This window comes from Bufo gargarizans, chromosome 11, assembly GCF_014858855.1.
Source record: "Bufo gargarizans isolate SCDJY-AF-19 chromosome 11, ASM1485885v1, whole genome shotgun sequence".
Classification (NCBI taxonomy): domain Eukaryota; kingdom Metazoa; phylum Chordata; class Amphibia; order Anura; family Bufonidae; genus Bufo; species Bufo gargarizans.
The window spans coordinates 16,377,754-16,449,842 of record NC_058090.1 but is presented as its reverse complement, the minus strand read 5'-3'; the positions used below and the strand labels follow the sequence as shown (position 1 = coordinate 16,449,842).

Below are 72,089 nucleotides of genomic sequence, written 5' to 3'. Positions count from 1 at the left end.
GCTGTCACTATTGCTACTTTCACACTTACGTTTTGGCTTTCCGTTTGTGAGATCCGTTCAGGGCTCTCACAAGCGGTCCAAAACGGATCAGTTTTGTCCTAATGCATTCTGAATGGAAAAGGATCCGCTCAGAATGCATCAGTTTGCCTCCGATCAGTCTCCATTCCGCTCTGGAGGCGGACACCAAAACGCTGCCTTCAGCATTTTTCTGTCCGCCCATGTGGTGCGGAGCAAGACGGATCCGTCCTGACACACAATGTAAGTCAATGGGGATGGATCCATTTTCTCGGACACAATCTGGCACAATAGAAAATAGATCCGTCTCCCATTGACTTTCAATGGAGTTCATGACGGATCCGTCTTGGCTATGTTACAGATAATACAAATAGATACGTTCATAATGGATGCAAGCGGTTGTATTATTGTAACGGATTTGTTTTTGCAGATCAATGATGGATCCTCCCAAAACGCGAGTGTGAAAGTAGCCTAAGAGTGACTTCCTCAGGCGCAAAGCCGCACATTGCTTATATGTGAATGTAACTACACTGCTCATCCACTTCTAGTCTCGGATAAATCTCCTTACCCAAATGCCATAGTTACAGCGCCCTCTGCTGTGCATTACATTCAGGACCAGGAGCGTCATGTTATTACTGCTCCAGTGATAAGGAGCTTATTACCTTAGAGAGACCTGGTAACAAATCCTGTACCTTTAACAACTGGAGGTAATCAGGGCATGTTTTCAGCCACTGGATGTGAACAAGAATATTGACATTCACTGACAGCAAGAAATTGAAACACAAAGTGTAGTAGAAAGTTGCAAAACTTTTAATTATTACAAAAAAGGCCCCCCCCCCCCCCCCATTTAATTCTGTGCAAAGGACTGTTCGCCATCCTCTCTGCACAGAACATGACAGAGATCGTTTTGATGATCCCTCATTATGATACACAAAATTTTAAAAAGGAACAAAATGTTTGGGAAGGAACATCCTGCACACCCACCTCCATAGTAATGTTCCCTTTGTAGCTGCAGCCTAGCAACAGGCAATATTACCCTATTAGCTGTACTAAAATACATGGGAAATTACAGTAGGTAAATAGGTCGGGGGTGGAGGTGGGGGGCAGCAGGTGTTCCTGGGCCAATTCTGAAGGTCGAAATTCCCATGTTCTCTACACAGCAGTCTCACTCATGTAGCTGCGCAGGTGGAAGTTTCCAGAAAAAACACACAGGACAGTCACTTTTAGGGCTCATGCACACGGCCATCGTGCGTTCCATATTTTTTCACGGATATCCACCGTGTGCACTCCGCATTTTGCAGAATAGAACGTCCTGCCCACAATAGAACTGTCCTATCCTTGTCCATAATACGGACAAGAATAGCACATGTTCTATATTTTTTTTTTTTGCAGGGCCGAATGGACATACAGACGTGGACATCACACAGTGTGAGGTCTGCATCTTTTGCGGCCCCATTAAAAGGATGCGGACAAAATGCATGAGCCCTAAGGCCTCGTTCACACTTCAGTGTTTAGTCAGTGATTTCCATCAGTGATTTGTGAGCCAAAACCAGGTGCAACTCTAAACACAGAACAGGAGCAGATCTTTCCCTTCTACCTCATGTCTGTGGAGGCTCCACTTCTGGTTTTGGCTCACAAATCACTGATGGAAATCACTGACCAAACACTGAAGTGTGAACGAGGCCTTAGTATGTAACTTTTTTTCTATCACAGGACATCGCTCCTTAGTACAGGGATTATTATACGATATATACACAGAGTCTACAGTATCTATCTATCAATCCAATATCTATCTATCATCTCCTATCTATCTATCTAATGTGGGTATTATTTGGGGTTGATATGAATGTTATGTTGTGACTGTAAGTCAGTATTTTTACCCAGTGTATGACATTATTATGTGAGCATTGTATAACAATATCATTTAGGAACTGGTGTGTTCAAAGGAATATTTCCATCCCACTTTGGATATTCCACCTCTTTATCATCCACCGCAGTCATTCGAATTGCCTGTGTTACATTTCTCTGCACAGCACGAGGCCATGGGGCTGCTATGGAGGAAGAAAAGACTATGCTACAGCCCCTTCATTCTCAGGATCACCAAGGATGCCAGAGGTCAGGCCCCCACCCATCATAAAGTGCTGGCATATCCTGGCGGTATACTATCACATGATGAGATGGAAATACCCCTTAATGTGAACACTGTTTGGTGGTATTATGTGGGCACTCTAAAGCTGTATTATGTGGGTCCTTTATGGTAGTATTATGTGGACACTGTATTATTTTACTCACTTATATAGCGCTGCCATATTCCAGTGCTCTTTACAGACATTATCATTACTTGCTGTCTCCAGTGGAGCTCACAATCTAAGTTCGTTATCAGTATCAGGAAACCCACACAAACACAACATATAAACTCCATGCAAATGTTGTCCTTGGTTGAATTCAAACCTAAGGCCCCAGCTCTGCAACAGTGCTAACCGCTGAACCACCCATGCAGCGTTATGTGAGTACTGTATGACGGTATTATGTGGTACTCTATAGTGGTATTATGTGGACACTCTATAATGGCATTATGTGTGCCATGTATAGTAGCATTATGTGGACACTGTATTGCAGTATTATGCGAGTACTATATGATGGTGTTATGTGAGCACTGTATGGTGGCATTATGGGGACACTGTATTGCAGCATTATGTGAGTACTATATGATGGTGTTATGTGAGCACTGTATGGTGGCATTATGTGGACAATGTATTGCAGCATTATGTGAGTACTATATGGTGGTATTATTTGTGCACTGTATGGTGGTATTATGTGGAACTGTCACGGCCAGATGGAACCCATTGAAACACATCACAGAACCGCTACAATTACATAACATAAATCACAATAACCAGCAACACAGTCCTATCAACTACAATACAAAACACGATCATCTAAAATTATCCCCCACAAGAAGCAGGCAGATAGTTTCTCAAGTAATTAATGGGTACAGATTGCAAAGATTTGGTTTTGTCTTTTTTTATTTTGTTGAAGGATCCAGATAACGTTGCCATGGAGTTCCAGCTTTACAACGTGCCAAATATTTCAAGTTACGTCCTTCAAAAAACAATGTTATTCTGTACATGGAACGTTACAGCGGAAAAATATTTTGCTTTTAAAAGTCACTGATTATTTGTTTGCTTATCTATCTATCTTTTATATATAAATATATATATATATATATATATATATATATATATATATATATATATATATATATCTCCTATCTATCTATTTATCTATCTATCCATCTTTCGTTCTATCTATCTATCTATCTAGCTATCTATAGTGGTATGCAAAAGTTTGGCACCTCTGGTCAATATTACTGTTAGTTAAGCAAGTTGAAGATTAAATGATCTCCAAAAGGCATAAAGTTGTTGTTTTGGTTTTGTAAAATTTTTGAGTGAAAAAAGATAACAAGTTCCTTGCAAAAGTATAGGAACCCAAGGAGGTTTCAGTGCTCAGTTAACTTTGACCAAGCCTGTTAGGGTTCACAACCATAATTAGGACAGGCCAGGTGATGCAAATTTCTAAACTTTATAAATACCTAGACTCCTCTAACCTTGTCAATCTTGGGTTCTTCAAAGCAGTTGCCCAACACTCTGAAAATGAAAATGGCTGAGCTGAAGCCCACAAAGCAGTGTTTTCAAGTTGCCATTTCATCAGTTCAAAATGTAATTAAGAAATAGCAGTTAACGGAACAGTGGAGGTCATGAGAAGGTCTGGAAGACCATGAAAAACTTTAGAGACAGCTGCTCATAGGATTGCCAGAAAGGCAAATCAGAGTTGTGGTGCATTGTTCTACTGTTCAGCAACACCTGCACAAATATGGCCTTCATGGGAGAGTCATCAGAAGAAAACCTCTCCTGCGTCCTCACCACAAAATTTAGCATAAGTTTGCATAAGAACATCTAAACAAGCCCGATGCATTTTGCAAACAAGTCCTGTGGGCCAATGAGGTTAGAATAGTACCCTTTGGCCACAATGAGCAAAGGTATGTTTGGAGAAAAAAGGGCACAGAGTTGAATGAAAAGAACACCTCTCCACTCTAATCATGGGGCTGGATCAATCATGCTTTGGGGTTATGTTGCAGCCAATGGCACAAGGAACAATTCATGGGTAGAGGGAAGAATGGATTCAATGAAATTCCATCAGATTCTGAAGCAGCTGTAAAAAAGCTGAAGTTGAAAAGAGGATGTCTTCTACAAATGGATAATGATCCTAAACACACCTCAAAATCCACAATAGACTACCTAAAAAGACGTAAGCTAAAGGTTTTACCATGACCCTCACATTCCCCTGATCTGGACATCATTGAAAATCTGTGGATAGATCTCAGAAAAGCAGTGCACGCAAGACGGCCAGGAATCTCACAGAACTAGAAGACGTCTGCAAGGAAGAATGGATGAAAATCCCTCAAACAAGAAATAAAAGACAATTGGCTGCTACAAAGAACATTTACAAGCTGTGATAACTGACAAAGGGGTGCTACTCGGACTAACCATGCCGGGTTTTGCTTTTTTGTTATTTTGAAAATGTAACAGATGAAAATAAAACATTTTTGGGGTTAAAATACAAAGGGAATGTGTCATCTATAGTATTGATCGAGCACCAAAGTGCTCAGATGCTCGGGTGCTCTACAATGGAAGTCAATGGGAGAACCCGAGCATTAAACCAGGCATCCCCTGCTCTGAAGAGGAGAGGGTGTCTGGTTCACATGAAAAGGTCAGAAATTAATGAAAACACCACCGAAATGGTTCAAGAACAGCATGGGGAGGATATCTCTCCCTTCTACAGCACAGCTCTTCCTGACTAAGACTGGCCGAACCACGGGTCATCAGGTGCTTTATAGCACCAGATGACGAGTTACGGCCAGCCAATCACTGTAATGGCAGTAACCAACATGGCTACGGCATTACAGTGAGTGGCAGTACTTACCTGCACGTTTATTGGCTAAGTAGCAGCCAGCAAACGTGCGGGGAGGAGACTCGAGCATCGCGCTCGAGCACATGCAGTATTCGGCCGAACACCTCAATGTGCCAAGCATCGCGATGCTCGAGCCGAACTGGTGTTCGACCGAGCATGCTCGATCAACACTAGTCATCTATACCGTTATGCCTTTTGGAGATCAATTAATCTTCAACTTGCTTAATTGTTCACAATAACAGCTATTTTGACCACAGGTGACAATACTTTTGCATGCCACTTTATCTATCTATCTCAAAAAACAAAGTTAGACCAGCACCTCCAACTAATACAAAAAAAGGGGGGTTTAGGTGCACGCTACCATGGCTGCAATGCGAAAGCAAACAAGAACTGCAAGTATTATTAATATTATTATTTATCTAATATACTGTATAAAGCTGAGTGTGTGTGTGTATATATGTATGTCCGCTAAAGGAATCCGCACCGTCGCATTTTCAATCACAAAATCTGGCACACAGGTACATCAGGTGTCCAGGAAGGTTTTCGACCGGGTCTCAGCTCTCTAGGACGTACCATTCCTGAGATATTCCCCAAAAATGCATTAGCCAATAGAAGCTTGGTCACATGACCCTTATCAGCCAATAGAATCTCAGAGGCCGTCAGCCTCCACATGCATAGTTCTACTCCAGCCATTTTTCTTCACTGCTGTAGGTGAGCTTTAAAGGAAATCTGCCACCAGGATAATCGCTATTGGAGTAAAGCCATGGCCTAATAGTACTTAGCACCTTATTTCAAGATGTGCCTTGTGTTCCAGCAATAGGTGTTTTTATCCTCTGAAAATCCAGTTTATATTTGGTATGCAAATGAGCCAGTAAGGTGCCCAGAGGGGTGTCACTCTTGCAGGAAGGAGTCCAGACACGCCCCCTGCCACAATGTGTCCACCCTCAAAAGACGAACTTAAAACCCCGCCCACAGGTCCCACTAAGCCACACCCTGATCCAATTAGGCCACATCCCACCCCACTCCTCAGCCGACGGGGATTGAAAGAATGGAGGTAAAAATCAACTTCTGTCAGCTGTAGGGGTGGGAGGGACGGTGACTTTCTTCCTGCAGCTTACACTCAGACAGCACAGTGCTGCTGTCTGAGAGTGAGCTGTTCAAAAGGACATCCTTGTGTCCGTCCAGGCCCTGCGCCAGATGGAGTTAAGGGAGTCTGAAAGACGGACTGTCCGGCCTAAAACTAGACCTCTAGCCACCCTAGGGGCAGGCTGCTGTGGAGGTCACAGTTAAGGGGATGGTCCGATATAGAGGTCAGTGTTAAGTGGCAGATTGCTGTAAAGGCCACTGTTAAGGGGGCGGGCCCCTGTGGAGGTCACTGTCAAGGGGGTGGTGTGCTGTGAAACTCACTATTAAAGGGGAAGGCTGCTGTAAAGGTCAAAGTTAAGGGGGTGGGCTGCTGTGGAGGTCCAATTTTAAGGGACAGGGCACTGTGGGGGGCAGTGTTAAGGGGTGGGGGGCTGTGGAGGTCACTATTAAGTGGCGGGGTGCTGTAGATGACACTGTTATAGAGCATAGTGTTGATATCTTTTAACGACACACACAAACATTAAATGAAATAGATTAAATATACCTGAGCGAAGCCGGGTCCTTCTGCTAGTTATTATTAAAGCACCATTCATTCCATAGCGCTGTACCTATGAAAAGGGGTATACATTCATAATACAGACAATTGCACTAAGTATAAACAAGACGAGTTACAAACTGGTACAGAAGGAGAGAGGGTCCTGCCTGTGAGGGCTTGCAATCTACATGGTATGGGAGAAGGACACAGTGCGGGTGAAGCTGGTCGTGGCGGTATAGAGGCAGCAGGGTCACTGGTTGTAGGCTTGTCTGATGAGGTGGGTTTTCAGGTTTCTTTTGAAGGATTCCACTGTAGGTGAGAGTCTGATATGTTGGGGTAGCGAGTTCCAGAGTGTGGGGGATGCACGGCAGAAATCCTGGAGTCTATTGTGGGAAGAGGTGATAAGAGGAGAGGAGAGAAGGAGGTCTTGTGAGGATCGAAGATTGCATGTGGGGATGTATCTCAGAGATGTAGTAAGGGGACAGGTTGTGGATGGCCTTGTATGTATTTGTTAGTATTTTGAACTGAATTCGCTGGGCAATGGGGAGCCAGTGAAGGGATTGGCAGAGGGGAGAGGCAGAGGAATAGTAGGGTTAGAGGTGGATTAGTCAAATAGCAGAGTTGAGTATAGATTGGAGGGGTGCAAGAGTGCTAGATGGAAGGCCACAGAGGAGGATGTTGCATAAGTCTAGGCGGGAGATGATGAGGGCGTGTACAAATATTTTTGCAGACTCAAAGTTGAGGAAAGCGTGGATGCAGGAGATTTTTTGGAGTTGGAGGCGGCAGGTGGTGGAAAGGGCTTGGATGTGCGGTCGGAAGGAGAGGGCAGAATCCAAGGTTACTCCAAGGCAGCGCACTTGGTTGACCGGGGAGTGTGTGCAGCCATTGATCGTAATAGATAGGTCTGTTGGGGGGTTGAGCAAGATGGGGGGAAAGATGATGAATTCTGTTTTATCCATGTTAAGTTTTAGAAAGCGAGAGTAGAAGAAGGAGGATATGGAAGATAGGCATTGTGAGATTCTGGATAGTAAGGTGGTGATGTCTGGACCAGAGAGGTAGATCTGTGTGTGGGCAGCTGATACTGAAAGCCATAGGACTCTATGAGCTGTCCCAGGCCGAAAGTGTAGATAGAGAAGAGCAAGGGTCCTGGGACAGAGCCTTGCGGGACACCAACAGAGTGGGAGACGCAAAATGGCCGCTCTGTGAGGTATGATGTGATCCAGGAGAGGGCCAGGTCAGTGATGCCAAGAGATGAGAGAGTTTGTAACAGAAGGGAGTGGTCGACAGTGTCAAGGGCAGAGGACAGGTCAAGGAGAAGGAGGACAGAGTAATGTTTTTTGGTTTTGGCTATTAGTAGGTCATTAATGACTAAGGTGAGGGCAGTCTCAGTTTAGTGGTGGGGACGGAAGCCAGATTGTAGACGGTCAAAGAGGGAGCAGGAGGAGAGAAGTAGCAGCACATTGCCATGCACAAAGACCCATGGAAACATTAGAGACATGAAAAAATGTAACCTGCATGTCTATACTTACTATATGAAAATTAGAAGTTCTTTGAGCACTTTTTTTAAATCAAAATAAGCCCATCTACCAGCGAGGTGGTTTCCAACAGATGGGATCTACACGACCAGACTTACCTCTCCTCAGCTTTTGGCCTACAACATTTCAGGGCAATGTAGAATCCATCTACATGATACCTCTGATTAAAAGCCCTAGGCAGATGCGTCTATCTATCTATCTATCTATTATCTAATATCTATTTATTTATCTCATATCTATTTATATATCTATTATCTATCTATCTATCTATCTATCTAATATCTATCTCATATCTTATATATGATGGGCTATGTGGTTTGTGCAGAATATGGAGGATTGGGTACTTACCTGTTATGTTATAGGATAAAGCCTAAATGTCTCCTGATTTTGAATTCAAATGTTAGTTGATATGAGATAAGACTGACAGGTGGAATGGAGGGAGGAAAGATGATTTTCTGTATAATTCTGTGCATTTGGGTGACTGTCGCCAGCTGTCCATAGTAACTGATAATGGTTCATATTCTCACAGTAAGGGCTCCTTCACACGACCATATGAATGGGTCCAGATCTGTTCTGCAATTTTGCAGAACGGGTGCAGACCCATTCATTTTAATGGGGCTGCAAAAGATGCAGACATCACAAAGTGTTCTGTTCACATCCATAGTTTCTTTCCGCGGCCCCACAAAAAAGACACAGCATGTCCTATTCTTGTCTGCAATTGCCGACAACAATAGACATTTTTTATCATAGCGGCGGCGTGTGCGGTCCGCAAATTGCGGAACGCACACTGGCCAGTATCCGTGTTTTGCGGATCCGCAGTTTGCGGACCAGAAAACACTATGGTCATGTGAATGTAGCCCAAGAATGAAGAGCAGCTCTGCAGCTGAAAGTGCAGTTCTACCAAGTGAAACACTGTGCAGACCAGTAGAAAAGGTATAGAGCAACGAAGGAGGCAATTAGCCATAGCTCCCCAACTGCACAGGGCATGCCTTTAAAAGACCATTCCAAGGTTTCAGGACTGAAAGAACTTTGTGTGAAATTTCCATAACTAAAGTCTGTTCCCTTCCCCCCTAAAAAGAAGGGGAGCCCATAAACACCATTTCTGCAGATACAATAGTCAATTATATTAGTCACAGACTAACAGACTATATAACACGAAGGTGGGCTGACCTGAGTTGGGGTCAGCCATGGACGCTCTTTACTGGAACTGCACAGGAAGCTGCCTACAGGTTTTGGATTTCACTGTTCGTATTACAGGATGTAACACCCGGCCTCTGTGACCCCAGGTCATAAGCTGAGTCACCCAGTAACTGAGTCACCCCGACCCCCATCCAGCCAAAACCTCTCTACTTAGCCCCCGGACACCCCTTCTTCTGGTTCTGATGCAGAACTTACCAGTAAATTTCTGTTACGGGAATCAGATGATATAGGAATATGTTGGCAAAAAGATGACGGGATGTGAGTTATATTTCCCTATTGTACAGCTGCTGGGGGTGGAGGTGGCGGATCGTTCCAGCAACAGAGCCAAGATGTCATTATTACACTGTGCTAATGGACATCTGGATAGAAGGACGGACAGACGGATAGATACAAGATAGATATGAGAGAGATAGATAGATAGATAGATATTTCTAAGATAGACAGATATGAGATAGATAGCTAGATATGTGTGTAACAAAGTGTCTGGTAAAGTACTGTACATCACACCCAGAATGCTTAGATAGGTGAGGTAAAAATAATCCAGGAAAGCTGGGTTGTTTCATCAAAACAATTATACTGTGGTACCGCGCGATGCACTCGCTGCCCGCCTTCACTGTTGTCAGTGCCTTGAAAACACAATATACAATAGCTTTAAACCCCCAGATTGGTAGTTACCTGTTTCTAGGTTCTTGTTTGTTCGCGCTTTCTCTCTTGCTCTCACATCAACATGAGGGGGATTCGGAGGCTACACCCTATTATAATTGCTTTCACTGAGCTTGCCCCGGTCGGCGGCACAGCTCTCGTTCAAAGCTTACTCGCTCGCGCTCACACGGAGCGCTGTGTGACGTCACAATTTGAGCTATGGATAGTTAGTAAATATAGTTTGCTATGACACTTTTTTTTAAACGTTTTTATGGGCTGGATTTTTATGGAATGGCAGATATGTATTGGTAGTGTGACTTGCCATTCCCTTCCCACTCCCGTACACTCCTTTTCCCTAGCCTGAGGCAAATCCAGGTGTAGCTGCTGGAATCATAACTGGGGGAATAAATACAGTCAGTGCCTGGATACTGCATGACCCATGGGCTGTGCAAAGCCCATTTCCCCCTTTGCATTGACTTACTTAGGTAAGGTGAACTTCTGCATAGTTAGTGCCCAGACGGGCAGGTGTTTTGTTCCTGTGAACTTGTTCCAAAGTGACCGCTTAAAGAGGACCTTTTACTAGTATACAAACTAAAAACTAACTCTATCTGTGGGCAGAGCGGCGCCCAGGGGTCCCCCTGCACTTACTAGTATGCCTGGGCGCCGCTCCGTTCGCCCGGTATAGGCTCCGGTGTCTCAGCTCCGTCTGCTGTACTGGACTGATTTTTTGTAGGAGGCGTGTCCCTTGCTGCAGCACTGGCCAATCGCAGAGCACAGCTCATAGCCAGGCTATGAGCTGTGCGCTGCGATTGGCCAGCACTGCAGCAAGGGACACGCCTCCTACAAAAAATCAGTCCAGTACAACAGACGGAGCTGAGACACCGGAGCCTATACCGGGTGAACGGAGCGGCGCCCAGGCATACTAGTAAGTGCAGGGGGACCCCTGGGTGCCGCTCTGCCCACAGATAGAGTTAGTTTTTAGTTTGTATACTAGTGAAAGGTCCTCTTTAACTTTGGCTGCTGTTATAATTTTTTTAAGCATTAAATCCTGTGAAGTCTGTCATCGCTGACCCCACCAACAAGATAGACAGATAGATCGATAGATAGATAGATATGAGATAGATAGATAGATATAGGATTAGATTAGTAGATGGATAGACAGATATTTGATTGATAGATAGACACATAGATAGATAGATATAGGATTAAATTGGTACATTTTAGATAGACAGATATTTGATTGATAGATACACATAGATAGATAGATAGATAGATAGATAGATAGATAGATAGATAGATACAGTAGATATGAGATGCATAGATAGATATGACAGACAGATAGTAAGATGAAACTAATCATTTCCAAGAGGTCAGCATTCAGTTGAAGACTGTGTTTTGTGTTCAAACACTGCCACCTAGTGGATATTTATACACATGACATGTGGAGACGTTTTAGACTTGTGCATTATAGAAGCAATAGAGTTTCCAAGGTGAACTGTACATCGAGCTGTGACCAGGTACTGACAATGACTGGACATTAATAATGAGAGTGTGTCTGCTATAGGCAGTGTCGGACTGGGGTACCTAGGGCCCACAGGTAAAATTCATTTTGGGGGCCCACCGTACGGATACATTCAAATTTAATAAATAATCTATAGTTTTTTTTAATGAACATAGGCTGGTTAAGGTGCTGTACATTGAATATATGTATGTAGTGCAGTAAGTCTACTTGGAAGACTAGCGGGGAGGAATGGGAACTTAAAGTGGCCTTGGAAAAAATAGTTGGGTCCAAATTGATGGAAGTCAGGGCTAGCAATACTATATTGTGGCACATTATATCACCCCATCAGAGCCAAATACCACAGTGCCTCACAAAAACTGGCAGCAGCACAAAATACATCCCCAAAAACTTACACTGGCCCGCCGTGAAGAGGGCCCAGGCGGCCCCCTGGGCATCGGCCCACCGGGAAATTTCCCTGTAAGGTCTATGGCCAATCCGCCCCTGGAGACTAGGGGCCCGCCCACCTTGCTCAGGGGCCCACCAGGGGATTCACCTATTCCCCCTGTGGGCCAGTCCGAGCCTGGCTATAGGGAAGTGGAGTCCAAGCACCCTACTATATATATTACCCCTATGGTATGATCCAAATCACCAACTTCAAAGCACCCCCTGCTCATTTGTGAATGGAAACCAAACTATCTATAGTTTTTGTATTTTCCTTTTGGGTTGTACTTACCTTCTTTCTAGTCTCCACGTTCCTGCATTGCCAGGAAATAAATGAAGACTTGTTGAAAATTGATCGACGAAGCTGAATAAATTCTAGAAAAAGAGACGGATCAATGGAAGTTCACACAAGCCTGTCTTCTGCAATTTAAGTACCTTTAATTGTCCCCCTGCCAAGTTTTTTTTCACTATAGTAAATGGCATATGGCAAGGAGATGGGTGGTTAATAAGCGGGGGTACTAGCAATGTGCAATCGTTTTATAAGATATGAATACCCCTTTAATTCCTGGAAGATCTGGGTCATGCTTTCTGTGACAGCTTATGGGTATGGAATATGGAGTATGGAATGACTATAGAGCAGGAGGGAGGGGTACTAGGTTTGTGTAGTTGAGACGTGTAGTCAGACGTGCTGTATCAATGTTTATACTGCTCCGCAAATCTCTCTGCTTTGTTCTTACGACAGCGCTGGTAGTCATGACCTTGTTTCAACATCCACGGACGTGAGAGCGGACCAGTGCGCTGCGCTCTTATTAGTTTACGCCTTTGGATTACATACTGTACTGTATTTACGGTTTAGGTACAGAGGCCAAAAAATATGTTGTATTGCTGTGACAGATGGGATGAACTCTCTAACCCTGGGCAGCAAAGCAAATATTTTTTACCAACTTCCAAAGATTAGCGATTTAAAAGGATCATGCTCATTTCGTTATTAATTCATATAAATCAGTCTTTTCTGTATTTAAAGGGATTGTCTGCTTATCCTACATTGATGAGCTATCCTCGGGATAGGTCATCAATATCAGGTTGGTGGGGGCTCTACTGCTGGCATTTCCAAAATAAGATTGGTGGGGGCCCGACTGCCAGCACCCCCGCCGATCAACAGTATGAAGAGAACACAGCGCTCAAGCAAGGCCTGTGTTCTCCTCAGTGCTTACCTGCTCTGCATCGATGGTCGTGTGCATGAGGCCTTATCAGAGGGTTTAAAGGGGTTCTCCGGGTGCTCTTATATTGATAACCTACCCTTAATATCAGATCGGCAGGTGTCCAACAATGGGCATCCCCGCCGATCAGTTGTACGAGGTGACGGCACGCACAGTGCACACATGCTGTCTCTCTTCTCTCTTCCTGCTCACCGTTGCTGTCTATGGCAAAGAGAGAGAAGAGAGACTGCACGTGTGCACTGTCTCATCGTACAGCTGATCGGCGGGGGTGCTGGGTGCCGAACCCCCACCGATCTCATCAATATTAAAACCCTGGCAACCCCTTTCATCTGTTTCAGCTGTTGTAGGGACAATCTTTGTTCTCTGGTAAGATTATGTCCCTGAATACTTTCAGAGATTTTATTGATTTCCACAGTAACTAATTTGACAAACAAGTCAATTTCCAGGTATTTAGACAGAGGAAACTTAAAGGGGTTGTCCGGGTTCAGAGCTGAACCCGGACATATCCCCATTTTCACCCAGGCAGCCCCCCTGACTTGAGCAACGGAGCAGTTCCGAGGGCAAAGGCATTTTTAGGAGTTCCGGTGACGTACCAGGCTCTCCATGGGGCTGCCAGGAAGCCCGGTGATGTCACCAGCACTGATGGGCGGGCTTTAGCGCTGCCCTAGCCAGTAAAACGTAAGATGTCACCGAACACACTGCCGGGCGGAAGCTTCCGCCCGGCAGTGTGTTATGATAAACAAAAGAGCCTGTGTTCTGCGCGATCTAGCGCAGGGCAAGGGAGCACATCGGAGCATGAGATGCTCCGATGCTAAGATTAGGGGGGGCTGCCTGGGTGAAAAAAGGGGGAGTCTGGGTTCAGCTCTGAACCCAGACAACCCCTTTACCAGATTTAGGTAATAAAAAAAACAGGATACTTACCTTCATCGTGGCCGTCCTGTTCCTCCTAGAGTTCATTTAAAATCCCCAGTGCTTGCCATTTCAGTGATGAATTAAAAGATTCTGTATGGTCCTGGCCTGTGGAGAAAATCTTAAAGGCCAGATTTCTTACAAATAAGTCCACTTTCACACTGGCGTTTTGGCTTTCCGTTTGTGAAATCCGTTCAGGGCTCAGCGGTCCAAAACGGATCAGTTTGCATTCTGAATGGAAAAGGATCCGCTCAGAATGCATCAGTTCCGTCTCCATTCCGCTCTGGAGGCTGCTTACAGCGTTTTGGTGTCCTTCTGATGAAACTGAGCCAAACGGATTTCTATGACACAATCTGGCACAATAGAAAACGGATCCGTCCTCCATTGACTTTCAATGGTGTTCAAGACGGATCCGTCTTGGCTATGTTAAAGATAATGCAAACGGATCCGTTCTGAACGGATGCAGACGGTTGTATTATCTGAACAGATCCGTCCATGACGGATCCTCACAAAACGTGAGTGTGAAAGTAGCCTTAGTGGAGGTCTTTCACAAAAAAAAAAACGGTCAAATTTAGCAGTGGGACAAAAGCTCAAACCCAAACAAAGGCCTATTGTTTCAGAAACCAACAACCTCCTGGAACCAATTAATAAACTTTTTATCTCAAACCCTTGGTTGAGACAAAAGACAGCTTGGATATGTTGAGGAAGGTAGATGGCATCCACATCCAACCATGAGTGCACTTAGCTTTTCTGCTGTCTGAGGCAAAAATTTAAATGGCACCCCTCCCCCCCCCCCCCCCCCCCATGCCAATTTCTACCTTTCCCTCCATCCCTGCTGTTTTAAAGACATACGTACTTGGAAAATATTACATATAGCGCTACAAAACATACAGGAGAATACAGCGCCTCATACCTCTTACATCCATTGACGTCTCCTCTGATATAGATGTTCTCTTACCTCATCTTCTTCATTCAGACCAGACCGCCATGATGATTCCTGTCAGCCATGTCTCGTCTCTGCAGAGTTTTACACACAGACATCTTAGTTTCCTACTTTTCCATCATCCTGCCACCCTCAATACTGTGCCCGCAGTGCTACCCAATACTATACTGCAGAAACTATATGCCTGAAAATACTAACACCATGCAGATAGTGCCCCCTTCAATAATTATTGGTGCACAGTTCACAAAAAAATAACTGTGCCCAGCAAATATAGTATCCCTGGTACTAATTTTATAATGGACCCCAAAAATAATTGTGCTAAGCTGAAACTGTGCCAGGGTGGTCTCCACAGTAATAGTGCCCCCTTAAAGTCTCATCAATAGAAATAATTATCTGCCAGAGTGCCCTTAGTGTTAACAGTGCCCCCAGTAGTAATAATGCCCTATTGTACCCATACTAGTAATTATGTTCCCCATAGTCCCCCAGTCGTAATGTTTCTCCTTATAATGTGTGCCAGTAGAAAAATGCCACCTAATGTGTGCCAGTACAAAATGTCCCTATTTAGTGCCCTCAGTAGATGCCCCCGTAGTGCTCCTCCTCCGCATGGTAGCCCAACAGCATGGTACCAAATAAAAGACAATAAACTGAAATACTTACCTCCATGCGGCTGTCAGTGATGCGATGCGGTCCTCTTCTGGCCTGTTTCCTAAGCTGTACGCTGCCTGGCTCAGGCCGTCATCGTGTCGGCCACATGTACCTGTAGGTCTGAAGCCTATCAGAGGTAAAGGCGGGACAGGGAGACATTGATCATGTGCCCCATCGTAGCATCCAACTGTATCACCGTCCTGAGGATGGTGATACATAATTGACAGTGTGCTACTGGCAACAGGGGTCCTGCAGGCCCCCCTGGCTTATGGGCCCAGTTTCAATTGCGACCACTGCAACCCCAATAGCTACTCCCCTTGATCTATCCATATCTATAGCTACGCCCCTGATGAAGGGGCTTTAGTAATGATTCTACGCTGCAGCCTTTTTTATTGTTTGTCACTGCACAGCATACCATCCAGCCAGGTGACATTGTGTTATATTGTTGGCCGGTAGGTGGCATTGTGCTGTATTGTTGGCCTACAGGTGACATTGTGTTATATTGTTGGCCAGTAGGTGGCATTGTGCTGCATTGTTGACCTACAGGTGACATTGTGTTATATTGTTGACCAGTAGGTGGCATTGTACTGTATTGTTGGCTTACAGGTGACATTGTGTTATATTGTATATACAAGTGAAGTAGCCAAATTCTGTTTGTTCAGGTTAATATTGTTTTGGATTTTCTTGTATCAAAGGCATATTCCCTTTTTATAATGTAATGGTTGTACACTATAGGGCATTATATAATGATTTTGAAGCAGTATTGACCTCGGGGACCTCGGCCTGTACAGAGAACAAAGTAACCAAGATCCTGCTACCGTCCAGCCACTCAGAACGAAAATGAAATACAGAGTCATTCAAGTGTGTTTTGTAAAATATTAAGGTTCATTTCATTTTCCCAAAATTGAGGCTCCTACCTGGTCATCTTTTTCTCATGGATAGTTTTAGCCACTTGTAATTTATAATCCTGTCCTACTGTAGATGAAATTATCTCTCCGTGCTGAAATTATGCTAATGCACATCAGCCAATCCGAACAAGCAACGCTGCGGTGTAAAGTAGGAGGAAAGGATACAGCATGTCTAAGCCTTTGTTGAGAGTAATGCTTGATTTCAGACTCCAGAAGACAATGCAGCTAAGCAGTGTTGGACTGGGCTGCCTAGGGCCCACCAGTAAAATTTGTTTTGGGGGCCCACCGTACGGATACATTCAAATATGACCTGCTCACACAGCTGCAAGATGCTACCAGATGATTGAATGTGGGGGTCCCTGCAGCAACTTTGAGAAGGTAGGTGCTGGGGAAAAGAGAATACTGGCTAGCTTTTCTCTATACCTAGAAGTCATCTCCGCTATCTGATTGTGTCTATAATAATAAACTAAAGTTTATTTTCCATGAACATAGGCTGGTTTAGGTGCTGTACATTGAATATATGTAAGTAGGGCAGTAAGTCTACTGTGTTATGTTACACCTGTGCAGGAGGTGGGAGACTAGGGGTCCACTTTGCTCAGGGGCCCACTGGGGGATTCACCTGTACCCCTGTGGGCCAGTCCAAGCCTGAAGCTAAGCTTGAAGGAGTGCAGCGTGGAACATGAGGCATGAAAGGGCTGTAGGTAAGACAGAAGAATCATTTTAGTCTACCTCAGGTTCCAATGGACAATCAGAGGTGCACCTAGCCTTTCTGCTGACTGAGAGAAAAATTAAAATGCCTATGTGTGGCAGTAAAAAAAATGCCCTCTTAAAATGCAAGCCAGTACAAAAAAATGCACCCTTTTATAATGTGTGCCAGTGCAAAAATACCCTTTTTAATCTGTGCCAGTGCAAAAAATGCCCCCTTATAATGTGTGCCGGTACAAAAAATGCCCCTTTAAAATGTGTGCCTGTAAAAAAAAAGGGTCCCTTATAGTGTGCGCCAGTACAACTATGCCCCTGTTATGTGTGCCAGTACAAAATATACCTCCTCTCAGTGCCCTCAATAGAACAAATGTCCCCATATTACCCACATATTGTGTGCCAATGTCCCCTACTGTGTGGCAGTACAAAAATCCCCCCTCTTAGCGCCTGCAGTAGAGCCAATATCCTCATAGTCCCCCATAATGTGTGCCAGTACAAAAAATGCCGCCCTTATGTACTGTACAAAAAAATACATCCTCTTAGTGCCCACGGTTGAGCTAATGTTCCCATAGTGCCCCCCTATATTGTGTGCCAGCAGTATTATTCCATAATGTGTGCCCCCAGTAGATCTCTCCATTGTGTTCCTCTCCTCTCCTTCCGTATAGTGGCCCAACAGCATAGTGTCAAATGAAAAAACAAAATTAGGTAAAATACCTCTGTCAGCAGGAATGCCGTTCAGCCCGGCTCAGGCGGGGCAATGATGATGATGTCATCGCACCGGCACCAACCGCTGATAAGCTGCAGGCACAAGGCCTGAAGCCGATCAAAAGGAACTGGACAAAGAGAAATCGCTCCTGTGATCTGCCGCAGCATTCAACTGTATTTCCGCCCTGAGAACAGAGATACAGTTGAATATAGAGAGATGAGTGTTTCCACAATAGAAGCGCTCATTTCCCTCGGCCCTACCACCGCCCCCACTTGTCTGAGGGGACCCTCAACTGAGGCGATCGCCTCACCTTGCCTAATTGGTGATGCAGCCCTGTGGACAATGCAGCCAAACTGGAATCACTGGTCAACTCATAACTGTGCCTACAGATTTACTTGATGTTGCGTCATCACACAAGAAGGCTGACAATGAGGGGCTGTAATGCTCAATGGTTATCACTCAGCTTTTCGGGGTACAGATACAACAAAGCAATGGCTGAATTTCTGTCACGGAAGGTGTGCAGAAAACTAGAAGACACAAATGAAGATCTGACTGACTTGATCCAAAACTAAGGAACAGGAGGGTAAGCCCTAGCTCTCTCCCTTACTGCTCAGCCTATGCAAAAATCTCAATGGTAGAAAATTGCATATCCTCGTTCCTCGGCTGTATGCACCTGAACACCCTATATTAGTGAGGGGACACGACCACCGGCTCCCTACACTTAATACGGAGGTTGTCAGGGTCACCTAGGATCAAGCCCACAGGCAAACAGAAATAAAGAAAACAGACTTATCTTGTGGATGCAGTAGTAACAGCTTCTAGCATCAGCACACTCCAGGAAGTTGTATAAACCGCAAAGTGATGCAGTATGGGAAGGGATTTAAAGGGATGCATCCAGTGCAACTACATGAAAGCTGAGAGAGGCTAACGAGATGAGAAAACGAAAGCAAAACAAAAGGAACCTCAAGCAGGAGGTTCTGAAGAACATCTGTCAGAGCTTCTCAGATGTCTGGTGGTGACAATTTCATTTTTAATAACTTGACTAAAGACACTAAGGAACTGAGAACACGGTGGAAAGGTAATAGGGTTATTATTCTGTATGATTATTGTTATTCTGACCATATGTACAACATGTGCAGCTGCATAGGGGCCTATTGCATCATATTAAAGAGGACCTTTCCCCTCTCCTGACATGTTTCTTTTAGTAATGACTTGCATCCCCCGTGTAATAACAATTTTGGAACATCTATTTATTCTTATGAATTGCTGGCAGTTTGCAATGAAGATCCAGATGGGTGTTACCAGTTGGGGGTGTGTCCCTGCACAGTCTGACACTATCCAATCAGTGCTGCCAGTGTCAGATTATGCAGGGACACCCCCTACTGGTAACATCCAGCTGGACCTTCATTGCAAACTGCCAGTAATTCATTCAAAACTTCTAGCAGGAATAATAAAGGAATGGCATAACATAGAGTCATAAGAATAGATGCCCCAGACTTGTCATTACATGTGTGGTGCATATAGTTGCTAAAAGAGACATGTCAGGAGAGGGGGTTGTCCTTACTATGCTGATAATGAGATTAGGTGAGTACCCGTTATCAATAGGAGTAGTAACAGTGTGACTTACCTACTGTAGGTATTGTTATCATTTGCATTGATGTCCTTTTTGATGCATCTTATTAATTAGTTTACCTTGGAAGCAGCTGCTTGGAACGAATTGAAGTGTTTACTGTACAAACCCTTTAGACAGAACCTCAAATCTACGTATATGACGTCCACTGCCCCCGCCACGTCTAGAGCTTCTAGTGTAGAATGAGCTCCTCGTAGCAGCTGGTTAGTCTCATTCCTCAGATTCCCGTGCTAATATTTGGTTACAGAAGCGGATGAATGAAATATTTAAAGGGGTTGTCCAAGATTAGTAAATAGTAGGACACAGGCAGGGGATGGTTTAAAAATAACAAAGTAATCACCTACCTGTTGAATCTCTCGCCAATCGAGTGATGCCGGTCCAATCTGTCTCAAAGAGACATTGTTGAGACCAATGATTGGTTGCAGGGGTTTTCGAAGTGATGCCAGCCCTGTATGCCAAGACTGGGACAGCAAAGCTGGAATGGTGGGAAATTCAACAGGTAAATCTCTAAGCTCCTAGTGCACTCCCGGGGTCCCGCTGCATGCACATTGCACCATTGATGCCAGGGCAAGTACGCTCTGCTTCACTGCACATGCGCCAAGACAACAGCTCATCACAAGACTTCCAAGGGCCTGGAGATAAGGTTCCCTTGTCCTTAGGGATGTTGGGGTAGATTGAGGCAAGGAACAGCTTGACTTCTCTCCTGAGCATCTCCACCTCCAATACTGAAAATATATAATTTCCATATGGTGCATGCACTGATTCGATTGCTTTGCAAATGCCTCTGACAGGTTCCCTTTAGAAGTATTCTCCAGGACTACTAGATTTAAATCTCTTTACATATTTCAATATATCAGTTTAGGTGAAAAATTGACATCTTCCTCACCATGCAACAGCCTGGAGCTTCAATTCTCCAAATATTCAGAAACTTACTCAGGCCTCAAAATATCAATTTAATGAACAGTAAAAAGAAGACAAGAAGCAGGAGGAGGAGGAGGAGGAGGAGGAGGAGGAGGGAGGTGCAGCTGCAGCTTCTCAATGACACTACATGGGGAGAGAAGAGGGTCTTTGCCTGCAGTATCTCTATAGATATTCTTAAAGCTCCTCCACCATTAAAAAAAATCCATCTAATGTAACACTGTAAATTGTAGACAGGGAGGAGGAGGAGGGGGAGGGGGTGCTGCTTCTCAGTGACATAGCTTTATATGGAGAGGGGAAGCAGCAAATAAGAGACATCTGATTGGCTCAAGGCTTCAGACATCACACCAGGATGGGCCCACCTACTGTGCAGGTATCAGGAGCGCACTTCATACCTAACCTTGGACATTTTAACCCTCTCCTCCTGGTTCTGAATACTGGCATAAAATTCCCTTTTGATGCAAATTTGCACAGACTTTGCCCTTTTGTGTTCCAGGTCTTTTGGGATATATGCATCAAGAATGCTCTAAATACACAATCTGACACTTGATATTTGTAGAAACGTTGCATCTTTTATAGATTTATTATGTTTAGAAAGACAATTTCGGATTGGTAGCAGCAATTTACATGTACAGAAATGGAGCAGCACGAGACATGGGAGCTATGTACAAGCCTCCGGGTGGCGTCTTACCATTCCCTGAATAACACATTTTTAACATACAGGCAGCCCATGGACGGGACATATAACATGGGGGTCAGCTCTAAGGCTGGGTTCACACCTGAGCGTTTTACAGCGCGTTCCTACGCGCTGTAAAACGCTCAACAGGCAAGAACCAATGATTCCCTATGGGAATGGTTCACACCTGAGCGTTTTGCAGCGCGTACGATCGCGCTGTAAAACGCCCGACGCCCCAAGAAGTACATGAGCTTCTTTGGGGCGTCTTGTCGCACGTTCCCGTACATAGACTTCAGCGGGAACGCGCGACAATGGGCGTTCGCTTGTTCCGGAGCCGCGTATGTGAGACGCCCGGAGAATCGCGCATACAGAGCGCTCCATCGCGAACGCTCAGGTGTGAACCCAGCGTTACCCTGTCCCCCTGGTCTTATGAACCTGCATGAGGCTCCTCACAGCCACAATTACTGCAATGTTAACAAAAAAGGGCATCAACATAAATCAGCACAGTAGGGGTCCATCTTTGATTTTGCATGAGAGGCCCCATTTGTTCTACGCCTGGCATAGAATTTTATGAATTATAATGGTTTGTCATAGTTCCAAGATCTGACCAAGTAGTTAAAGGAAAACTCCAATCATCCTATAAATGCTGATAACTTTGATTAGGAAACCAGCGAAGATTGGGCTTGAAAACTTCAGAATGAGTATTATAAGCACCTTATTATTTAGATCTCATAATGCAGCATTCTTCTAAATCTGGGTAACATGTCACATGACTATGTGTACCTGCAGGGCAAGGGAAATACCACTAGGGGGTGTAGTTGATTGGTTGGGTCCACACATTGGTTTGTCACTGATTTTATTTCCCTGCCTCCTAAAACATCTGCCTTGTAGGGTTAAGAAAATCTATTTTAACCCTTTAAGAGTTTTTTTTTAGGAGGGAAAACATGGATAATGAGCAGACTATCGGCTGGTGATTGGTGGTGGATCTGTGCACAATCAGAATAAACGTGTTGTGGTGCAGAACCTGGCAGAGCTAGACAAAAGGATGTGCCATACAAATGCTGTAGGGGTCTCTGGAGATTCATGGAGGTCCTAAATTTGGACCCTCCCCAATCTCACATTGATGGCTGCTATTTTTTTTTAAAAAAAAGAAAGAAATATATATATATATATATATATATATATATACAGACGTGGACAAAATTGTTGGTACCCTTTGGTCAATGAAAGAAAAAGTCACAATGGTCACAGAAATAACTTTAATCTGACAAAAGTAATAATAAATTAAAATTCTATAAATGTTAACCAATGAAAGTCAGACATTGTTTTTCAACCATGCTTCAACAGAATTATGTAAAAAAATAAACTCATGAAACAGGCATGGACAAAAATGATGGTACCCCTAACTTAATATTTTGTTGCGCAACCTTTTGAGGCAATCACTGCAATCAAACGCTTCCTGTAACTGTCAATGAGACATCTGCACCTCTCAGCAGGTATTTTGGCCCACTCCTCATGAGCAAACTGCTCCAGTTGTGTCCGGTTTGAAGGGTGCCTTTTCCAGACTGCATGTTTCAGCTCCTTCCAAAGATGCTCAATAGGATTGAGGTCAGGGCTCATAGAAGGCCACTTTAGAATAGTCCAATTTTTTCCTCTTAGCCATTCTTGGGTGTTTTTAGCGGTGTGTTTTGGGTCATTGTCCTGTTGCAAGACCCATGACCTGCGACTGAGACCAAGCTTTCTGACACTGGCTAGTACATTTCTCTCTAGAATTCCTTGATAGTCTTGAGATTTCATTGTACCCTGCACAGATTCAAGACACCCTGTGCCAGACGCAGCAAAGCAGCCCCAGAACATAACAGAGCCTCCTCCATGTTTCACAGTAGGGACAGTGTTCTTTTCTTGATATGCTTCATTTTTTCGTCTGTGAACATACAGCTGATGTGCCTTGGCAAAAACTTCGATTTTTGTCTCATCTGTCCACAGGACATTCTCCCAGAAGCTTTGTGGCTTGTCAACATGTAGTTTGGCATATTCCAGTCTTGCTTTTTTATGATTCGTTTTCAACAATGGTGTCCTCCTTGGTCGTCTCCCATGTAGTCCACTTTGGCTCAAACAACGACGGATGGTGCGATCTGACACTGATGTTCCTTGAGCATGAAGTTCACCTTGAATCTCTTTAGAAGTCTTTCTAGGCTCTTTTGTTACCATTCGGATTATCCGTCTCTTAGATTTGTCATCAATTTTCCTCCTGCGGCCACGTCCAGGGAGGTTGGCTACAGTCCCATGGATCTTAAACTTATGAATAATATGTGCAACTGTACTCACAGGAACATCTAGTTGCTTGGAGATGGTCTTATAGCCTTTACCTTTAACATGCTTGTCTATAATTTTCTTTCTGATCTCTTGAGACAGCTCTTTCCTTTGCTTCCTCTGGTCCATGTCGAGTGTGGTACACACCATATCACCAAACAACACAGTGATTACCTGGAGCCATATATATAGGCCCAATGGCTGATTACAAGGTTGTAGACACCTGTGATGCTAATTAGTGGACACACCTTGAATTAACATGTCCCTTTGGTCACATTATGTTCTGTGTTTTCTAGGGGTACCATCATTTTTGTCCATGCCTGTTTCATGAGTTTATTTTTTTACATAATTCTGTTGAAGCATGGTTGAAAAACAATGTCTGACTTTCATTGGTTAACATTTATAGAATTTTAATTTATTATTACTTTTGTCAGATTAAAGTTATTTCTGTGACCATTGTGACTTTTTCTTTCATTGACCAAAGGGTACCAACAATTTTGTCCACGTCTGTATATATATATATATATATAACTAACTCATGAGGTACTGCCTGGTTCTCCAGTGGGAGGACTTATCTTCCATATTTAAAGGGGTTGACCACTTTCTGATTACTGTTCACCTATTTGTTTGTAAGATGATTATAAGACATTTACTAACATAGCCTTTGTTGAAATTCTGCACCATTTTCTATATGCCCCCTTGTTTGCAAAGTTTTTTGTGCTGTCCACACCGAGGTCCTGTCCATAAGATGGCTGCTTATGGAGGGTCATGTGACCAGGCAGATCACCTCCACGTGATGTCTCCTGTTTTTAAATACGCTGCACCTGTCATCTGCAAGAGACATCACAGAGAGATGATTTGTCTGGTCACATGACCCTCCATCATCGGCCATTTTATGGACAGTACCTATATGTGGACAGCACAAAAGACTTGGCAAACAAAGGGGCATACCTAATGAAATATAGAAAATTGTGCAGAATTTTAACAAAGACTATATTAGTAAGTGCAATATAATCATCTTACAAACACTTTGGTCACAAGTAGCCAGAAAGTGGCAGACCCCTTTAAGCTTTTGGCAACACTATGATGTTGATATTGGCTGAAGGGAGGCTGTTATATATTAAAGAGTTAAAGGGCTGTTAAATAGATTGTACAGGATAAAGAAAAACTGTCAGTTTTTTGATCCAGAAATAATGAAGCAGAGCTGCAATACCACAAACCACCTGTGGACAGGGTTGGCACTGTTTTAGGAAGAAAGCAGACATGTTCTAATCCTGGACAATTATTTTAAGTGCAGTAAGTGCAGTATCGCTTATATGTTGGATTAGACCAGGCATGCTCAACCTGCGGCCCTCCAGCTGTTGCAAAACCACAACTCCCAGCATGCCCGAACAGCCTACAGCTATCAGCCTACAGCAGGGCATTGTGGGAGTTGTAGTTTTACAACAGCTGGAGGGTCGCAGGTTGAGCATGCCTGGACTAGACTAAAGCAGGTCATACACATTAGATAAGTATCAGCTGAATTATGGCCGATCGGTTGTTCAAATGATCTGACCACCAATAAACCACAACAAGGTGGGCCAGCACAAAGGCTTGCATCTGGTCAATCATGCAAAAAAACTTGCATTTTCTGGCGGCAACAGCCCAAAAAAAATACATCATGATAGATAATCGTTTTGGCCAGAATGATTGATTTTCCGCTTAAAACTTTGACATGATCGCCAGCTAAAATGGTAAAATTTCAGCCAGCATTTATCTTGTGCATATGGGCAGCTTTAGACTTTGATTCAACAAGGGTTCACGTGGCAAAAAAACCCCCAAAAAACAACATTCTTTTTCTGAGCCGTCACCCTTGCTCAGAAGATATGGTATGCAAGAAACACTGGAATAGGTTGCGATGACTCAACCGAGAGGTGGTCTAAACTTTGACCCCCTTTAAACCTATTGCTTTAAATAGTGGTGTAATTCCTGTTATAGTTAGCAATTTTAACCTTTTCAGGAAAAATTATTTTGACATCATTGCCCTCTTCTCTGTTGGATTTCATGTAGAAATCCTTTTTCTTACGGATAAGGTGGCTGTACTTGGCATTGGCCAACCAGGTCTCGCACTTTGAGAAGAAAACAATACCGGTCGTGATCAGGACAATGAGGCAAGTTAGAAGACCCAGGACAATGAAGCAAATGATCTGACTCCTGCTGAGGAACGCGTCCATATTGTGGACTGTCTCCTTCATTGTGATCTTCAAGACTTCGTGCCCTTGGTGTGGAAAAATCTTGTGGTGGGACTGAAAATGATAACGATTGACCACTGCATGGACCTTCTTATTTGTATTCAGTACATCACATGTAGCGCCTGTGTATTCAGGTAGACATGCGCATTGAAATCCTCTGATCTTCTCATGACAGGTTCCACCATGGGCACAGGGATTACTGCTACACAATGATGTGACTTCCTTGCAAGACTGACCCCTGAACCCTCCTGGACACTTGCACTCAAATCCTGTGTCAACATTAGTGCAATTACCACCATTTGCACAAGGGTTTGGGTAGCAGCCATCTTTCTTTACTTCACAGTTATTGCCTTCAAAGCCTAAAGGACACTGACAAGAAGCTTGAGAAGCAAAGCCATTGTTGTCTACGCAGGTCCCTCCGTTCTTGCAAGGAGACCTGTAGAAAAATATAAAATCACACATGGAAAGTCAGTCAATGAATCTGAAAAACTGTCAGAAGAAGGGACAGGCTAAAACTTCATGGTTCTACCACAGTACACATTTTTTCCAACATGGATTGGACCTCAAAAACAGATGTCAGAATTATGAATTAAAACACTAATATACTGCCCCTTATCTTAGAAGACTACTTTAATAAGCACCCCCACATAATAGAACATAACTACTATAATACTATTACTATGTACAAGAATATAACTACTATAATACTACTACTATGTACAAGAATATAACTACTATAATACTATTACTATGTACAAGAATATAACTACTATAATACTGCCTCCTATGTACAAGAATATAACTACTATAATACTGCCTCCTATGTACAAGAATATAACTACTATAATACTGCTCCTATGTACAAGAATATAACTACTGTAATACTGTTCTTATGTACAAGAATATAACTACTATAATACTGCTCCTATGTACAAGAATATAACTACTATAATACTACTCCTATGTACAAGAATATAACTACTATAATACTACTCCTATGTACAAGAATATAACTACTATAATACTGCTCCTATGTACAAGAATATAACTACTATAATACTACTCCTATGTACAAGAATATAACTACTATAATACTGCTCCTATGTACAAGAATATAACTACTATAATACTGCTCCTATGTACAAGAATATAACTACTATAATACTGCTCCTATGTACAAGAATATAACTACTATAATACTGCCTCCCATGTACAAGAATATAACTACTATAATACTGCCTCCTATGTACAAGAATATAACTACTATAATACTGCCTCCTATGTACAAGAATATAACTACTATAATACTGCCTCCTATGTACAGGAATATAACTACTATAATACTGCTCCTATGTACAAGAATATAACTACTATAATACTGCCACCTATGTACAAGAATATAACTACTATAATACTGCCTCCTATGTACAAGAATATAACTACTATAATACTGCCTCCTATGTACAGGAATATAACTACTATAATACTGCTCCTATGTACAAGAATATAACTACTATAATACTGCCACCTATGTACAAGAATATAACTACTATAATACTGCCTCCTATGTACAAGAATATAACTACTATAATACTGCCTCCTATGTACAAGAATATAACTACTATAATACTGCTCCTATGTACAGGAATATAACTACTATAATTCTGCTCCTATGTACAAGAATATAACTACTATAATACTGCCTCCTATGTACAAGAATATAACTACTATAATACTGCCTCCTATGTACAAGAATATAACTACTATAATACTGCCCCTATGTACAAGAATATAACTACTATAATACTGCTCATATGTACAAGAATATAACTACTATAATACTGCTCCTATGTACAAGAATATAACTACTATAATAATGTCTCCTATGTACAAGAATATAACTACTATAATACTGCTCCTATGTACAAGAATATAACTACTATAATACTGCTCCTATGTACAAGAATAGAACTACTATAATACTGCTCCTATGTACAAGAATATAACTACTATAATACTACTACTATGTACAAGAATATAACTACTATAATACTACTACTATGTACAAGAATATAACTACTATAATACTATTACTATGTACAAGAATATAACTACTATAATACTGCCTCCTATGTACAAGAATATAACTACTATAATACTGCCTCCTATGTACAAGAATATAACTACTATAATACTGCTCCTATGTACAAGAATATAACTACTATAATACTACTCCTATGTACAAGAATATAACTACTATAATACTACTCCTATGTACAAGAATATAACTACTATAATACTGCTCCTATGTACAAGAATATAACTACTATAATACTACTCCTATGTACAAGAATATAACTACTATAATACTGCTCCTATGTACAAGAATATAACTACTATAATACTGCTCCTATGTACAAGAATATAACTACTATAATACTGCTCCTATGTACAAGAATATAACTACTATAATACTGCCTCCCATGTACAAGAATATAACTACTATAATACTGCCTCCTATGTACAGGAATATAACTACTATAATACTGCCTCCTATGTACAAGAATATAACTACTATAATACTGCTCCTATGTACAGGAATATAACTACTATAATTCTGCTCCTATGTACAAGAATATAACTACTATAATACTGCCTCCTATGTACAAGAATATAACTACTATAATACTGCCTCCTATGTACAAGAATATAACTACTATAATACTGCCCCTATGTACAAGAATATAACTACTATAATACTGCTCATATGTACAAGAATATAACTACTATAATACTGCTCCTATGTACAAGAATATAACTACTATAATAATGTCTCCTATGTACAAGAATATAACTACTATAATACTGCTCCTATGTACAAGAATAGAACTACTATAATACTGCTCCTATGTACAAGAATAGAACTACTATAATACTGCTCCTATGTACAAGAATATAACTACTATAATACTGCTCCTATGTACAAGAATATAACTACTATAATACTGCCTCCTATGTACAAGAATATAACTACTATAATACTGCTCCTATGTACAAGAATATAACTACTATAATACTGCTCCTATGTACAAGAATATAACTACTATAATAATGTCTCCTATGTACAAGAATATAACTACTATAATACTGCTCCTATGTACAAGAATATAACTACTATAATACTGCTCCTATGTACAAGAATATAACTACTATAATAATGTCTCCTATGTACAAGAATATAACTACTATAATACTGCTCCTATGTTCTGGTTCTGACAAAGCTGCCAGATTGATTTGATGTACTGCTCCAAATTAATTAAGATACGTGCACGGAGAGATCAGACAGACAACTCACTACATGGAGTTAATCAGTATCTCTGGTTTATTTCTGAAAACAACATGGGTTTCATGAGAGGAGGGAGTGGGAGGGGGGTGAAAGATAAAGTATATATTTTCTATTGGCTATGAACTCTCTACTTTTCTGTAACCTTGACGGCCAGAGGAAATTCCTTCTCCCTCCCCCCCTTGTTCCTGGGTGAAACCGTTACTTCTTTCTTTGTAGCTGCTTGCTTGAGCTGAACGGAAACCACAAAGAAACACATGATAAAAACACAAAGTAAGATTCTAGTTTATAGGTGTTGGCTGAATGCCTGGCCACCATCTTAGCTCAACAAGCAAGTATCCATTTTGTATCAATAGTCCATAACAGTCCCCCCTTGGAGACTTGATTGTAGACTTTCCCTTCGCCTAGCGAATCCCCTGGGCATACCATTCGTATCCTCTTCACCCGCAGTGGCGACAACCTACCCCTTATAGGTAGGCTCCCGGTTGCTCGGACTTGTGGTAATACCCTGGCATTCATCTCACCCTATCTCAGCCAGGCATCATTGTGAGGAGGGGGAGCTGTGTTGAACGATGTTTCCTTCTGTCCTTCCTCATCGTAGAGGAGCATAATAGTTCGTTCATCAGTTTTCTTCATTCTTTGAAAAGCGGGTCACACAAATAAGAACGAGCTTAATCACTACATATATCACCAGTATTATTAGGGCTACCTGCAATATTACCTGGACAATTCCCATGAGCCAACCCCCAATACCTTTGAACCAGTTATTGGGGTTAAGGGAAGAGAAGGTATCAGACCACCATGTATCTTTACCAGCTTTATGCGCGTCCAGCCATTTATCTCTTAAATCCGCCATTTTCTCTATACCCACCTTAACTTGCAAATTACCCTGCGGGTCTATGTAATGGCAACAAGAGGGTCCCACAACCTGGCACATACCTCCATCTTTAGCTGTAACATAATCTAGAACTAATGTGTGTTGGTTGGTGACAATGATTAACTGGTTTTGCACAATGTTTGAGGTATTCATAAGTCTCATCTCTTCCCATATTTGGTCATCCAGGTCTGTTGCTACTACCAGATGATCCCACATCTGCGCTATCATGGGATATATGAAGATGGAACTAACAATTTTGTTGGTAATGCTCATCTCTACTACATGTGGCTTGCCATTTGGTCTGGGTGTGTTATCTTTGGCCCTATGATACAAGGTGTGTTTAGGTACTGCATTTATGCCAATTTCAGAGTGTGGTACTATAAAGGTGGCAGGAGTAAGCCTGGCGATGGTGCACAGTCCTGTGACATTCTGGGATAACCATTTGTACACTTTGTGTCCACAAACTAAGTATATATCTTCTGGAACTGCTACTGCTGTGCCATTGAATAATCGGGTAATTAGTTTGGCTAATTGTGTCCCTTTCGCCAGCTCATATCCTTTTAACTGACTTTCGGTGTCGTTAGCTAATATACCTGTCAGGAGATCCTGTACAGTACGGTTGTTACAGGGCAGATCCTTTCCGTTCTCAGCATCCACACCAATACACTGCACGTGGCTGTCTGTTTTTGAATCATTGCAACCTGAGTGTATGTGTGGACTAAATGTCATACCTTTGGTTTGTACTTGGAGACAATAACAGTGTGTCCAGCTAGGAAAACATGTGACATTAGCCCAGTGTCCCATTCATTACCCAGTGGCGTGAACACTGCAGATATGCCCACTGTCAAAGTCATGATCAGTATGTGAATCCTCATGGCTTATTGTTCCAGGGTCGTCGGGACAGCCTTTACTCTTTTACAATGTGAGGCATGGATCCAGGTAAGCCTCCCTTCGAGTTTCACAGAGGTCGGGGTAGTCAGCAACACCTGGTACGGCCCCTCGTATCGTGGTTCGAGGGTGTTTCTAACGTGTTTCTTGACCAGCACCCACTCTCCAGGTTTGAGAGTGTGTATTCCCTCTAGGGAGTCAGGATCTGGAATGGAAGAGAAAACTTGTGCACATATGTTAGACAATTGTTTACTATGGGCAATCACATATTTAGCAACAGATTCATAATGCATTTGCAATTGCTGTGGGAAGTACTGTCCCATCCTAGGCCGTGTCCTAAACAAAATTTGGTGTGGAGGCCTAGGGGTGTGTCTAACTGAAAATAGTGCTATTGGCAGGCATTGTACCCAACTGAGCCCTGTCTCCCCAGTCATTTTCAGCATCTTGGACTTCAGTACCCCGTTCAGTCGTTTGACTTTGTCGCCGCTTTGGGGTCTGTAGGGTGTGTGATAGGTTAAGTGTGACCCTACCATCTTCCAGACTTCTTGGGTTAATCTAGCAGTGAATGCTGGGCCCTGATCACTCTCAATGACCTCAGGTACTCCGAACCTACAGACAAGCTCCTGCATCAGTTTTTTTGCAGTAGTGGTTGCTGTCTGGTTTCGGACGGGGTAGGCTTCTGGCCACCCAGAGAACAAGTCTATCACTACTAGCACATATTGAAACCCTTGGCACATTGGCATCTGGATGTGGTCAATTTGAATCCGTTGGAACGGGTACTGGGCTTTGGGGAGACATTTGGTTGGTGTAGGCTCAGGTCTTCCCGGGTTGCACTGCGCACAGATGAGGCAAGACTGAGTATGCCTCACCAGGACAGGGGTTATCCCTGGGGCCATTGTCTATTAGTTCTTTCATGATGGTCTTAGATTGGTGGGTGGGCCCATGAGCTATTGAAGCTATCAGAGGATAGAGAGCTTTGGGCAGAGATGCTCTCCTTCCTTGGGTCCACAGTCCAGATTCTTTCTCTTCTTGGGCTGACTCTTTTAGCCAATCCAATTTTTCTTGTGGCGTGTACCTGTTTCTGTATTTGTTTCAGGAGGTCCCATGTGATTTCTTCTTGTCCCAGGTCTTCCTGTGTTATCATAATCTGGTCTGACTGGACTCTTTCCTCTTTCACTGCTGCTTCCTATGCTGCTTGATCAGCTAGGGCTTTTCCTCTGGCTTCAGAGGTGTCAGCTCGAGTGTGCCTGTAGATCAATAAAATCTTCAGATTCTCCAGTATACTCCCCCCTTGGAAGAGGAAGGAGTGCAGCAGGATTGAGGATGTGGCACCTCTGAATGGTGACATTATCTGGCAGAAGCAAACTACACTGAAGCCGGAGGTGGCGCTGTGCAGTGAGGTGTTCAGGTTGAGTCTGCTGGAGGATGGCAGAAATGTCATGGGGAGCCAGAATAGTGAGGGGATGACCCAGCACAACGTCAGATGTGACGTTTAGAAGAGAGCTGGCAGCATGGATAGCGCTGACACAGGAAGGGGCTTCTCTGGCTACTGGGTCCAGTCTCTTTGTATGGTAGGACTTTGGGGTCCTTCAGGGTCACAGTGACTGGTGGGACACTGAGGTATCCAATATCCTGGGGTCCTCTGGCCCAGAGAGTATTGGGGATGAGGTGCAAAATGGTTTGCAGCGAATCCCCTTGCTCATATAAATCAGTGCAGAATTTTATTGTCACACATTCGGCAGCCGTGGCTGTCACATAATTTGAGTGAAAACCACAAAGACCAAGAAGCGAGACAGTTTCTTATCAGACTAACACAGCAGAAACTAACATTTCTGTGAAAAGAAAAAAGGTGGGGGTCAACTGATCCCCCGCAGCTGTCCTGCAGTGTGATGAAATGATCTGCTATTTTAGCTTTTGTCCATTTCTGTAGTTGTTCTATAAAGAATTCTCCAGACTCATGATCCCGGGGGTCAAAATTAGCACCTTTAAGTTCAGGGATGTGGATTTGATCCATTATCAGTGAGGAGTATTCACCTGTCTTGTTTTCCACTATACTTTGCAGGTCCGACCATGTGCACCCATAGGTTTGATGCACTTGGGACAGTTTCCTGAAAAAGGGCATGGGATGGGTCTCAGGGTCAGGCAGTAAATTCACTATGGTGAATAACTGTTGTGGGGTGAAAGACACATATTTTGGTGGTCCCTGTGGCCGGTTAAGTGCTAGGGCTTCTTTCAGTGTCTCAAGGTTTCCCTGCTCAATTTTCTGTAAGTTCTTTTGTAACTCTGTAATCCGACCCTGCAGTATTTGATCTTGTGAACGTCGTGATGGGCGCACGGTCATGGGTACAGTCCACTGTGGTGCCAGGGGTAAAGTTGGCGGATCCCCGTAGTCTGTCGGGGTACCCCGCGAAGGAGTCTGCATATTACCCGGTGCATTTTGTATGCCCATTGTGGATTCTGCAGCACCGTCTGCATCCCCCTGTTCTGCTTCATCAGGTTGCCCCCCTACCATTATAGGAGTAAGGGTGGCAGGTGAGTGGGGTAGCATGAATGTACCGTCCGGGTTTATCATCGGGTACAAGGTAGTAGGAAGGGGCAAGGGTGACATAGGAGTGACGGGGGGGGGTCCGGACCGAATGATATTAAAGGTCCGTTCATGGGCGTTGCCTGGGGACAAGATGGCGCTGTAGCTAACACGGGAAGTGATGGGACGTGCCGGGGAGTAGTTACCAAGGTGTGGTTTTGTGGGTGGGGAACCCCACAGGGAAGGCACGTATCACGGGAGGAGGGATTCTGTTGACCACATGTTTTGCAGGTCCACCCACCTGCTTTCTTCCCGGCGCCATTATAGGGTGGTGGCAATTCATGTATCAATGCAACACCAGGCTTACAGAAATATCTCTGTCTTTTCTCATCAAAATTTAGTTCCCCCCCGGTCTGTTCAAATTCTTTACTACAGTCCAACCACACACGGACCATGTCTGTCAATTAATCATCTTCTAACTTCCCTCTCTTCTCGTTTAACAACACTTGCCAGGTAGCACTACATAGGATGCCTCCTTTACAGACACCTTTAACTCTTCTCCAACTTACTTAATCCTTTTATGAGGATGCCTCCTTTACAGACACCTTTAACTCTTCTCCAACTTACTTAATCCTTTTATGAAACGTTTGCCTCTCCTGTCCGCCACGTACTGTTCAGGTGAACAGTAACCCTTCGGGACACTTTCCTCATTTCCCATTATCTCTCGTACCTACTGAAGCCGCCTAAAGACCTCTGCATAGAGTAATCACTGGACGTGAAGACCTTTGAGTTCCGGTCAGCACACTCTGGGCTACCGCGAACCGCTCTCCACCCATCTGTGATCGTCCCCTTTATGGAGATTTGAGTCAGACACCGGGCTGAACTCCGATACAGGAACACAGGAGAACTCCGTGTCTCAGTCAATGATACTTGTCAACAGGGTCTTCACAACTTATAGGCACAACACAGTACATCAAGACTTTAAGAAAACATATGGGGTTCTTACTTTCATGCCCTCGAGGACGTCCCAGACTGCTTCCGCACCCCTCCCTCAGACGAACACCAAGAGGCTACACCAGGGGACACTTTATAGGCAAGATGACTCAATTTTCCTACCTCATATCACGGGTTGCGATCCCGGTGTCCGTTAGTGCGCCTCTCCTCGTCTGGTCTCTGGGGGTACGGGAACAGAGGGTCCAATCCTCGAGCCCCACGTTGGGTGCCAAAATTGTTCTGGTTCTGACAAAGCTGCCAGATTGATTTGATGTACTGCTCCAAATTAATTAAGATACGTGCACGGAGAGATCAGACAGACAACTCACTACATGGAGTTAATCAGTATCTCTGGTTTATTTCTGAAAACAACATGGGTTTCATGAGAGGAGGGAGTGGGAGGGGGGTGAAAGATAAAGTATATATTTTCTATTGGCTATGAACTCTCTACTTTTCTGTAACCTTGACGGCCAGAGGAAATTCCTTCTCCCTCCCCCCCTTGTTCCTGGGTGAAACCGTTACTTCTTTCTTTGTAGCTGCTTGCTTGAGCTGAACGGAAACCACAAAGAAACACATGATAAAAACACAAAGTAAGATTCTAGTTTATAGGTGTTGGCTGAATGCCTGGCCACCATCTTAGCTCAACAAGCAAGTATCCATTTTGTATCAATAGTCCATAACACCTATATACAAGAATATAACTACTATAATACTGCCCCTATGTACAAGAATATAACTACAATAATACTGCCTTCTATGTACAAGAATATAACTACTATAATACTGCTCCTATGTACAAGAATATAACTACTATAATACTGCTCCTATGTACAAGAATATAACTACTATAATACTGCTCCTATGTACAAGAATATAACTACTATAATACTGCTCCTATGTATAAGAATATAACTACTATAATACTGCTCCTATGTACAAGAATATAACTACTATAATACTGCTCCTATGAACAAGAATATAACTACTATAATACTGCTCCTATGTATAAGAATATAACTACTATAATACTGCTCCTATGTACAAGAATATAACTACTATAATACTGCTCCTATGTACAAGAATATAACTACTATAATACTGCTCCTATGTACAAGAATATAACTACTATAATACTGCTCCTATGTACAAGAATATAACTACTATAATACTGCTCCTATGTACAAGAATATAACTACTATAATACTGCCTCCTATGTACAAGAATATAACTACTATAATACTGCCTCCTATGTACAAGAATATAACTACTATAATACTGCTCCTATGTACAAGAATATAACTACTATAATACTGCTCCTATGTACAAGAATATAACTACTATAATACTGCTCCTATGTACAAGAATATAACTACTATAATACTGCCTCCTATGTACAAGAATATAACTACTATAATACTGCTCCTATGTACAAGAATATACCTACTATGGGGGGGCGGAGTTTGGCCGCTGAGCTGCATGGCTGCCGGTGACTGAGCTCCTCATCCTATCCGGCACAAACCCCCTTTTATAGCACCTTTTAGAAGCTTGAAATGGGCAAAGTGGAGAGAGATCGCCCCAGGGAACCTGCTGACCCACCTGTGAGCCGCTCCAAACAGCCTGACATGGAGAAATTCCTGAGGAAAGCTGCCAAGGGCACCGCTGCTGGGACACCTAAGATGGCGCCGGCTCCTTCTATTCATTCCGATCCGGATGAATTTTCGGAAGCGGGAAGTATTTCGGATGCTTCCGAATATAAAAATCGCAAGCGGGGAACGAATCTTTCAAAAGCGATCCTTCGCGAAATTTTGGACTCTGCGCTAGCTCCCCTGAAGCAGGACTTGACTGAAATAAAGACCGATCTCCGATCCATCGGCCAGAGAGTCGCTGCACTGGAAAACTCGCAAGACGCGATTATTCGCTTTGGTGAGGAAACATGCTCCACCCTCGGATCGCATAAAGATCTTCTTAACGATGCCCTCCTGCGAATTGAAGATCAGGAAAATCGCAGCCGTAGACGTAATATTCGCATCCGCGGCCTCCCTGAAATATTCGCATCGGAAGTTCTTGAAAAAATCGCGAAAGAAATATTCGCGAATCTTTTAACTCCAGAAAGAGCAGCAAATATTGTCATTGAACGCATACATCGCGCTCTTCGCCCCAAGCCAAAGGCTTCAGACCCTCCGAGAGATGTTGTCTGCGGTATCCTCAGTTTTGTGGACACTGCGGCTCTATTGAAAGCCAGTAGAGAGGCGGACCGCCTGGAATATGAAGGCTCGCAGCTGCAGTTCTTTCAGGACTTGGCACCTTCCACGTTGGCAAAGAGACGTATTTTGCGTCCGCTTCTTGAAGTTCTTAAATCTTCCGGGACCCAGTTCCGCTGGCTGTACCCCTTTGGCTTGGCCGTCGTCAAAAACGGACGGCAGATCACCATACGCACGCCTCAGGACCTATCCGGGGCCTGGGTCCCACTGGGTATTGCTCCAATTGAAATTCCGTCCTGGATGCCAGCAGACCAGGGGGATCCTATACCCTCGCCTCCGACTGCAGACACCTGGTCCCTTGTGCCTGCCGGGAAGAAATCCCGACCCAGTCAGAGTCCCCAGGCCTCCGCTGCTGCGGGTCGCTCTCCTCATCGCTGATTCTTCTCTGCTACGTTGGCTACCATTTTCGCCGTTCACAGTTCAGGTGTTCTCCTGAAGTGGACCTCCGGAAGTTACGGTTTTCTCCTGTTATATTGTTCAGGACATGCATAGGAGCCGTCTAGCCTTTTGACATGGCCTTTCTAGGTGTATCCAGGCCTTTGTTCACCTCCCTGAGGACTTCATCTTCCTGAATGTTATCTACCTCTCCCCTCCCACCCCCTCTGCACAGGGGATTTGTTTGCCGTTGTTTCCCTCATTGACTTCCTTGTTACCTGATGGCCTTTTCATGGCCTCTCCCAGCTCTACGAGACCCCCCGCCTGATGGATCCCGGCACCAGGCCGTGATGAGAAAGGATCCTCTGATTCCCAGGCGCTCCGTGGAGCTCTTAGTTCTGCATTCTGTGATTATGATTTACTGTTTGCATTATTGTCTCCCTTCTTTTGCCCTCATGTGTTTCCCCTTCTGTGTCCTCTTATCCCATCCTAATGTTCTTACTTGGTTCGCTCAGATTATGATTGCTTTGTGCTTTCCTGCTGACTTAACATGGCTTCTCTTATAGTTTCCTCCCTTAATGTCCGGGGCCTGAACGAGCCGTGCAAAAGATCCCAGGTGATTTCCTTACTACAAAAAGACAAAGTCTCAATAGCCTTTTTTCAAGAAACACATTTCCGGGCAGGTAAGATTCCCAATCTTCCTTCCAAAAAGTTCACTCAGTGGTTCCACAGTGCGCAGGCCTCCGCTAGCCGGGGTGTCAGTATTGCCATTCACAAGCAGGTACCCTTTGCGGTTACAGCCTCCTCCTCGGATCCTGATGGCCGGTACTTATTTGTGAAGGGCTCTATAGCGGGCACACCGGTTACACTGGCCAATATTTACGCGCCAAATAGGGGACAGGTTGCATGGCTGGTTCAGGCCCTCGCTGCGCTGGCTGCATTCAAACAGGGTATGGTAATTCTGGGGGGAGATTTTAATGTGACCCTAGACCCACTTCTGGATTCCTCCTCGGGGAAATCGGCTATCACTCACGTACGTCTTAGACGCCTGAAGGTGGCTCTGCGTAAACTAGGTGTTATTGATACCTGGCGTACCCTGAACCCCACGGGTCGTGACTACTCGTTCTACTCCCATGCCAAGTCCTCACACCACAGATTAGACTATGTCTTTCTCTCCTCTGAGCATGTCAAACAAATTGTAAACACCCGAATAGGCAACATCACGTTGTCGGACCACGCCCCTGTCTTTCTGACAGTTTCGCTGTCCACTCTCCCTACACGGGAATGGAACTGGCGTCTCAATGAGACCATCATCCAGGATCAGGTGTCATCGGGGAAAGTAGCCACCTCCCTCCAGGAGTTCTTCAGTACTAACACCGCAGGTCCCTCCCCTCCCTCCCCCGCTGTAATCTGGGAAACCCACAAGGCCGTGATCCGTGGAGAGCTTATCGCTCTCGGCTCCCATCTTAAAAAACAAAGAGCCCAGGCCATGTCCACCCTCCTATCCCGTATCGCCACCCTCGAGCTCAGCCATAAGCAATCCCAAGCGTTAAGCCTTGCGGAGGAGCTTTCTGTCGCGCGATCTCAATTAAAAGATATGTTGAACGTTACTTCAGCTAAATTACTCCTTCGTGCGCGCTTCAAATCCTACGCACATGGCGACAGAGGGAACAGACTTATGGCGGCGCTAACTAAACAACAATTTTCTGACTCCTTCATTCCGGCGATCAAAGATGCGGCGGGCAATCACCTTAAGTCTACCCCTGATATAGCCAAAGCATTTTGTGCCTTCTACGAAGACCTTTACAACCTCCCGCCCCCTCCTGGGTCATCTCCCTGCTCCGTCGCGGAGGCCTCGAATAAATTCCTCTCCTCCCTTCAGCTTCCCTCTATATCCCCGGATCAGTCCTCCCAACTATTAGCTCCCATCTCTGGCCCGGAAGTCCTGAAAGTCCTAGCCACTATCCCCTCCGGTCGCAGTCCCGGCCCTGACGGTTTCACCATCTCTTATTATAAAACTTTTAAATCTGTCCTAGCCCCTCAATTTAGCTCCCTATGTAATTATCTCCTGGGTGGTGGCCACCTCCCTGCCCAGTCACTCACAGCCCACATCACCATTATCCATAAGGAGAATAAAGACCCGTTGCAATGTGGCAGTTACCGCCCTATCTCCCTACTAAACACGGACATTAAATGGTGGGCTAAGATCCTGGCTCAACGGATTCAAAAAGTTCTCCCGGATGTTATTCACAAAGAACAAGTTGGCTTTGTCTCTGGCAGACAGGGTAATGAGAATACTGTTCGCCTCCTTCATCTCATGAACTGGGCACGGTCTACCTCTACTCCGCTAGCTCTGCTGAGCACTGATGCAGAGAAAGCTTTTGACAGAGTGAGCTGGCAGTATATGTCACTGGCTCTGTCGAAATTTGGCTTTCCTGACCAACTCATTTCCGCTATCCTCTCTCTGTACTCTGCCCCCTCTGCCAGGGTCAAAGTCAACGGCACTCTTTCACCCGCCTTTGCCATTACTAATGGCACTAGGCAGGGTTGCCCTCTCTCCCCCTCGCTTTTTGTGATAGTCATGGAAACTCTCCTGTGCAAAATCAGGCAAGATCCCGATATTGAAGGTCTTCAGAGAGCCTCCCACACTCACCTCACGGCGGCTTTTGCAGACGACCTCCTTATTATGACCACGAACCCTGAGACATCCTTCCCCCGGCTACACTCTATATTTGAAGAATTCGGTTGGGTCTCCAATTTCAAGATCAACTATAGCAAATCCCTTGCCTTGAATGTTACATGTAAACCCGCTCTTGTTGCGTCGCTTAAACGCTCCACCCCCTTCACTTGGGCCGCTCGGGACATCACATTTTTGGGGATTCACATCTCTGCGAATCTGAATGACCTTTACAGCCTTAATTACACCCCTATGCTCAACTCAATTAAATCCCATCTACAGTCGGTAAAACTTCCCTTCATCTCCTGGATAGGCAGGAAGAATTATCTCAAGACCTTCATTGTCCCCAAACTCCTATACCTGCTGCAGACGTTGCCCATATGGCTCCCGCGCTCGTACTTTACAGAGTTGCGTAGGAGATTCTCCCTTTTCCTCTGGTCGAACAAACCATCTAGGATAGCTTACTCCACATTGACGAGGGAAAAGAGGTTTGGTGGCTTCGGCCTTCCCGATGTCCACCTGTATTACACTGCCACGCACCTAAATAGGTGCTTCTCTCTTCTTTCCCGAAGCCCCCCCAAATCTATGCACAGCTTTAGAGCGAGGCCTCGCTACATACAAAGATTATCTCGTCCTGTGGGGGGTCCGTAGCTGTACGCCCTCACATTCCTTTGCCTCCCCCATTTGGAAGGGCATGCTCGTTGAATGGGCTAAACTCTATAGATCTAAAGATCTGAGATTCCCGAATCCTCGCCTCCCTCTGCACTTATTGCAAAACTTAGTTCATCCCGAGACCACTGCCCCTTCAGGTGTTTGGTATCAGTTGTCTAACCACACGCTACAGGAGGTTGTATCTGCGAGTGGGGACTTGGCATGGGACACGATTCGGGCCTTGCCTGAGGTTCGAAAGCAATCCTTCTTGGCTCTTGCTGCCTTTCGCAAGGATACTGCGATTTTGAAACTCCCTCCCTTCTGCACGGAAGAACCCACCTGGCTGGAAAAGAAACTAGATATGCCGATCCCCCCGAAGAAGCCCCTGTCAACTCTCTACAAGGAGTTACTCTCTTCCACACCCCCAGTACTATCCTTTTTAGTGGCCTGGGAGAAGGAGCTCTCGTACCCCCTCTCAGAACCCGAAAAAGCATTTATCCTCTCCAACTCTCACGGATTCAGTCGTTGTATCAAAATACAGGAAAATTCCTTTAAGCTTCTTACGCGTTGGTACAAAACGCCAGAATTCCTCCATAATCTTAATCACGAAATACCCGATCAGTGCTGGAGGTGTGGAACAGAGAAGGGGTCCCTATCTCACATATGGTGGTCCTGCAGTCTAATCCGTCCCTTCTGGACACAGATTGAGAGCCTAATCGGGCGCATTTGCGGCTCCCCTATAAGTCTAGATGCGCAATTAGTCCTGCTTTGGTGCCCCAATATAACCCTCGCCCCTTCTAAAAACAACCTACCAACGTTACTTCTAACTGCTGCCCGCCTGCTAGTCCCTCTGCTGTGGAAGAACGACTCTGCACCTACGCTGCTGATGTGGCAAGAGAAAGTGGATCAGATATGTCGTTTTGAAGAACTGGCTCACTGGGAATCTCACACTCGCCCTCGTTTTCTGGACATATGGAGTCCCTGGAAAGCCTATCGCCACCCGGCGTCTTGAAAGACCCTGTCATGATCTGACTGACACCGCCATTATTGAACCCACCACCCCCCCCTCCCTCCCTCTCCCTCCCTCCCTTCTTCTTGTTTGGTATTTCTTTATCCCTGTCCGTTGTCCTGTTTGTCTATTTGTGTTCCCCCCCCCCCTTCATTTGTTTGACTTTTGTTATATTTGATTGCACTATTCTGATGCCATCTGCGTATGGCGTTTGCTGTATTGTGGCACTTTATATCTATTTGCTTTCTCAATAAAAAGAGATTTGGTTAAGAATATACCTACTATAATACTGCTCCTATGTACAAGAATATAACTACTATAATACTGCTCCTATGTATAAGAATATAACTACTATAATACTGCTCCTATATACAAGAATATAACTACTATAATACTGCTCCTATGTACAAGAATATAACTACTATAATACTGTCCATGAATATATACGTGGATAAGTGGAATATTTTTATTAATATAATAATAAATGTTATTTATATGGTGCCATCATTTATCAGCATGTTAGCATTCTATCTGTAGTATGCTGCCCTTTGAATATTTACTGCAGCCCATAGTGTTAAGCACAGATAATCTTTATCATACATAACCCACCTCCAGTACTCCCAGTATGAGGCGCAGAACGCGGCGCAGGTTCAGAGATCAGGCGGGGATATTTTTAGCTGTTTAGAAGGACAGTAGATGTTTTAATTGGATCTGAATTTCAAATGTCTAAACAGCTAATGAGACAAGCGGAACAGTCGTCCTTAGAACAGGAGACAGCTGGGTGTCCTGCGGTTTGTAGAACATTGGGGCCACGTCCTGGAGATTCAGGAACCTGGCAAACATTCTCCAGGATTTATAGGTACATCACAAATTATAATCACTGCACTGAATACTGATGCAGCCAGGGCAGCAGTTCTCTGATACACTTATACTCATGCATTAGGTTTTTACTGAGCACAAGAGACCATGAACCTCACAACTCAGTGATAAGTTTAATCAACTTTGTTGTTGTTTTTTCCTTTGAAAGTTTTAATGATAGCATAAAACTAATACCAAGATATACCTGATCTCAGCCACAATGACACCATGAGTGCTTTATATAAGAATTACCCTGTTTTGTAAGGGTATTTTACATATATATATAAGTACTGATTGGTTCTGTCCCCTTTATTATTATATTATTTTCTATGTTCTTTGTAATGATATTCCTTGTAATGTAGTGAGTTAGGAATAAGTAGATGACATACACAAACCGCCCAATGTGCTGAGAAGGCAACATTCCTGAGTGATTATCTCAGAGATCTTATCTGCAAAGACAGTTAATTGTAACTCCATCGAGAACACCATCCAGGAAGGGGGCTGTGGGTCTGTCTGTCTCTTGTATCACCATGGGGCAGAAGTCCTCCCAATATTGTACTGTGCAGGCCATGTGATTGATTATTAATTGTTCTGTATGTGATTTGTCTGTTTTACCTTATATTTAATATTATATTTATATCACCTATTTATTCTCAAATCATCCAATGCACGTTAAAACACTTGGTGTCAGGAGTGGGATTTGAGCAGATGAATACGTTTATTGTTGATGGTGTGATACATAGAGAGGGTAGTTTGGTGCCGCCATTCCGAATTGAATCCTGGGCATTTGCTAGAATGTGATCATCTGCAGTCAGATTATTAATTGTTTCATTGGTTCACTACATTACAAGGAATTTCATTACAAAGAATATAGGAAGTGATTTATAATTATAGGAGACGGAACCAATCAGCACTTGCCCTTACAACACATACCCTAGATGGGACCCATCTACCTACCTTGACTACATTGTAAAAAATACCATGCATTTCATGCATTTTTTTTACTTGCATTTTTGTCTGTGGTTGCCAGAAAAACATTGCACCCAGAGAATGCTGTGATTTGAAAAGAAAAAAAACACCAAGGAAAAAAAATGTAAACTGTCTTGAAACACCACCACAAAAAAAGCTGTTTCTATTTGCAGCTTTATAACTTCCTATTGGTCAACATGTAAAATCTGGTGCTGCAGCAATTTTTTGCTAGCAAAAAAAAAGCTGAGAAAAAAACATGACATTTGACATTTTCACATAGTTTTTGGGTGTACTTGTTTTTTTTTTTTTTTGTCCAAAAGCACATCTATAAACACCTGACTTGTGCAGCATTATTTAAGACTTTTTTGTGGCACTTAGGGCTATATGGTGTGTTTGAGCATTGACCATTTTTAATCTTTTTTTTTTTTCTTACATAGGAAAGTGCATACCCCTGTAATGTCTACAGCAGTATGCAAAAAATGCATTGGTAAAGAAAAGTCGTTAAAAATGTAACACTCTTTGGCACATACATTTTATAAAATATGTCAAAATAAAAGCAAAACAATGCACGTCTATGGGAAAAAATACAAGAAATCAAAGAAAAAAATGCCAGAACATGACGCATAAAAAAAAAAAGACTGCTACGAAAAATGCCCGCATGTGCTGCGTTTAATCATCTTAATTATCTGAGGCTGCATTTACACTCTTTGGTGGCGGCATAAAACTCCACCCACATGCAGCGGTCAATGGGCTCAGGATTTTAAAAATAAGGTCTTGGCTTTTCTTGCAAAATTGTGCAGCCACATGGATGTGCGGGGTCCCATCCGCATGCAAATTGTATTGAATCAGGCAGCCTGATCATCTCGGAAATGTGAATGCAGCCTTATTTTCACAAGATCCTTCTAATTAAAATGTATTTCCCTTAATAATTGGCTTCCTCCTGTCTCCACCATCATGCCGGTGTCTGGCATTATATGAACCTGCCCAAACTAAGCAGTATATGTACTATGCCTAACTCAGGGCAGGAGGGGCGGAGCTTCAGTTTTACTGAAGTAACCCTTTCATTTCATCTACTTAGTTTCGCACAGACCTGTCACTTACCAGTAGGAGGAGCGCCGGCCGGCCACAGACAGCGCAGGTAAGTATAAGCTAAGTAACCATGGCAGCCAGGACTGCAGTAGCGTCCTGGCTGCCATGGTAACCGATCGGAGCCCCAGAGATTAACTGGGACTCTGATCGGAAATGCCGCTCCGCTGCCACCAATGGTCGTGAAAACTCAGATCTGAAAAAGCTGTTATGCAGACAGATCCGCACTGAACGGATACCATTGTTTGCATTTATAGGTGCGGATCCGTCTGTGCAGATACCAGACGGATCCGCACCTAGCGCAAGTGTGAAAGTAATTTAAAAGCGATCAGTTACCCATTCGTATTGCAGGGTCCCCTTTTAACCATGCAGTTTCTTCCTGTAAATCCCGGAGCACAGAGGCAGATGTATCCACCATCACCCGTTTCGATGCAAGTAGAGTTACTGGAACAGGGAACAGCAGCACATGGATGGATATCTGCAGGAAATACACATATGTTACATTTCTAATACACTACAGTGAACTGCTCCAGTCATGTACCTCTGCTCCGTTCACACACAAAGCTGTATTCAAAATTCTGCTCTTTGTACCTTTATGGGGGTTTCTCATGTGTTTTTGTAATTGGATTGAGTTTGCTATTTCTGCCTTGGGTGCTCATACACCAGGGATGTAGCAAAAGGGGATGTAGGGGTAGAGGACACAACTGGGCCATAGAACTGAAAAGCCCCAAGGCCCTTATACCACATGAGATACCAACAGAGTGGCACATAGTAGGTTGGCAGCTCTATTATGGATTTTGGTTTGGGCCCCAGGAGCTCTAACGCTGGGTTCACACCTGAGCGTTTTACAGCGCGTTCCTACGCGCTGTAAAACGCACAACAGGCAAGAACCAATGATTCCCTATGGGAATGGTTCTCACCTGGGCGTTTTACAGCGTGTACGATCGCGCTGTAAAATGCCCGACGCTCAAACAAGTGCTTGAGCTTTTTTTTGGGGCGTTTGTCGCGCGTTCCCGCACATAGAAATTCGGGAACGCGCGACAATGTGTGAACGCCAGTCTCTGTATGCGCGATTGTAAACACCCGTACAATCGCGCATACAGAGCGCTCGTTTCAGAACGCTCAGGTCTGAACCCAGCGTAAGTCACTCCTCTGCCAAGCACCTTATCCAAACCCTGGCTGGGCACAGCTGGCACGCACTGCTCTGTGATGGGGCAAGTATAGCCAATATGAGGGGCAAAAGGTGTAATTTATAAATAACACCAAAAATATTATAGAAACCCAGGGAGAGAGAAAAAAATCAGTAAAACATTATTTTCCAGCCTAAACTGCAGGTGGCGCTGTTGTCACAGTTTTCCTTTGCTTTAGCTGGTAGTGTGTGTTTCATGCATCGGACATGAGAGGCATTCCTGTAAATTGAGTTTTTCTATTGGTAGCATTCATTGATCAATGGGTCCCGATCATTGGATTTTCTAGATTATCAGACATGGAAAAATATATAAAACTGGTTTAAAAGGTAGAGAGATCTCCTCACTGATTCTTTCTATTCAGTAATGTCCCATATGATATTGCATATCTGTGCGGAATGAAAACCAGACTTTCTGAATTATTATTTCCAGATTAACGGATTTTTATTATAGTAATAATAATTAGCAGATTATGAATAGTTCCCATTATTAAAGGGATTGTCTCATTACAAAAACGTATCCCCTATCCGCAGGATAGAGGATAAATGATCGGCCAGGGTCTGACCTCTGGGGTTCCTGCCGATCACAAGAACGGGGGCCCGTCTTCCCTGACTTGGATGGAGCTGCGGACATGCATGAGCGTTTCCGCTCCATTCATCTCTATGGGTCTGCCAGGGATACTTGAACACTTGGCCATCCTACACAGTCCCATTAAAATGCGTGTCTGCTGGTGAACTCAAATGGGAGAACAAGAGCCCCTAATCTGGTGATCTGCGGGGGTCCCAGCAGCCTGACCCCTCCCAATCTGACACATCCTGTGAATAGGGAGTAAGTTGTTGTAATGCATAGTATGTAAATTCATTATGAGAGGTTTCAAGAGACACTAACAACCAGTTTTTTAATCAAATTATTAAAAATGCAATTTTTGAGTATTGGGAATTTGTATAAATGATTCGAGCACCAATGTTGCAGTGGCTCCCGATCCAGCCCTCGTCGCAGATACACTGCCAGGGTTTATTACAACTTCCATGGACACAACCAGGGAATGGGATACACTGGTCACAGAACGGTCCTTTCCAGCCAGTGTGACACCTGCAAAAAAGAAAAACAAGACTTAAAGGAACACTCCATCCAAAATTGATACACTGTGCTATACCTAGTACGGGGCACAAGGGGGCAGAGCACGATACTGAATCCTAGAACACAAATGATACAATGCCTATTGTTAAAGTAGGTCTCCTGCACAGTACACACCTGCATTCTCCAGGACCCTCGCAGTAGCCATTTGTCGGGTGGCAGCCTGCCCTGCATGCTCCTAGAAGACACATATTACACAACAGGTTATAATAATTTACCTTACAGTTATACATATATTCAGTCCCTGGCTGTGCACTGGTTACGTGCACTCTTCCAGGCTCCTGTTCTTGAGCAAATGGTGCAGCTGTTCCATGACAGCCGCTCCATTCTCTGTGATCCAACAGAAGCAACACGCATTAAATTAAGGGGTGCCATAGCTGTTTTTGCTCTCTGCAAAACACGAATCGCCATCCCTGACCATACGTACTTCATGGGTGAGTTATAGATATCTTTATTTGGTGTTATTTGCCACTGGTACATAAGTGTTGCGTTACGATTTTTATATAGATGTTGAATTATAGAAATCATGTATTCGGTGTCAGTGTCTTTGTTACTAGTTACAGCTGTACATAGTACCATGTGCCCCGTGTAGGTCTTGGATGGCGTCATTTCTGTCACCTCTATTATATGATGCGATTTTAGCAATCTTTCAATAATTTTTTGTATACTGCAATAAAGAATTATGTTATGTATTGGGTACATTGTGGGCTCTATTTTATTGTGTAGGTTTTCTGTGTGTCATCTACATTTTGGGGAACAAAACGTCCTGCCCTCTATAGGGTATCCATAATACAGACATACAGATTAGCAGTGTGCTGTACCCATCTTTTGCAGCCCCATTGAAGATTATGGATCCGCATCCAACCCGCAAAAAATGCGGACAAGAACAGCCGTCGTGTGCAAGAAACCTTTCCCCACAGCAAGTCTTTTCTTTACCAGACCCCTCCATATACCCCACCCTACAAGGGCATGAGAAATGGGTTCCCACGCCCAAAAAAAAAAACTTGCAGCATGAGGAGGTTATCAATTAGCATTTTCGGTAACCCTTTCCAGATATCCAATAATTAAAAAGCACTTCCCATCAAAATTACAAAAATTCATCTTAAAAGCAAATTCACCGTTCTTTAAATGGCAAGAATACGTTTTCAAACATTTTTCTTCAATAATACGAACTTAAAATACTAATCGATTTATGTACAGTCTTGAAAATATTGTACTATTATGTTTACAGCTCCTTTGCAGACCTATGTGTCTCCATGGTTACAGGCCTCAAACAAACCCTATGCAGTCGGGCACTGTTGTCATACTCTCATCCATCGGTAGGTTAGCAAGAGGCAAAACGGAAGGGACTGCAAAAATCAGACTGTCAACACATGCTTTGTTTGTAGCCACGGTAACACATGTCTGCATATGAGCTGTGTGCATTAAACTGTATAACTGTATAAGAATTCTATTTAAAGGGGCTCGTTCAATTTTTTTTTACTGATGATCTATCCTCAGAATCGATCATCAGTATCTGATCAGCAGGGGACCTCCACCGATCAGCTGGAAGAAGAAGGTAGTGGGACTCGCAGTAGTGCTGCAGCCTTCTCGCTGCTTCCCACAGGCCAGTGACGTCACAACTATGTCACGTGGCCAAACGCAGCTCAGCCCCATTGAAGTGAATGTTGCTGAGCTGCAGTGAAAGAGTTGTGATGTCACTGGCCTGCGGGAAGCAGCAAAAAGGCCGTTACACAACTGTGAGCGCCACTGCCTTCTCAAACAGCTGATCAGCGGGGGTCCCAGGGGTCAGACCCCTGCTGATCAGATGCTGATAATCTATCTAAGGGTCCATTCACAAATCCATAAATGTGTCCGCATTCGTTCTGCAAATTGCGGAACGGGTGCGGACCCATTCATTCTCTATGGGGCAGGAATGGATGCGGACAAGAATAGGCAGTTCTATTGGGGTGCCGGCCGGGTGTATTGCAGAGCCGCAATACACTATGGACATGTGAATGGACCCTAAAGGATACATTATCAGGAAGAAAAAGGTAAAGAAAGGTAAAAGGTATTGATGGCAAAGTATAACCAACCTCTTAAGGCCACCTGCACATGTTGCGGAATACGTGCGTTTTTTTCCTCGCGGATTCCAGTGCAGAAAAACCGCAGCGTATTACAGTATATGAGAAAGTGTATGAGATTCCACAAATGTTCACAGATATTAACCTGCATTTCAGATTTCGTAATTTGCAGCATGTCCATTATATTTGTGGTTGTAGCTGCGGATTTCACCCTTTTCAATGGAAGGATGAGATCTGCGGCAAAACCACATCAAATCCGCAACAAAAACCGCTGTTAGACATTGCAGATTTTGGTGCGGATATGCTGCAGAAACGCACATAAATCCTTACAGAAATAAGTGGATCTTATTTACATTCACCCGTACCTGTGTGCAGGTGGCCTAAATTAGATTTTTGTCTTGGAAAGCTCACACATCTTTTCAAGACTACTGAAAATCTCTCTAATTATTCCTGCTGATGTGTAGGGATCTTACGCCTGATGGGTGTGATCACCATCTATGTAGAAGACAGAATTTACCGCCAGATTGTTGTTGATGCTCAGCCGCCCCTCTCACTAGACAGCACATGATATACAGTAATGTCCTCTGCTGCCAATCGTCTGCACAGCCAGGGATTAAATATTCTCCTATAATGGCGTCGTATAAAGACGGCAAATGGGCCGTCACTTCCAGGGGTTGGTGCTGCACAGTCTGCCAGGATTTACATGAATGAATGTAAAATTTTGATTGGCTCTTATATTTAAATACTGATTGGCTCTTTGTGTTTTATAACTTTTATAACTTTTTTATAGGACAAACGCTATTGGAACAACTAATTGCAACGGGTGTGATATACCTGTTGCCCCAAAGAAACAGGGTGGTGTGATATAACAGTTGTGTCCCCCCAAAAAATTTGAGGGGTGTGATATACCTGCTACCACAAAATACTGATTAAGGGGTTTGATTTACTTGTTTCGACCAAATATTGATTGAGGCCTACAATATACCTGCTTCCACAAATACTGCTCTTCTCTAGGGACTTAGGCACAGGGTCATTTTGAAAATGACAGGCAGAGGAAGAGGCAGGCTGAAGCTGGCACAATTTGCCATGGAACTGTAAAACTTAATGAGGCATGGATCTCAGAGGAATTCCACACCTGTGACGACAACATGTAATCGAATTTCCTCATGCCAGCCCACAGATATCCGCCACCACCCAGAACAAAGAATGGTCCTTGTCTTATGTATATACAGCGGCATAAAAGGCCTTTTCTGTCAGGTGAATGCCTAATTTTTGGGGCCTCTACTCCAGTGGCCTACAGTACAATTTTTATCCAGTGACTGTGTAATGTACCTCCAGCCACATAATCACTTCTTTTTTTCTGTCAGGTCAATGCCTAATTTTTGGGGCCTGTACTGGTCTACAGTAAAATTTTTAGCCAGTGACCGCCTAATGTACCCCCAGCCACATAATCACAAGTTCTTTTCTGTCAAGTGAATGCCTAATTTTTGGGGCCTGTACTCCTGTGGCCTAAAACAAAAAAACTTCTAGGCTCCAGCAGCGCAGATTGTTGGAGAGTTTCCCTTTAAGATGCAAAAAAATGGCCCCTGATTAAAATACATATTTTTTGTGGGAATTTTTGGGCTTAAGTTTGAATTTTTTCATCACTGCATTTCAAGAGCTATAACTTTTTTATTTATCTGTCAATGGAGCCATATGAACTCTGTTTTTTTGCGGGACAAGTTGTAGTTTTAAATGGCATAATTTTAGGGTACACATAACTTACTGATTAAGGGCTTGTGCACAAGAACGTGTGCCACCCCTTCCTTGCATTGGGGGCCACTAATTGAGGTCCCCAATGCACGGGCACTGTCCGTGTGGCTGGCGCAAACGGATGCAGACCCATTTAACTTGAATGGGTCTGTGATTTGTCTGCATTGCAAAAAAATTGAGCAAGGTCTTTTTTTTTGCTGTGCAGAGGACCGGCAAGAAAACCTGTGGAAGGAATCCATAGTCTTTCCGTGTGGTTTTGTGCCTCCATTTTGCACCAAACCTTACAGATTGCAAACCCATTCAAGTGAATGGGTCCACACACGTTATGCGGTGCACAAATGGTTGGTGCCCGTATATTGCAGACCCGCTGTTTGCAGGTCGCAACATGGGCATCAGCCAACAACGGTCATGAGCATGAGCCCTAATACTATATAATATTTACTTTTTCTGGGGGGGATGGGAAAAACAGTAATGCTGCCACTGACTCAGTATTTGCGTGTCACGGCTGAGGATGGGGAAAACCCTCAGCCGTGCGATGCCAGGTGATGTTGTGGCTGCTCGGCCAGGAGAACAGGATAGGGAGCAGGTCACCTCCTCAAGCGTCCCTAACCTGACCCTAACTCCTACCTGCATGGGCCGACCTTTAAGGGAGGAGGACCCATGCGCAGGAACCTCGGAGCCCTGACTTACCCTCCGCAGATCCCTGAGCTAGGAGCTGGGTAAGACGACCTACTCCTCCTAGGCACGGAGGAGCAGGAGTCTCCATGGCCAAGCTGTTGGGAAAAGGGGAACTCATACAGCCTTACGGGAATGACAGGCGAACTATTAGTTCCACCAACCTGTCACAGCCTTGCTGACTGGATCCCTGCGCAAACAGGAATCCAGAACCGTAAGCTGCACCAAACACATAGGAAGGTCCCAACAGAACATAACATACAACATCAACACACATAAAGACATAAACATAACGACAATATCTTTATGACCACAGGGGTGGCTCTCACTGGCAGGTAATATGCACAGGAGGCTGCTCCAGCCAAGCATGACTGAAGCAACCTCCTGAGCCATGCCAAACACCAAGGTTATATAGGCCAAGAAGCCACACCCCACAGCCGGACACACCCAGTGACATCACACACACACTGGGAAGGGAGTTAACCCTTCCAGCACTACAGAAGGGAAACACACATAAAGGGGAAGTGACCAAACTAAATCACACTGTGGCTGTTGCCGCAGGCAACGACATGGGTGGCAGCCGTCCTGGGAGTCAGCCCGAAGGCCGGGACCCTGCCACCACATGTACAACATACCAAACGTTGCCACGGGCAGCCACAGTGAAGGAAAAGTGTCAAAGTGCACACCAGACAACACAAAGTGCACACCAGACATACAAACGTGCATACACACACGCACACAACTCCAAGGGAACCGCACACATGGCTGTTGTCCGCGGCAACCGCACTTGAGGCAAACAACATCATGCCTCAAGCTGCGGTTGAAACAACTACCCAAACCGCGGGCAACTGTATGCGGCTCCCAAGGAGTCACGGCCATAACCATAACGGCCATAACCGTGGCCGTGACATTGCGTTGACGTTTAACTTTTACCATAAATTATCAATTTATTCTCTGGTTCAATACGATTACAGAGATACCAAATACCAAATATATGGGGGTCATTTATCAAACTGGTGTAAAGTAAAACTGACTTAGCTGCCCAATTAGATTCCACCTTTCATTTCCCAAAGTAGCTGTCAAAAATGAAAGGTGAAATCTGATCGGTTGCTATGGACAACTAAGTCAGTTCTACTTTACACCAGTTTGATCAATGACCCCAATAGTTCTTTTATATTTTACTTGCACAATAAAAACCCTTTTTTTAGACAAAGAGCTGGATTTTTACAAAATAACAGCAATTCTGGCAAATATATATATTTTTTAATATGGTATTAAAAATAGTTTAGTGAGGATCTTTATAGACATAGTGATACCAAATATGTGGAGGGGATCTGCTTTTTGCAATTTTTTCCATTGAAACGCTTTTTTGCAATGGACAAAAAGGTGTATTTTTTATTTTATACAACTTTTTAAACTTTTTTCTAACCACTTAATAGTCCCACAAGGGTACTTTAGCAGGCAATCTTTTTATGCTTCTATAATACTATGTAATGATTATGCAGTGCAGTGTATTATACTGTGATATAATGACAGCCGCTGTGCCAGAGAGGTGCCTCTTTCACATGAACGTGCGTTACCCCGTGGCCGTATTTCGGCCCGCATACAGCGTGTCCGCAATACACGGGGCACCGGTTGTGTGCATTCCTCATCACGGTTGAATTCACTTAAATGGGTCTGCAAATTCGGAGATGCTGTGCGGAACGGAACGGAACCACAGAACGGAAGCACTACGGAGTGCTTTTGTGGGGTTCCGTTCCACAAAAAGATAGAATTTGTTCTATTTTTTTGCAGAATGGAGGGATCGCAGAACCCATTCAAGTGAATGGGGTCGCGATCCGCATGCGGCTGGCCCACGGTCAGTGCCTGTGCCTGTGCCTGTGCATTCCGGATAGCAATTTGTGGTTCGCAGAACGGCCATGGGTGCTGTAGATCAGCACCCTGCGATCTGTTTCAAGGGGTGCTGATGGGAGACGGAGAGAACTCCCTCTAAACCACATAGATGCCAAGGTCGCTATTGACCCCGGCATCTAAGTGGTTAAACAACCCGGATTGGTGCTTCTGGCGGTTCGAACCATTAGTACAGGAGCCCGCTTCTCATGTGAGAGCTGAGTTCCTGCTCTCCGCTGCACAAGAGGCCCATGCAGCACTTAGACTGGACCACCGTAAAAAAGGAGGTGGCCTAGCCTAAGACCCATTAGTGACCACCGTAAAAAGGTACATTGGTGGTCACTAACGGGTTAAAATACACACGGCTGGGCAATATCTGCACATACAAAATATGCAACGTGTATATGAGATTCAGAACATCTTATTCACTTTGCTGCTAATATTTTATGTGGCCGCTTTTCTGCGCAAAAATCCACATGGAGGAAACGCACGTAATCCACAACACGTGCAGGTAGCCCGATTACTTTTACTATTAGTAGAATTACTCGTGTTGCTTGTTTCATATTTATAGAAGCATTAATCGTAGATTTATTACTACTTCTTCTATTCCTTCTATAAGTAGTCATTCCTTTCTCACGGCTGTTATTAGGAGTAGGAATAATTGGAGGGTGTATCAGGCACAGGCCTATGTACCGCACTCGTCAGCAGCCTCCTGACCTCGCTCCCCTGGACCCGACATTGGATGTCATCTGCAGAGCTATAAATACCTGCAGACGCCCAATTATTGTCTTCTCTCTTTCTGCTGGAAGGAAGCGCTCGGCACGACTCCGCGCAGATGAGAGAAAACATCCTTTCATTGTGAGGCCTCTCCAGGCTTCTTAAGCACCGCACGTAAGTCACGTTTCTTCTCAACAACGAGGCCGACATCACAAACTGATCATCCAGAGACCGATACATCAGTGATCCAGACATAAAAATTTAATCACGTCACATATAAATCTTCTGTATCCTATTTGCTATTTCCACTTATTTTTCAGCGCAATAGAAAAATATATATATATATATATATAAAAAAGGATTTTTCTTACTTGGAAACAGTCAAAAAGTTGCAGTTGATGGATCTAAAATGCATATTTGGAGTCTGAATTTAGTATTGCGACTATAAAATGCTGTAAATGGGCTGTGAACCTGATTGACATCTTAAAGGTATTGTATTGGATTACCTCTATTACCAGAAACAGCACCACTCTTGACCATAGGTTGTGTCTGGTACTGCAGTTCAGTGCTATTCAAGTGATTACCACTTGGTGATGTTGCTGCAGGAGAGGTGCAGTGTTTTTTTAATCTCAGAACTACCCCTTCTAATACCCCAGACAGAAGTTTTATTTATTTAATCTGGTTAGTCCATCAGTATCTGATGGGTGGGGGTCCGACACCCGGGACCCTGGCCGAACAGCTGTATGAGAAGGCACCATGGCCTTCTCCAGCTTTTCCTATAGCCATGTGACGTCATGTTCCTCGGTCACATGGCCTAGGCCAGGGATGGCTAACCTCCGGCACTCCAGCTGTGGTGAAACTACGACTCACAGCATGCTCTATTCATTTCTATACGGGTTAAACAGCCAAGAACAGCCAAGCAAGTGTACATCTTGGGAGTCGTAGTTTAACCGCAGCTGGAGTGCCGGAGGTTAGCCATCGCAGGGCTAGGGGCAGTTCAGCCCCATTGAAGTGAATCGGGCTGAATGCAATACCAAGCACAGCCACTATACAATGGACGGTGCTGTGCTGGGGATGTAGAGAGAGGCAGCAGCGCTACTGCAAGCATCGGTCCCTACTCAAACAGCTGATTGGCGGGGGTCCTGGGTGTCAGATGCCCACCAATCAGATATTGATGTTTCCACTTGGTAAGTGATAAATTGAAAAATAATTATTTCAATAAATGACACAAATGCTTGATTTTAAATGCCGACTATAGAGCCGATGTTAAGAAATACTGCTGCGTAAAAATGTAGCAGAGTTGAGTTGGTCGCCAGTTACACCCGCAGTCCAGATATTTTTAGCGACAGTTCACAGCTTCATTCGGCTTTATTACAGCTTGAAAATGAGTGTGAATATAAGAAAGCAAGTGTCATCTCACTGCGGGGTACAAGAACGCCATAAACCTTCAGCCAACCAATTATAAGATATGGATTTGTGGATTTCACGGATGAAAATTCTCAACCACAAAAGCGATGATAATCCCTAAAATTAAGGGCTCATGCACACGAATGTATTTTCTTTCCGTGTCTGTTCCATTTTTTTTTTGCGGACCATATGCGGAACCATTAATTTCAATGTGTCCACAAAAAAAACGGAAGGTACTCTGTGTGCATTCCGTTTCCATATGTCTGTTTTTCTGTTCCGCAAAAAAATAGAACATATCCTATTATTGTCTGCATTACGGACAAGGATAGCACTGTTCTATTAGGGGCCAGCTGTTCCGTTCCGCGAAATACGGAATGCACACGGATGTCGTCCGTATTTTTTGTGGAACGCAAAATACATATGGTCGTGTGCATGAGCCCTAACAATGAGAAATCTGGGTGACAACTAATATGGCCACCACAGTATCTCTCAGGGCTTTCCCATAGCTGTAAATGTCAAATACACCAAGCCATGTAGGGATGCATCCTCGGCTCCTAGGGGTTTAGGGATGCGGTTGCTTTCCTCACATGTGACAGTCCTGACTAGCCCCATGGACACTATGGCCCCCTGCACACCACATTGAACAGCTCCTGAGGCAAGAGTCATCTGACGTCATGACCACAATCAGATCAGCGTGCTGGCCACAGTAGCGATAAATAATATCATGAATCACCTACAGGCCTCAATCCATTAGGGTCCCCTCTCAAACAAATAAGACCGGGGAAGGTCCTTGGGGCCCCAAAGTCTGACATAAATCTGCCCATTTAACCCCTGTAATATTACCTCTAGCCAGTGAACGCCATCTTGGAGGCAGAATGAACAAAACCCTGGGCCCAAGCCCAATAAACCCGGGCAGATCTTTGCCAGACCACAGCCCTTTTTTGCAACTGGGGAGTCCAGAGCCTTAATTGCTCTATCCCCACCACACCAGAACCATAATTACCACCAACTCCATGGCTGCCATGATGAGAACCAGTCCGATGGGCCAACCCCTCCACTCAACCAATCGCAGCCAAAAGAAAAAACAAGGGGAAAACAGTGAAGCCCAAATGCGATGGCTACCAAAATGGCTGCTATCCCCTGCATTCCCCCCCCCCCCATATAACACCCTCTACAGACTCCACACCTCCCTTCCTTGCTCTTCCCCTATCACAGGTCTTCCCTTTCCTCAATGTCCACTCCCTCCATAGAAACATAGAATGTGTCGGCAGATAAGAACCATTTGGCCCATCTAGTCTGCCCAATATACTGAATACTATGGATAGCCCCTGGCCCTATCTTATATGAAGGATGGCCTAGTCATGAGGGTCTCCCCCCAGGCTTTGGTCTCAGTCCAGCCCTTCCTTTTTTAGGGGTATTTCAGCCAAAAATGGTATCCCTATCCACTATAAGTCCAGTATAATGGGGACCGCAGTCCACCGCCATGTTGAGCTGCTTTTGTCACTTCCAACGAGTTTGAGTAATTCTGCTCTATGACATGACTGTGTGGTCAGGGGTCGAAGAACCCAGGTTTGATCAAACATTAGGGTTCTGTGGTCATATCCCAACTGATCTAACATTTGTCGCCTATCCAGTGGACTGGAATACCCCTTTAAAAGGTTCTGTCTTGGTCACTGATTAATTTAAAGGATATGTCCAGGACCCCAACGTTCAAGAAAGTGAGGGGGCCATTTTGTTCTATGGAGCATTATAGACCCTTCTGTTTTCTTATTCCAGGTACTACAGCTTGTCATTACATAGAGCGCTGCCTATTACCTTCAATGGTATTGTGCTGCACTACCAAGCCCAGCATCTATACCACCTCCATATCGTAAACTCTGCAGTCCCGCTATAATTCTCAGCCCCCCGCTGATCACACAGTGATGGGCCTTCATAAGAATAAGCCATTAATGTTATATTTGGAAACAACCCTCTTAAGATATTCTCCCCTCACCTCTTTGGGAAGCCATATTGATGGTCACCCACCTTTCCCGGAAACAGACACCACTGTAAAGAAAAACGAGTCGACTTGCTAGTATACCTTTGCAGGGAAGGAGGGTTATAAAAGGCTACATGCCAATTTTCTAGCACACGAAAGTTGTACATTTTTGAGCAAGCACATTTTGCAAAAGTTTGTGACTTTTCCTACTTGTACACCGCACTCTCCACATTTGAAAAAACTGGGCAAGGCTTAGCGAGGGGGGGCTCACATGGCCTGACAGATTTACTATAATTTTATGCAAATATGGGGCGTGTTAGCCCTGCTTTGGGAGGGAAGAAATGCAAATGAGCTCTTAACAAGCTTTGCCTCTAATGCCACAAGATGTAAGGCAGCTATCCTATAAGTCAATATTTAGCTCTTAAAATAAGCCATGTGACATGACTTGGATATTAAATAAGCCAGCACCTCATCTGCAGACAGCTGTTTCGGGGTGATTGCCCCTCATCAGTGCAGAGTACTGGCTTAACTGGGTAGGAGGCCTGTGTCCGAGCAGGGTGCTCTCTCCCTAAGGAGAGCTAGTTCCCCCCCCTAGCCCTGCTTTGGAAATGCCCAAACCCATCTTGGGCTGACCATTTATGGGCGGGCTTATAAAAGCCACACCCATTTCAGGACAGCTTGAAATTGCCAGGACAGTCTCTGAAAATTATGGACAGTTCCTGCAAATTCAGGACTGTTAACAACTACGTAACTTATGCCAGAAATTGGCTTCAATTATAGCTCATTGCTGGAGTAGGTTTGTTTTGTTGGCACAAAAGAAGATGCACAAAATTTACTTAGAGGCCTGCGCTTCTTCATACATTTCATACAATAGTACTCCAGCGCATTTATGTTTTATTTTTATTAAGAATGATGAATGAAATGTCGGCCAAATTAAATTACCCCACATGTTTCAGTTCTTTATCGTTTAAACCTGGACAGACCTAATGATGTACTTCTCACAGGTGAGGGTTTGTTACAATTTTATCCACTCTTTGTCTTCAAAAAGCTAAACAGCTTGGACTCCCGAGTAGAGATGAGCGAATTAATTTGTCTCATCAACCAGAGTCCTACTCCTGCGAGTGGGTGTCCGCAAAACTGAAGATGCATTGCTCGCCCTGCCACTTGATTGACAGGGCCATCATTTTGGCTGGCCCTTACAATCTTACGCCTGTATGCTGCTCTGAGTAGGGGCACAAAGCCTCTGCTTTTGGAGTAGCAACTGTGCATGCGCCGTTATACTTCCGGATAGCAGCGCAGATGCACAGCAGACACCCAGAGGCAATGTCCACGATCATCAATAATGCTGATTGTGGACATTTAATCCCTCAGATGCCGTGGTCAGTTGCGACCAAGGCACCTGAGAGTCTTCTCCCCAGGAGTACTGCACTCTCAGGGCCTGAACAGCTCTCCCGCTCAGCAGTCGGGGAAGCCGTTTGTTCCTTGTGGTAGCCTTAGTAAGGCTGAAGGCTACCACAGTAACACATTCCTATGCCTGTGACAGGGCTCCATAGGAACGTATTAAACGTATTGCTAATTCTTTGCAGTCTATGTGAGAAGCAATCAGACCATCATATGTTCAGGTCCCCTAGGGGGACTTAAAAGAGGTGTAAAAGAAAAAGTAAAAAAAAAAAGTAATTAAAATATTAAAAATAAAAACAAACAATACAAAATATAAAGAGCATAGGGATCACCATGTTCCAAAATGGCCAGACTATTAAACTATAAATGTATTTCTCCTGTACGGTGGATGCTGTAACAGGGAAAAAAAATCAAAATGGCTGATTCGCCATGTTCAGAAAAACTGAATAAAAAGTCATACACACTACAAAATGACATCAATAAAAAAACTACAGATCTCCCTCCTAAAAAATGAGCCCTCGCACAGCTCCGTAGATGTAGCTATAAAAAGTTATGGGGCTTAGAATACGGTGATGCAAAGAAAATATTCATTTTTCAAAAGTTTTTTTTCTTTATTACAACACAAGAAAAACTATATAAAATCTATTATTGCTATGATCGTACTGACCTGGAGAATGAAGTGCACAAATCAGTTTTACTGCATAGAGAAGGCCATAAAAACAAAACCCATAAAACTCGCGGAATTGCATTTTTTTCCAGTTCCACCCCATTTGTATATTTTTCCAGTTTCCCACTGCGTCGTATGCAATGTTAAATTGTGACATTAGAAAGTACAACTTAAAACAAGCTTTCCTACGGCTATGTGAATGGAAAAAATATAAAACTGTTATGGCTCTGGAAAGGCAGGGAATAAAAAACAAAAATGAAAAAAAAAAACCTGAAAATGGCTGCGGCATGAAAGGGTTGGAGAATAATATTTAAAGTGTCCCTCCAATATTAGTCAGACATCAGGCCTGGAGAGATGCCACCGCGTGTTGGCCATTAGTTCCTTATTTACAGTATGTGCAGTGAATTGTTAATTAGGGCAGGACCTATGCCCGATACTCGCTGGGCATCGCATTGTTGCCTCGACAACAATACCGCCCTGCTTGTAGTTGAATCTCTCCACGCCCCATCTGAGCAACATTGGAGGGACACCTAATTGATTATATTGGAATTTTGTAAGATTAATGAGGCATTATTAAATAATTCAATATTGCATTCGATCCCAGGGAGGGAGGATGAGGGCAAAAATTAGTCAGATTTATCTGTGCAATATATCAACAGGATATTGAACGGAGCCGGCGCTCGCTGGGGCTCTCACATGTAGCATCGCTGCTGGCTGAAATATGGGATGAAAGGCTACCATGTAGATGGAGTGTATGACAGCAAAGTACTGATGTATTATTAAAAGAGGCGAATCCGATGGAGACTATTCACACAATATATATATATATATAGGGTGCATTTACATACAGGGCATATCAAAAGGTAATAGGGTGCAATTACTCATAAATGGGCAGATGTGTACAAAGTGGTTTCCTATAGAGTGTTATATATATATAGTCTAGACTATACAGGTTTATATCTTACATTACATTATGTCCTTTATAAGCGCATATGATAGTAAGATGCTTTACAGGGCTGAATCCTATTCAGGGTTGTTTCCCAGACAGGGGGGAAAAATGATAGGGTCTTCCAAAGGTATCCTATATAGAGTTACATCTTATGTATGCTAAGAGCCAATACATTATATCCTCTACAAGGTTATTTCCTATAAAGGGTTGCATCTCATCCAGGGTTATTTTCTATAGATGGTTTTATCCTACTTATTACATCCTATAGAGGCTTATAATAGGCTATATTCTACCTGTAAGGGAATATGAAAGCACTTCTACATCTTCTCCCTGTTGCTTTACAGGTAAGGACTCACGGTGCTTACATAGGAGGGTGTAGTCCTCCTTTATCATTGCAGACACCCACCGTGACTCAGGTAAGTGCTGGCATTGACGTAACACATATAATAAACCATAAAGAATAAGTGATAATAACCATTTTAGTGGAGAATTCCAGTTATTTCCAACCGGTGTAGAGGGGGGTCCAGAATCCTTCAAACCATTGCACTCGGCTGGAAGACCCCTGGCTGACCTCAGCCCCTCTCCCCCAACAACCAGCATTATCTTATACCATATGAGTATGAAACCAGGTGGAGTTCCCTTTTCACAATCAGATATGTACCAAACCCTTTCCTTACAATCGGTTGTATCCTGAATGGGATGCTTGGTTACTTTGCAACGGCCGATTGATTGTAATATTATTACTTCATGCAAAACATGTAATAATGGAAATAATGAAATAGTAGAAGACAATGAAACAAAAATCATAAAAATATAACGTTCTTTAAGGTTTTTGCAACACAAATTTGCCACAGATCCATATTAACCCTTTAATAGGAAGCATCACACACCAAAAAATTCTACATACACAATTGTTTTCTTATTCTTACATATAAAAATGTCATTTCATCAATAGTGAAATGTATATAGAGTAAAATAGGTGGAGTCCTATGACTCTTTTAAACACAATTCTTATCATCCCCTGAAAGAGGATGATGAGACTCATAGTTCCACTGTGGAGCAACAGGTTGCTAGACACTTTTGATTGGGAAATGAACGCAAGGCAAAGGCAGCACATTGGATTTACCTTGAGTAGCTGACACTATGGACTGGGAAAAGATGAAGCACAGAAGAAGAACTGGCAGGTCCATCACCACTTGTTCCTCCAGGTAACTGAAATACAAAACACTGGTTACCAGCGAAAAAACACAATTTAGGCATGATGTTATTTATAGTGACCAAGCTGGCACAAGGTGGGCACCGAGGTACTAACCTTGATTGCTGTACCCAAAGGGAATAATTATCGAGCAACCACTACATCTCCACCATTTATCGCCTTCCAAGGATTCTGAAGCCAAACTTCTGGAATTGTACTAATGTGATGCCCTTTAGATGCCAGCTCTTTCTCTCAGCAGTTCATTGGGAAACTACTAAGCGGAGCAGATGCCCAAATTAGCTTCAAATCAGCTGCTCTCCAAGAAGTGTAATGTCTTACTCCAATGAGTGGCAGACAGCAGGAACCTTCATGCCTCACAGAAAACAAAGCAATTCACTATTCATGCGGCTCCACAATCATAAAGCAGCGGATAACGAGAAGCCATCGCCTGCGCTATCCAGCATCAATTCTTCTCAAGCCAGAACTACTCCATCTCTTCATAGCAACAACTGAAATAAGGATTATTCTCCACAGCCCGAAATAAGCACGCCTCCGACACTGCTGCTCCTCGCTCACCAAGCTCCTCACAAAACAGGAAGTGGATTTGTAATGCTTCTTATAAGAAGATGATGATGATGATGATGATGGACCTAAATGAATGCTGGGCAATTATAACCATGGTGTCAACGACAGAATAACAATTAAACAAACTACATTACAAAAATAATGAAAACAATATTCATTCAGCCTATTATTATTATTAGGGATGAGCGAATTTCATATTTTGAAGTTCGTTTTGTGGTATTTACTGAATTGCGTTATGGATTCCGTTACCATGGACCATAACACAATTCCATGACGGAATGCATAACGGAATGTCTTTAGAGGCATTCCGTTATTCATTCCCTCATAATAGAAGTCTATGGGCTGCAAAACTGATCCATCCAGTTTACTTTATGCTGGAGTCCTCTCCTGTATAACGTAAACCGGATGGATCCTCTAAAGGCATTCCGTTATACATTCCATCAAGGAATGGAGTTATGGTTCATGGTAACGGAATCCATAACACAATTCAGTAAATACTACAACACAAACCCTCACACAAACTTCAAAATATGAAATTCGCTCATCCCTAATTAATATAATTATTATCATCGCCTTTAAGTAATGTATCTTTCCTATAGTTTGCATTATTTAAACTATTTTTATTTATCCTAAAATGATTATGCCTATAATAATTACTTAGGATCTGTCAGCTCTCCTGTGTGGTGTAGTATAGAGGATCTGTCAGCTCTCCTGTGCGGTGTAGTATAGAGGATCTGTCGGCTCTCCTGTGCGGTGTAGTATAGAGGATCTGTCGGCTCTCCTGTGTGGTGTAGTATAGAGGATCTGTCGGCTCTCCTGTGCGGTGTAGTATAGAGGATCTGTCAGCTCTGCTGTGTGGTGTAGTATAGAGGATCTGTCGGCTCTCCTGTGCGGTGTAGTATAGAGGATCTGTCAGCTCTCCTGTGTGGTGTAGTATAGAGGATCTGTCAGCTCTCCTGTGCGGTGTAGTATAGAGGATCTGTCGGCTCTCCTGTTTGGTGTAGTATAGAGGATCTGTCAGCTCTCCTGTGCGGTGTAGTATAGAGGATCTGTCAGCTCTCCTGTGTGGTGTAGTATAGGGGATCTGTCAGCTCTCCTGTGTGGTGTAGTATAGAGGATCTGTCGGCTCTCCTGTGCGGTGTAGTATAGAGGATCTGTCGGCTCTCCTGTGTGGTGTAGTATAGAGGATCTGTCAGCTCTCCTGTGTGGTGTAGTATAGAGGATCTGTCAGCTCTGCTGTGTGGTGTAGTATAGAGGATCTGTCAGCTCTCCTGTGTGGTGTAGTATAGAGGATCTGTCGGCTCTCCTGTGTGGTGTAGTATAGAGGATCTGTCAGTCTCCTGTGTGGTGTAGTATAGAGGATCTGTCAGTCTCCTGTGTGGTGTAGTATAGAGGATCTGTCAGCTCTGCTGTGCGGTGTAGTATAGAGGATCTGTCAGCTCTCCTGTGTGGTGTAGTATACAGGATCTGTCAGCTCTCCTGTGTGGGTAGTATAGAGGATCTGTCAGCTCGCTGTGCGGTGTAGTATAGAGGATCTGTCAGCTCTCCTGTGCGGTGTAGTATAGAGGATCTGTCAGCTCTCCTGTGTGGTGTAGTATAGAGGATCTGTCAGCTCTCCTGTCTGGTGTAGTATAGAGGATCTGTCAGCTCTCCTGTGTGTGTAGTATAGAGGATCTGTCAGCTCTCCTGTTGCGGTGTAGTATAGAGGATCTCTCAGCTCTCCTGTGTGGTGTAGTATAGAGGATCTGTCAGCTCTCTGTGCGGTGTAGTATAGAGGATCTGTCAGCTCTCCTGTGTGGTGTAGTATAGAGGATCTGTCAGGCTCTCCTGTGCGGTGTAGTATAGAGGATCTGTCAGCTCTCTGTGTGGTGTAAGTATAGAGGATCTGTCAGCTCTGCCTGTGCGGTGTAGTATAGAGGATCTGTCAGCTCTCCTGTGTGGTGTAGTATAAGGATCTGTCAGCTCTCCTGTGCGGTGTAGTATAGAGGATCTGTCAGCTCTGCTGTGTGGTGTAGTATAGAGAATCTGTCAGCTCTCCTGTGCGGTGTAGTATAGAGGATCTGTCAGCTCTGCTGTGTGGTGTAGTATAGAGGATCTGTCAGCTCTCCTGTGCGGTGTAGTATAGAGGATCTGTCAGCTCTCCTGTGCGGTGTAGTATAGAGGATCTGTCAGCTCTCCTGTGCGGTGTAGTATAGAGGATCTGTCAGCTCTCCTGTGCGGTGTAGTCTAGAGATCTGTTGGCTCTGCTGTGCGGTGTTAGTATAGAGGATCTGTTGGCTCTGCTGTGCGGTGTAGTATAGAGGATCTGTTCAGCTCTGCTGTGTGGTGTAGTATAGAGGATCTGTCAGCTCTCCTGTGCGGTGTAGTATAGAGGATCTGTCAGCTGTCCTGTGCGGTTGTAGTATAGAGGATCTGTCGGCTCTCCTGTGTGGTGTAGTACAGAGATCTGTCGGCTCTCCTGTGTGGTGTAGTATAGAGGATCTGTCAGCTCTCCTGTGTGGTGTAGTATAGAGGATCTGTCAGCTCTCCGTGTGCGGTGTAGTATAGAAGATCTGTCAGCTCTCCTGTGCGGTGTAGTATAGAGGATCTGTCAGCTCTCCTGTGTGGTGTAGTATAGAGGATCTGTCAGCTCTCCTGTGCGGTGTAGTATAGAGGATCTGTCAGCTCTCCTGTGCGGTGTAGTATAGAGGATCTGTCAGCTCTCCTGTGCGGTGTAGTATAGAGGATCTGTCAGCTCTCCTGTGTGGTGTAGTATAGAGGATCTATCAGCTCTCCTGTGTGGTGTAGTATAGAGGATCTGTCAGCTCTCCTGTGTGGTGTAGTATAGAGGATCTGTCAGCTCTCCTGTGCGGTGTAGTATAGAGGATCTGTCAGCTCTCCTGTGCGGTGTAGTATAGAGGATCTGTCAGCTCTCCTGTGCGGTGTAGTATAGAGGATCTGTCGGCTCTCCTGTGTGGTGTAGTATAGACAGGGCTGCCATCAGAAATTTTGGGGCCCCTCACACAGCTCAAGGCCTGGGCCCCCCCTCATACCACGCCCCTTTAGAATCCGTCCTGACTCCACCTCCCCTCCACCCCCAAGGACCTACCCCCAATTTCATAATTTTTTTACAACTACAAAGACAGTAAAAAGTGATAATCAGTGATTTCAGTAAGGAATTCATTTTTGACCAAATAATATGAAGCCTGCTACCACGAGAAGGTAGACTCTTTTAAGCAGGACCCTCCACTAACACTAACTACACTACCTGTTCTAATCTGCCCTAGCAATCTTCCCCTGGCACATTTAAAAAAAAAAAAAAAAAAAAAAAGGACAAGGTTTACTGTTACAGTGTTATGGGGGGATCTGTGGATGACGTACTGTTATGGGGGGAATCTGTGGATGATGTACTGTTATGGGGGGAATCTGTGGATGACGTACTGTTATGGGGGGAATCTGTGGAGAACTTACTCTTATGGGGGGAATATGTGGATGACACACTGTTATGGGGGAATCTGTGGATGACACTGTTATGGGGGATCTGTGGATGACACTGTTATGGGGGATCTGTGGATGGCGCTGTTATAGGGGATCTGTGGATGACACACTGTTATGGGGGGAATCTGTGGATGACACACTGTTATGGGGGGAATCTGTGGATGACACACTGTTATGGGGGGAATCTGTGGATGACACACTGTTATGGGGGGAATCTGTGGATGACACACTGTTATGGGGGGATCTGTGGATGACACACTGTTATGGGGGAATCTGTGGATGACACACTGTTATGGGGGAATCTGTGGATAACACTCTGTTATGGGGGATCTGTGGATGACACTCTGTTATGGGGGATCTGTGGATGACACTGTTATGGGGGATCTGTGGATGGCGCTGTTATGGGGGATCTGTGGATGACACACTGTTATGGGGGGAATCTGTGGATGACACACTGTTATGGGGGAATCTGTGGATGACACTGTTATGGGGGAATCTGTGGATGACACTGTTATGGGGGAATCTGTGGATGACACACTGTTATGGGGGAATCTGTGGATGACACACTGTTATGGGGGAATCTGTGGATGACACACTATTATGGGGGATCTGTGGATGACACTGTTATGGGGGATCTGTGGATGACACACTGTTATGGGGGAATCTGTGGATGACACACTGTTATGGGGGAATCTGTGGATGACCCACTGTTATGGGGGAATCTGTGGATGACACACTATTATGGGGGATCTGTGGATGACACTGTTATGGGGGATCTGTGGATGACACACTGTTATGGGGGAATCTGTGGATGACACACTGTTATGGGGGATCTGTGGATGACACTGTTATGGAGGATCTGTGGATGACACACTGTTATGGGGGATCTGTGGATGACACATTGTTATGGGGGATCTGTGGGTGACACACTGTTATGAGGAATCTCTGGATGACGCACTGTTATGGGGGAATCTGTGGATGACACACTGTTATGGGGGATCTGTGGATGACGCACTGTTATGGGGGATCTGTGGGTGACACACTGTTATGGGGGATCTGTGGGTGACACACTGTTATGGGGGATCTGTGGGTGACACACTGTTATGAGGAATCTCTGGATGACGCACTGTTATGAGGAATCTGTGGATGACACTGTTATGGGGATCTGTGGATGACACTGTTATGGGGATCTGTGGATGACACACTGTTATGGGGGATCTGTGAATGACACATTGTTATGGGGGATCTGTGGGTGACACACTGTTATGGGGGTCTGTGGGTGACGCACTGTTATGAGGGATCTGTGGATGACACTCAACCACTCTCAAACCCAACTGGTCAAACTTGTTAAATGGATCCCAAACACAATATGCACAATAACACCCCCCACCCCCTCCAACACTTAATTAACCCCTTCATGGCCTAAACATTTTTTTCAAAGCTGAACACAAAGCTAAATAGGGCTGGGTGGGCTGGCAAGGGAGGGGTTAATAACAATGATGGAGGATCATGGCCCTGTGGGATAATCCAGAAAACAGCTTTGCATTTTACCCCTGAGCAAAGACCACACAACAAGTTGGACATGCAGTACTTTTAGTCCGGCGGCCTTTCGCCATGCACTGCCGTGCTGCGCCGGAGCTCCACCCCCGTCCCCATTATAGTCAATGGGGACGGAGCAGTGGTCCGGCGAAATAACGGCAGGACGGATCTGACAGGGTGAACAGCCTGTCGAATCCGTCCTGCCGCTAGTTTGAAAGTAGCCTTACAATCTCATGGCTTCTGAGCAACAGATTGCGTGGTCTTCACAGTCATCTGTCACTTCTCTTATCTCTCTGCTCCTGTCCCTTAATCTTATCACTGCCACAAAAGCATCAGCCTCAGTGTAAACTGTTCTAGTAACTGACGGCTCTTTTAACTCAAAGAATCGAATGAGTCTCTAACTAAGTCTGATCTTTAGATTATTTTAAAGGGTTTCTACCACATCGTTTTGACAAATTTAGCTGTCAGACACTAGCGATCCGCTAGTGTCTGCTCTACCAAACAATGCTATTATAATAGCTTTTTGTGCAGCCGTTTCCATAAAAAACGAACATTTATTGATATGCTAATGAGCCTCTAGGTGCTATGGGGGCGTCTTTTCAGCCCCTAGAGGCTCGGTCTACCTTCACAAAATGCGGCCCAGCGCGTCCCTCCAGCACGCCCATCTCCTCTGGAATGCGATCCTACCTCTGAGTCAGCGGACGAATTCTCGCGCCTGCGCCCTGCGTGTCTGTCTTCGGTGCATCTGTCTTCGGCGCAGGCGCAGTGAATGTCTGACCGCTGCCTGCACAGACATCTCGGTCATCGGCGCAGGCGCAGTGAATGTCTGACCGCTCCATGCACAGACATCTCCACTGCGCCTGCGCCGATGACCGAGATGTCTGTGCAGGCAGCGGTCAGACATTCACTGCGCCTGCGCCGAAGACAGATGCACCGAAGACAGAGGTAGGATCACATTCCAGAGGAGATGGGCAGGCTGGAGGGACGCGCTGGGCGGCATTTTGTGAAGGTAGACTGAGCCTCTAGGTGCTGAAAAGACGCCCGCATAGCTTCTAGAGGCTCATTAGCATATCAATAAATGTTCGTTTTTTATGGAAACGGCTGCACAAAAAGCTATTATAATAGCATTGTTTGGTAGAGCAGACACTAGCGGATCGCTAGTGTCTGATAGCTAATTATGTCAAAACGATGTGGTAGAAACCCTTTAACCTGTGACTCATTCGATTCTTTCTTAGACTCCCTGTACTTGTGTCAGTGACTCAGACTCAGAGCTGCTAGTGCTCGCCTTGCCTCAGCTCTGATTGGTTGGTGGGCGGGGAGGGGAGGGGCTGGCAGAAGCAGCTTCCACTCTAGGATCAGATTACACTCCTCCCGAGCCGCTCCCCTCCCTGCTGCCAGCGGCTCTGCTATTGTGTGCTGTGACTCACTGACTCAGCTCTGATTGGTTGGTGGGCGGGGAGGGGAGGGGCTGGCAGAAGCAGCTTCCACTCTAGGATCAGATTACACTCCTCCCGAGCCCCTCCCCTCCCTGCTGCCAGCGGCTCTGCTATTGTGTGCTGTGACTCACTGACTCAGCGCTGATTGGTTGGTGGGCGGGGAGGGGAGGGGCTGGCAGAAGCAGCTTCCACTCTAGGATCAGATTACACTCCTCCCGAGCTCCTCCCCTCCCTGCTGCCAGCGGCTCTGCTATTGTGTGCTGTGACTCACTGACTCAGCGCTGATTGGTTGGTGGGCGGGGAGGGGAGGGGCTGGCAGAAGCAGCTTCCACTCTAGGATCAGATTACACTCCTCCCGAGCCCCTCCCCTCCCTGCTGCCAGCGGCTCTGCTATTGTGTGCTGTGTGACTCACTGACTCAGACTGAGCGGCTTCACACGGATCGGTTCAGTGAACTGAATCGATTCAAATGAATGATTCGTTCATGAACTGGACATCACTAGCAAGGAATGATCAATTGCCCTCCTCTAGCGATGCAATAAAGTTCAACTCAAGTCACTGACAAATGAGAGGGGGTAAAAAAAAAAAAAAAAAAAAATTTTTTTTTTTTTTTTTTTTTTTTTTTTTACATTGGAACTGGCCGGGCCCCCCCCAGGGTCTGGGCCCCTTACTGGGGTATCGGCTGTACCCCCCTGATGGCGGCCCTGAGTATAGAGGATCTGTCAGCTCTCCTGTGTGGTGTAGTATAGAGTATCTGTCAGCTCTCCTGTGCGGTGTAGTATAGAGGATCTGTCGGCTCTCCTGTGCGGTGTAGTACAGAGGATCTGTCGGCTCTCCTGTGCGGTGTAGTACAGAGGATCTGTCGGCTCTGCTGTGTGGTGTAGTATAGAGGATCTGTCGGCTCTCCTGTGTGGTGTAGTATAGAGGATCTGTCGGCTCTCCTGGGTGGTGTAGTATAGGGGATCTGTCCGCTCTCCTGTGCGGTGTAGTATAAAGGATCTGTCGGCTCTCCTGTGCGGTGTAGTATAGAGGATCTGTTGGCTCTCCTGACAAGTCTGTTGTAGTTTTATAACAATTATTGTGTTAGAACTCCATTTTGTACTGTTCCTCTGTTGTTCCTCCTGGAATTGATTGAATAAAGTGACCGCTTGGCATTTCCTTTTCCCTTGTCTACAGGATGTGTTCCTAGACAGTCTTAATCCCTGAGCACTGATGGATGGTGTCAGCTGTGTCAGGATGTGCACAGATGCTTTGACTCAGATGCAGCAGGGATGAATGTGTCAATAAACTGTATCATTAACCACTTCAGCCCCGCTAGGTGAAACCCCCTTCATGACCAGGCCACTTTTTACACTTCGGCACTACACTCCTTTCACCGTTTATCGCTCGGTCATGCAACTTACCACCCAAATGAATTTTACCTCCTTTTCTTCTCACTAATAGAGCTTTCATTTGGTGGTATTTCATTGCTGCTGGCATTTTTACTTTTTTTGTTATTAATCAAAATGTAACGATTTTTTTGCAAAAAAATGACATTTTTCACTTTCAGCTGTAAAATTTTGCAAAAAAAACGACATCCATATATAAATTTTTCGCCAAATTTATTGTTCTACATGTCTTTGATAAAAAAAAAATGTTTGGGCAAAAAAATAATGGTTTGGGTAAAAGTTATAGCATTTACAAACTATGGTACAAAAATGTGAATTTCCGCTTTTTGAAACAGCTCTGACTTTCTGAGCACCTGTCATGATTCCTGAGGTTCTACAATGCCCAAACAGTAGAAAACCCCCACAAATGACCCCATTTCAGAAAGTAGACACCCTAAGGTATTCGCTGATGGGCATAGTGAGTTCATAGAACTTTTTATTTTTTGTCACAAGTTAGCGGAAAATGATGATGATTTTATTTTTTCTTTTTTTTCTTACAAAGTCTCATATTCCACTAACTTGCGACAAAAAATAAAAAATTCTAGGAACTCACCATGCCCCTCACAGAATACCTTGGGGTGTCTTCTTTCCAAAATGGGGTCACTTGTGGGGTAGTTATACTGCCCTGGCAATTTAGGGGCCCAAATGTGTGAGAAGAACTTTGCAATCAAAATGTGTAAAAAATGACCGGTGAAATCCAAAAGGTGCACTTTGGAATATGCGCCCCTTTGCCCACCTTGGCAGCAAAAAAGTGTGACACATCTGGTATCGCCGTACTCAGGAGAAGTTGGGGAATGTGTTTTGGGGTGTCATTTTACATATACCCATGCTGGGTGAGAGAAATATCTTGGTCAAATGCCAACTTTGTATAAAAAAATGGGAAAAGTTGTCTTTTGCCAAGATATTTCTCTCACCCAGCATGGGTATATGTAAAATGACACCCCAAAACACATTCCCCAACTTCTCCTGAGTACGGCGATACCAGATGTGTCACACTTTTTTGCTGCCAAGGTGGGCAAAGGGGCGCATATTCCAAAGTGCACCTTTTGGATTTCACCGGTCATTTTTTACACATTTTGATTGCAAAGTTCTTCTCACACATTTGGGCCCCTAAATTGCCAGGGCAGTATAACTACGCCACAAGTGACCCCATTTTGGAAAGAAGACACCCCAAGGTATTCCGTGAGGGGCATGGCGAGTTCCTAGAATTTTTTATTTTTTGTCGCAAGTTAGTGGAATATGAGACTTTGTAAGGAAAAAAGAAAAAAAAAGAAAAATCATAATTTTCCGCTAAATTGTGACAAAAAAAAAAAAATTCTAGGAACTCGCCATGCCCCCCACGGAATACCTTGGGGTGTCTTCTTTCCAAAATGGGGTCACTTGTGGCGTAGTTATACTGCCCTGGCAATTTAGGGGCCCAAATGTGTAAGAAGTACCTTGCAATCAAAATGTGTAAAAAATGGCCTGCGAAATCCGAAAGGTGCACTTTGGAATATGTGCCCCTTTGCCCACCTTGGCTGCAAAAAAGTGTCACACATCTGGTATCGCCGTACTCAGGAGAAGTTGGGCAATGTGTTTTGGGGGGTCATTTTACATATACCCATGCTGGGTGAGAGAAATATCTTGGCAAAAGACAACTTTTCCCATTTTTTTATACAAAGTTGGCATTTGACCAAGATATTTCTCTCACCCAGCATGGGTATATGTAAAATGACACCCCAAAACACATTCCCCAACTTCTCCTGAGTACGGCGATACCACATGTGTGACACTTTTTTGCAGCCTAGATGCGCAAAGGTGCCCAAATTCCTTTTAGGAGGGCATTTTTAGACATTTGGATCCCAGACTTCTTCTCACACTTTCGGGCCCCTAAAAAGCCAGGGCAGTATAAATACCCCACATGTGACCCCACTTTGGAAAGAAGACACCCCAAGGTATTCAATGAGGGGCATGGCGAGTTCCTAGAATTTTATTTTTTTTGCATAAGTTAGCGGATATTGATTTTTTTTAGTTTTTTTTCTCACAAAGTCTCACTTTCCGCTAACTTAGGACAAAAATTTCAATCTTTCATGGACTCAATATGCCCCTCACGGAATACCTTGGGGTGTCTTCTTTCCGAAATGGGGTCACATGTGGGGTATTTATACTGCCCTGGCTTTTTAGGGGCCCTAAAGCGTGAGAAGAAGTCTGGAATATAAATGTCTAAAAATGTTTACGCATTTGGATTCCGTGAGGGGTATGGTGCGTCCATGTGAGATTTTATTTTTTGACACAAGTTAGTGGAATATGAGACTTTGTAAGAAAAAACAAAAACAAAAACAAACAAAAAATTTCCGCTAACTTGTGCCAAAAAAAATGTCTGAATGGAGC

General features: G+C 44.1%; 1 protein-coding gene across 1 annotated transcript; it reads right to left on the bottom strand.

Annotated features, from left to right (window-relative positions):
- Positions 1 to 25,374: 25,374 nt before the first annotated feature.
- Positions 25,375 to 61,805, bottom strand: LOC122921854 (protein delta homolog 1-like). The gene is made up of 6 exons (XM_044272136.1): positions 61,374 to 61,805; positions 61,188 to 61,273; positions 46,680 to 46,740; positions 46,387 to 46,517; positions 44,575 to 44,716; positions 25,375 to 26,163 (listed from the first exon to the last, which is right to left on the bottom strand). The coding sequence occupies exons 2-6, from the start codon at positions 61,249 to 61,251 to the stop codon at positions 25,446 to 25,448; spliced, it is 1,116 nt and encodes a 371-aa protein (XP_044128071.1). The 5' UTR covers positions 61,252 to 61,273; positions 61,374 to 61,805; the 3' UTR covers positions 25,375 to 25,445.
- Between the last annotated feature and the right edge of the window lie 10,284 nt (positions 61,806 to 72,089).

Excerpts from the sequence above, each read along its gene's own strand:
- LOC122921854 (XM_044272136.1), bottom strand. The coding sequence starts at position 61,251 with ATGGACCTGCCAGTTCTTCTTCTGTGCTTCATCTTTTCCCAGTCCATA. Across the intron at positions 46,518-46,679 it reads GAGGGTCCTGGAGAATGCAG|GTGTCACACTGGCTGGAAAG; the intron begins GTGTGTACTGTG and ends TCTTTTTTGCAG. Across the intron at positions 44,717-46,386 it reads CGGGAGCCACTGCAACATTG|ATATCCATCCATGTGCTGCT; the intron begins GTGCTCGAATCA and ends TATTTCCTGCAG.